This window comes from Podarcis raffonei, chromosome Z (genome assembly GCF_027172205.1).
Source record: "Podarcis raffonei isolate rPodRaf1 chromosome Z, rPodRaf1.pri, whole genome shotgun sequence".
Taxonomy (NCBI): domain Eukaryota; kingdom Metazoa; phylum Chordata; class Lepidosauria; order Squamata; family Lacertidae; genus Podarcis; species Podarcis raffonei.
This window is the reverse complement of record NC_070621.1, coordinates 47,358,952-47,429,528: the sequence shown is the minus strand read 5'-3', so window position 1 is coordinate 47,429,528 and position 70,577 is coordinate 47,358,952. Positions and strand designations below refer to the sequence as shown.

Here is a 70,577-nt window from a genome sequence, read left to right as displayed (position 1 = left end):
CAAAAGGAAGGTCAAGAGAGTTCCTCTCCCACTCTGAAATGCACCAAGCTTATCAAACACCTTCCATGGTTTCTTACCCCAATGGGAGGATTATTTAATTTTTCTGTATATGCTCCAGGATGCACAGCCTTGTCGTCGTCCGTCCCCCCCAGCTTAGGGTGCAATCATAACTTTTCTGGGTGTAAACCCCAATGAATTCTATAGGACTTACTCCTGAGCAAACACAGGGTGCTTCCAGACGGTCACTATTTTGGGGTGGGATTCACTCACATACTGGCAACTTTAGGTTGCACAATCCATGTTCATTAGGAAGGCTTATGCAATAAAACCGTCTTCCCCAAAAGATCAAGCTCTTGGCAATAATGAAATATTAGACAAATTCATGGTGGGGGACAAGGCTAGTGGTTACTGGTCATAATGAAGGTTGAATACAACCACCACCAAGATCAGACACAACATATCACTGAATGCTAGTTGCATTGTGAGCGTGTTTTTGCACTCCTAGGCTGCCCAGGACCTCCAGACACACTGCCCAGGCTTGCACGCTGGAGAGGTCATTTTGGTGCTGCTAATGCAGCAAAGGCAATGCAGGAAGCAGGAGTTATGAGTTACTGGCCTCTGCAGCCACAGCAAGCACTGTGATTCTCTAGCAGTTTGACTTCACCCCTGAAGGCAACTCCATTGTCTCCCAATACAGATGGATACCAACAACAAGGTCCTTATCTTGGGCTCAAGCCAAGAGACCCAATAGGTTAAACCTTGCTCACCCAAGGACAAGAAAGATAGGCTACCAGTAACTCACCACCTGTGTGTCAGCCACCAGAGGGCGACAGCACTACATTAACCCAGTGGCAAGAGGCATTCCAACTTTGACCCTTGTTCCATTCCAGCTCTTCTCAGCAATCCCCTAAGGTGGGCACCCAAACAGACAGCTACCAGGTGTCAAGAGGCTGTGGAGTCTTGTAAACTTTCTGGAACAGCCAATAACTAGTAACTTTTAAAGTGGCTGACCAGATGGTATCACATTTATGGATGATTGATCTGGAATAGGTCCCAGTTACATTCTTACAGTGGTTCCCCATGGGACTCCTGCCTTTCTATAACTAGGATCAGGCCCAGCCCTACCATTAAGGTAAATGCCTCAGGTGGCAGCTGTTGGGGGGGCAGGCAGCACCAGCAGCTCCCTGGCTCACCTTCCTGTGGCCGTCCTTGACATTCTAGACACCTCCCAGATATTGGGATGACCACCACATGTTGCCAAGTGCCTATGCTTGTGGCACTGCATGTGGGGTGCAACATCTCCCCTCTCGCATGGCCAAGTTAGTCTCAGGCAAAACTTAGGAAGATGCATTGCACCGAGTCAAACCTTTGGTACACCTGTTGTCTGCATGAAGTGGTCTTGTCCAGCCCTACCTGGAAATGCCAAGGGTGGGCCTTCTGAATGCAAGGCAGGTGCTCTGCCTGTGAGCAACTTTCCTAAGCAGTGGTTTCTGATTCTGCTTTGCCTGTTTGAACATCTCAACAATCTATAGCTTGCTCAAACCAGGGAGGGAGAGAATTGGAGTGCAGGAAACCTCCTTAAATTGAGTCAGACCATTGGTCCATCTCGCTCAGTACTGCCTATGCTCACTGGCAGCAACTCTGAGGTTTCAGGCAGGGGACATGTCCAGGCCTACCTAGAGATGCTGCAGGGAATTGAACTTGGGACCTTCTGCAGGCAAAGCAGGTGCTCTCCCACAGAGTCCCCATGTTTCCTGCACAGGACCAGAGTCTGTTCGCCTTCTGGGGGGCTGGGGATTCCACAGAGTCAAAGGCAGAGCCCATCCCACCTCCTGTCCTGCGTGGGCGACTCACCTCCAAGGCTGGGGGGGGGGTCTGGGAGAAGGAGGAGCAGCCTCAGAGTTCCACAGCAGGAATTTGCTTGCCCCCTAACCACCCCACCCCTCGGTACAATATGAATCGCTTGCGCAACCATGGGACGCAGGGGGAATGGGGGAGAGTCATAGGCCGAGCCTAAAGCGGGCGGTGGGCGAGACTGTCCTGAATTGTGCTCCAGGTGAGCTACAAAAAGGAATAGGATGCTCTGGGGGGAGGGTGGTATCTCGGGAGGGGGAGATGCCCAGACGACCCTCCTCTGCTAGAAACAAGCCCCTCCCCCCGCAAAGGCGAGTCTCAAAAAGAGGGGGTCCCTTTTTGGGGGAGAGGGAGGTGGTCCCTCCTTGCATCATCGGGCAGCGGCGATGAAGGGGTTACCGGCCCAGCAGCCCCTTCTCCTCCTCGCCCCCCTCTCCGCCGTGCACGCGCGCGCCCCTCGCTCCCGCGTGCTCCGCCCGGGCGCGCTCTCGGGGCCGGCTAGGCGAAGAGGCGAGAACCAAAAGACGCCGACGACGAGGCGCCTGGCTAGGGGAGGCAGGCACGCGCGTGCGGGGCGGGGACTTCGGCGGCGCTGACGGCGGCCGTTGCAGGAGCCCTCCCGCGCCCGCCTAGCCGCCCCTCCTCCCGCGCCGCCGCCAAGCCACCACCGCTCGCCACGGCTCGGACTGGACTAGCCCGGCATGGCTGCCGCCGCGGGGTACCCCGCGCTACCGCCTCCTTCTCCTCGCCCCAGCCCAGCGCAGCAGGAGCGCGTCGGGTGAGTGGCCGAGCGAGGAGGGAGGGAGGGAGATGGACCGACCGACGGACGGACGGCAGGAGGACCGACAGGCAGAGCGAAGGCTTCCCCCCACCCTCTCCCCCGCCCAGCGCCGCCGGGTGGGTTGCAGACAGCGGGAATCCCCCTTCGCAATCCTTCCCTCCAGCTGCAGCGGCAGCTTCGAGCGCTCTCCCCGATTCCCGTCTCCATTTCAGGGGCGATGTCCGTCGGTCTGGGTGGAGGATGGGAGCAAGTGCGGGGGTGGCGGAGGAGCGAGGGGGGGTTGCTGCTGCTGTGACCGGTCTCTGTGGCGTTGCCATGGAGACGGTGCGGAGGAGGATGGCATAGAGCAGAGCCTCCCCCCCATTCTTTTTTTTTTTAGGCATAAGAGGTAGAAACACGGGTGGGGGCGGTTTTCCCCGGACAGGAGTCATCCCGTCCATCCAACTGTCGGTCCAGGCGCGCGTCTCCATCACCTCTCCGCGCACCCTCCCCACCCCCCCTCCCGAAATTTCTATAACCGGCGGTGGTTGTCGGGGTGTCTGTGCCTTGGGGGCGCGTGACCGGGCGCTCGTTCCCTCACTCCCCGCCCCTTGTTGCCGAGGAAGGGGTCTGCGTGGGTGGCCGGCATCGAGGTTTGTGCTTGCGGGGGAGGGGGAGCTTGGCGCGTGGGGTGGCCCCAATCCGCCATGATTATGGCTGGAGGGCCTGCCCACGAGGGTGCACAGCCTCCCCTGCGCGTCCCCGTCGCGCGCCCTCCCCCCTTCTCCTTGGGGAGCCCCGACAGCAGGCCTCGTCACCCCTCTTGCTGCCGCGGCGGCCCAGGCCTGCTGGGACGCCGCTTTCCGGCCCTTTGGCCTCGATCCTGGGGTACGGAGGGCCTCGGGGCAAGCGGGCAGACTAATGGGGGTGGGGGTGGGAACTCGGGGCCCAAAGCTGGCAGACAGGGCCCTCAGGGAGCGGCGGCCTGCTCGGCCCTCCTCCCCCAAATCTCCGGAAGGTTGGGGAGTATGTAGTTGCCTTTCCCTATGGAGGCAAGAGTAGCATTGGTGATGTCCCTACGGGAGTGTGGCCATTGGATTGTGCATCCGTACCAAGGTTGGTCCAGGCACTCCTTTGGCACGCAGAAGACTCCCCCTGCAGTGGCGCGCAAGAGAGCCAGGGGCCCGTGAGCATGTGCAGAGAGTGCCTTTCTCCTATGCTCCCTCTTGGCTGCCTTTGGGAGCCTTCCCGGTCCCGTCCTGGTTGAGGTACTTAGGTACCCCTGCCTCCGTTTGTGCGTGTGTTGGTGCAGACGAGCACACCCTCCCCTCACCTGGTGAGTGAGGAGAGAAGGAGTGGCAGAAGGGAAGCCTGCAGTGTTGGGCTTCTGTAGAGAAAGAGGGACGGGCTCCAGCAGGGGCATCTCCTCCTTGCAGCTGAGCCATGTGAGCCCGACTCTGCCCATCATCCTTTTGCAGCCTGGTGCCCTCCTGTGCCACCCAGGGCATGCTGGCTAGGGCGGCTGCAAGCTGTAGTTCAAAACACCTGGAGGGCACCTGATTGGCCCTCTTTCCGGCCTAGTTCCCATGGTTACACAACTCCCTCCCTCTAGCAGAGGGCAGGAAACTTTGCAGCCCCTCCGACTGGCTGTTCCAGTCTCCTCCGGATTTCAGCGCTGGAGACCTGGAGGTTGACCCTTTCTCAGGAGTGAAACTGAAGGGAAGACCAGATAGGACTAGCTGTAGCAGTTACCCTTGGCTTCATGCTTGCCAGCACACTGTGGTGTGTGTTAAGATATGCTCCAGCGTGCTGTAGAATTAGGTCGGTGTCTCTCTCCTCCCGAGGGACTAGTAACTTCGATTTGACCCCCCACGTGTTTGTCAGAAAAGGGCTCGTTCCGCTTGGGTAGAGCTTCTTGCTGAGACTCTCTTGAAGCAAGGATGGAGGAAGGCTGGCTGGACAAGGGGCTCCTGCTGCTCTGTCTTACAGCTGTGTGGGCATCACCAGTGAACTAGGACTTGCTGAAGCCTCCCAGCTGCCTCTCTGCCAGGATACTGGGGGGGAGGGGGGAGTGATGGCCATGAGTTTGGATGGACTTAAAAGAGGCTTAGACAAAATTCACAGGGGAGCAGAAGGCACAGAACAGGACCATTCTGGCCAGTAGTCTTCTGCACACCATTTAATTCCGCTTGCTGGGAATTACAAGCAGAAAGAATGATTCTTAGCTCTTAGGTCCTTTATGCAGGCTTCCCACTGGCGTATCTAGTTGCAAGCTGTGAGAATGGCACAGAATCATAGAATTGTAGAGATAGAAGGGACCCTGTGGATCATCTAGTCCAACCCCCTGCAAATGCCAGAATATGCAGTTGTCCGATATGGGGATTGAACCTGCAACCTTGGTGTTATCAGCACCATGCTCTAACCAGCTGAGTTATCCAAAAACTTAGGTCTGGGGTACCTCACGGATCACAGAATCATAGAATTGTAGAGATAGAAGGGACCCTGTGGATCATCTAGTCCAACCCCCTGCAAATGCCAGAATATGCAGTTGTCCGATATGGGGATTGAACCTGCAACCTTGGTGTTATCAGCACCATGCTCTAACCAGCTGAGTTATCCAAAAACTTAGGTCTGGGGTACCTCACGGATCACAGAATCATAGAATTGTAGAGTTCGATGGGACCCTGAAGGTTGTCTGTTGGAGTGGAGAGGCCTTTGGCCTAATCCAGCACCAAGTCCTTTTATTTATGTGTGTGCGTGAGTGTACAAAATTTACACCCTTTTTTGAGGGTGTTCCCATTTTGCAATTCCTTTTCCTTGTTCCAAACAAAATTCCTTTTCATTTTCCTAATGCAACTGGAGCGAAAGAAAAGGGCTGCAATCAGGAAGATTGTGAATATCTCCACTCTTGACCGTCAGCATAGCAGGCTCTGGGAAGGAGATTAAAGAGATTCTCCAGCTGCAGCCTGACTCCCTGCTCCATGGAAGTGAATGGGAGCTTATGTCTAGTTCACATGTATGGATGAAAGGGACACGGTTGTCCTCATGCACACCCTGTTGCCACAAGGCTTTGCTGATGGCAGTGGGTATTGCAGTCACCCCAGAAGATTTCCGCCATAAACCACCTCCCCCATGGTTCCTGCTATAATAAGCTGCCTCCTGTACTGGATCAGGCCAGTCGCAATGTTTGCATTGTGCTGGTGTTGTTCAGAAGCACAGATGATCTGCTGAGAACTGGATGTGGTTCAAGGCTTGGTATTCCAAATCCTTGAGCAGTAACTGCATGTGCTAAGCCTAGGGCTTCATAGCCCTCGTCCAAGGATCTGTCTATGGAGGTAAGTGGCCAGGCTTGCACAGAGGTTACTGTGAGGGTCAAAAGGCAACTGGCCAGTGGAAAAGGGTCTGAATCAGGCCCCGGCAAACAGTGGTTAATCTTGGGTTGGAGATTGCTTGAACTCAAGCCATGCTCTCGGGATAAGCCTATAAATCATAGAATCCTAGAATTGTGGCCTTGGAAGGGACTACAGTGGACGCTCGGGTTGTGAACGTGATCCATGCGGGAGGCACATTCGCAACCCGCAGCACCCCGTCTGCGCACGCACGATTAGTCGCTTCTGCACATGCGCAAAGCACGATTTAGTGTTTTTGCGCATGCCCAAGCGCCGAAACCCGTAAGTAACCCATTCCGGTACTTCTTGGTTTGGTGTGGTGCGCAGCCCGAAAACGCACAACCTGAAGCGTCTGTAAACCGAGGTATGACTGTACAGTGGACGCTCGGGTTGCGAACGTGATCCGTGCGGGATGCATGTTCGCAACCCGCAGCGGCACGTTTGCGCATGCGCGGGTTGCGATTTGGTGCTTCTGTGCATGCGCGACTGCCGAAACCCGGAAATAACCTGTTCCGGTACTTCTGGGTTTCGGCAGTCCGCAACCCCCCCAAAAAAAACCCAACCTGAAGCGTCTGTAACCCGAGGTATGACTGTACAAGGATCCTCTAGTCCAAGGGCGTCCAACTTCCATCTACCCATTGTCAGAACTGTTGAGCTTTTTTTAGGAAGCCAGAGTTGTTGACCCCCCCCCCCGATCGACCGGTAGATTGCGATCCACCTATTGGACAGCCCTGCTCTAGTACAGCCCATGAACACACGACCCTGACCCTCTTCCCACTGCAGGAGGTTGGACTAGACCAGGGGTTGGCAAACTAAGGTCCGCGGGCCGGATCAGGCCCAATTGCCTTCAGGATCTGGCCCATGGACTGTCCATGGATCAGCGTGGGGATTCTGTTTGTTTGGGACGCGCCTCCCCCCCTCCCGCACCATTCCATTCCCCCCATGCCGGCGCCTCCTCCCTCCCTCCTCCTGGCTTCTCCCTGCCCTGCCTAGAGGAGGAAGGGGGCTGGGCTGGGCTGGCTGGGCGCCATTTTAAGCAGCCCCTCTCCGGAACCAGCCCTTTCGTGCTGCTCATCATCCCTCCGCCACCGCCCTGGTGCTCCTGTGGCCAGAAAACGGAGTGAACAAGCTCGCTCTGCTGACCCACGAGAAGCAACGGCAGTGGTGGCGGCGGCAGTGGCAGCCCCTGGGAAAGTTAGTGCAGCAGTTGGGGGTGGGGAGGAGTACTTGCCCCGCTCGCCTCTTCTTCCAGTCCCCCCCCCATGCCGCTTCTCCTGCCCGCCACAAGGTCTGAGGGACAGTGGACCGGCCCGCAGCTAAAAAAATTTGCTGACCCCTGGACTAGACGATCCTCAGGGCAGGGGTGGAGGAAGGGGTGTGTGCTGGGTGCGGGCCACCTTAGGTGTCACCACTAAGGGGGGGTGACAAAATGCTGGGCAGCACTCACCGCAGGGCCTGCAGCGCACCCAAACCACGTGTCTCTCCTGGGAGAGATGTGGTGGCTTGGGCGCGTGCAGGCTCTGTGCTGCCCAAATGGTCCGTCTGCTGCCTCCTCCAGCTGTAGGGTGGCTGAGACTCCAGAGGCAGTGTGCCCCGCCCCTATGGGTGGCTCACCCCGCCCAGTGCCAGATTTACGTATAAGCTAAACAAGCTATAGCTTAGGGCCCCACTCTCCTGGGCCACCCCCCAAATTAAAAAGAATTTCACTATTAATATACTTCTTAATTGTATTTCAGTTCAACAGTTACTTTGATAAAATACATGGTTTTATATGTGCAAATGGCTTTAGATACCTATTAGGTCCATCAGTGACCATATAGCATATATTCAACACAAAAAAGTGATAAGGACAGCTGGACATATAAAGGGCCCCATTACCTTCATCAAAAAACCTAAATCATCAAATCCGGCCCTGCCCCCACCCCGCCCCAGGCACCCAAGTGGCTTCCTCCACCATGACTTCAGGGTCCCTTCCCCCTCTACAATTCCAAGATTCTATGCTCTACCAACTGAGCTATACAGTGGTACCTCGGGTTACATATGCTTCAGGCTACATACGCTTCAGGTTACAGACTCCGCTAACCCAGAAATATTACCTCGGGTTAAGAACTTTGCTTCAGAATGAGAACAGAAATTGTGCTCCAGCGGCACAGTGGCAGCAGGAGGCCCCATTAGCTAAAGTAGTGCTTCAGGTTAAGAACAGTTTCAGGTTAAGAACGGAACTCCGGAACGAATTAAGTACTTAACCCGAGGTACCACTGTATATAGGAAGCTGCCTTATCCTGAGTCAGACCATCGGTCCATCTACCCCAGTATTGTCAACACTGACCGGCAGCGACTCTATGGCATTTCAAGCGGAAGACATTCCCAGCCCTACCTGGAGATGCGACATTCTGCATGCAAAGCGGGTGCTCTACCTCTGAGCCACAGGCAATGAAGGATCCTCTCTAGTGCCCTGGCAGAGAACCTTTTGGAAGTGTGGAAAGAGTTCGTCCTCTCCCTTTCTCATTGAAGCTGTGGGAAAGCCACAAATGACCACTATAGTGGGGCAGGTTGGTTAGTATTTTTTATTGGCCGGTGACTTTTGTAGTCTTACTTGCTTAACTGGAATGTCCTGTTTTCTCTCACTTCCTCCCAAAAAGGGTAAATTGGCAGCAGTAGGAGTACTACCACGAAAAGGACCTGAGAGCAGATTCTGGGGTTAAAACAAAACAAACCCAAAGTTTATTTGTATGTGTTTGTGTGCATCTTTATTGACATTCCCTGCCAGGTATAGTTTTAGGAGGTGCTGCTTCCATTTACCATGGGTCCTGTGGTCCCAAAATCTTTGCTCTTATTTATTAAAGGTAAAGGGACCCCTGACCATTAGGTTTAGTTGCGGACGACTCTGGGGTTGCGGCGCTCATCTCGTTTTATTGGCCAAAGCAGCTGGCGTACAGCTTCCGGGTCATGTGGCCAGCATGACTAAGCCACTTCTGGCGAACCAGAGCAGTGCACGGAAATACCGTTTACCTTCCCGCCAGAGTGGTACTGCTTTATCTACTTGCACTTTGACATGCTTTCGAACTGCTAGGTTGGCAGGAGCAAGGACTGAGCAACGGGAGCTCACCTGGTCGCGGGGATTCGAACCGCCGTCCTTCTGATTGGCAAGTCCTAGGCTCTGTGGTTTAGACCCCAGCGCCACCCACATTATTTATAACCTGTCTATAATAGCTCAAGGGAGCCTATATGATTCACCCAGCCCCCTTTCCTCCTCACAACGATGCAATAAGGAAGGTTAGGCTGAGTGAGACTAGCTGACCCAAGGTAACCTGGGTCCATCTGGGGATTTGGTCATGGCTCTGCTCAGTCTAAGGCTTAAGTTGTCTAGCTCAGGAGATGATGGAGGAGTGTGCCTTTGTGGGTGAAGTCAAACTGTTGGAGAGTCACAGCGCCTCCTGCGGAGAGACATGTTTTGGTTCAGGTGGGGAAGATGAAGGCGTCCTCTGCGCTCCTATTAGTCCTTCCTCAATCCGACTCAGTCTATATATGTTCAGAGGCAGTCGGAGTGTTGAAGTCCTCTTCCCTACCATTCTCCCTATTGGCCTGAGGGCCGCGTTCCCTTCGCCTCAACCTTCCAGGGGCCACATGCCAGCGGTGGGCAGGGCCAGAGGCAAAAGCGGGTAGAGCATTGTGTGCAGTAGGCAAGTTTCTACACACACCGCCCCCCCCTCTCTCACACACACAATCTCAGAAACTCTGGTTTATAATTCAATTGCTAAACGGCACCTTAAACCTCGGCCACACAATGGAATGTCTATGCACCTCCCTCCCCCCTCTGGAGTTTACTATTATGATAAATTTCATTTCTATAGTGCTTTATATTTTAAAGAGCAGATCTCAAAGTGGTTTGCAACACATTAAAGCATCAAATTAAACAATTTGGAACAAAATAAATTCAAGCTTCAAGGAAAATATTTCAGATCCTTCTCTAAGTGACATTTTGCTTTCCCCAGTTGCCAGCCTGGCATCCAGAGAGCTCCACATGGTCACAAGTGGACCCATGTCAGTCGCAAAATCACCCAGCACCTGGCTGGTTCCTAGCACTGCACACACCTGTCTTCCATCCAGGCAACTAAGCGGTATGAACAGACTTCAAGGGCACATCTCTGGCCAGGGGAAAGCTCTCAAGAATCATACTGAACAGGCCCAGGGAGGAATGGGGTCTGTGGACAAGTGGGAGGTGCACCTTTGAGAAGGCCCCAAGGACCTGACAGAGAGCCCTTTGGCCCCTGGGCCAGAGATTCCCTCCCATACATTGTTCTCTGCTGTCCGCAGCAGGTGATACCCCACATGACTTCAAAGAGCCTTCTTCTGCTGAGTGTGTTTGTTGTATCATTTGAAGTTTCTCCTCCCAGCTGCAGTAGCAGGTTTGGAACCTTAGTAGAGCTGTAGGAAGGAGTCTGCATTTGGGGCCAGGTTATCTGGGTGGACGGGAGCCGCAGCAGGAGGATGTGCATGGTGCCAGACCAATTCCAACAGAAAAGCTTATTCTCTGCACCACTCTCTTGCTATCAGAGCAATATCCCCCCCTTTTTAGGACTACCGCAGCATCACAAAATAGTGTGCCAACTTCCGAGTTCTTCAGAACTGTTCCTCAGGCTAGATGGTAAACAGATCAACCGCAGGAGGACAACTCTGGCCCATAAGGAAGATTCCAAAGTTCAGGGTTGGGGCAACGCCCTAGGCCAACCAAGCTGCCACCAGTAAATGTCTTGGAATAGCAGCCTGTGGCTTTGTTGGTCAGAGAAGGAAAGGCCCACCTTGGTCGGATAAACAAGCAGCACTCTCTGTGGATGTCATCTTATGGTGAGTGAGACTCTTGGTCCAGGATGGTCTATGCTGACAGGCAGGGTTTCAGGCGGACAGGAAGGGGAAGAGGAAGCATTTCCAGATGGTCCCAGGCTCTATTCCTGGCATCCGCAGGTAGGGCTTGGAGAGACAGGAACCTGCCTTGTGTTGAATCAGACAATTGGTCTGCCTAGCTCTGTATTGTCTACACTGACTGCCAGCCGCTCTCCAGCGTTCCAAGCAGGGTTGTCTCCCGGCTCTACCTGGAGATGCCATTGCGGATCAAACCAGGGACCTTCTGCATGCAAAGTAGGTGCTCTGGCACTGAGCCCCTCCCCCTTAGGAGCCGCAAGCTCTTGTCATATATTGACCGATCCTGGTGGCTGCTCAGGGCCCTGCCCAGGATGCACCCAAAGAGTCTTCAGCTAAAGATCATAGCTTATTTCTCTGCCTCAGAGAAGCAAGGGCTTTGCAGGTGTGATGTAGAGGTTGCTTTAAGGTGCTCCTCATGGTCACAGTTGCCACATGCAGAGATGGTTGTGCACCACTGCAAATGGTCCAAAAAGTGGGGATTATTGTGGTGATGTGCTATTGCAAAGGTGTTTTCTCAGGGATGGTCCATTGCTCAGTGGTGGAGGACATGCCTCTCCAGTTAAAGCAGACCTGGAAGTGCCTCTTTTTGCTTGAGACTTTGCTGGGTGGGGGAGGGGTGTGTGGTTTCTGCTGGCCGGAGTGTCCAGTAGCAAGCCAGCTGGGCCAGTGGTTTCACTCATGCACTCAGATTACAGAGTCTGGGTAATAAGCCCAGACTAACAGCCACCACAGGAGAACTGATGTAACTGCAGTGGCTGAGAGCATTCCTTCCCTCGTTCATTCCTTCATTCAGAGCATTCAGCTGGAAAAGCTCACACAGTGGCTTGCAAAGCAGTAAAATGACACGGAGCACGCCATCAGGCTTGCAGTGTAAAAAAGACTTGACACAAAAGGAAAAACGGGATGAGGAGAGAAGAGGAAAGTGAGCTAAAATCAGGCACCACATGTTTGATGTTACAGGGTTCTTATAATGACTTGCTCAGATGGACAGTCTATTCACAGTTCAAAAAAATGGTTGTTCCTCTTTATTTTATACCCCACTTTTTACACAAGATTTCTTCTCTAAACAGTTTACAATTAGGATACATCCTATTAGGAATTTGTGGAGGTATACAAATGAGCTGACAATTTTTAGATCCTAACTTTAGCCAAAAAAAAAAAAGTTTATCTATCCCCACCTTGCTGTCCTCCAGATGTGTTTTGGAATAAGCACTCTTGATCAGCAATATTGTCCAAAACATCTGGAGGGTCCCAGATTTGGGGAGGCAAAGTACTCTCCTCTTAGCTCTGCCCTCCAGTCCACAATGTAGGGATGCTGCTGCTTGCCTACCTTATGTGGTTGTTGTAAAGATTACTGAGAGCAACCGATGTTGGATAGCTTAGTCAGTAGAACATAATCTCAGTGTTGTGGGTTTCAGCCCCACATTGGGCAAAAGGATTCCTGCATTGCAGGGGGATGGACTTGATGACCCTTATGGTCCCTTCCAACTCTAGGATTGATTGTGTGTGAAACATGCAGAAAAGTGCCACTGAAATGCAGAGTATGTTTGCTGCCACCTAAACCAGCCTCTGCCTCCAGGTGTGGAAAGCCTTTGGCTGAACTACAACTCCCATCAGCCTCAGCAAGCATGGCCTGTGGCCAGGGATGGGTGATGGGAGTTGCAGTTCAACAGTTCAACCTCGTGGGCCATAGGGTCCCCACACCTGATCTGTACAGGTGGCTGCCCCAGGTGGGCTGGCTGCTTGCTGGGGAGAGAGAGGTGGAAAGGGACTTAGATGTACTCAGTGACCAGCTTGTGTTCTGCACGGGGATGATTCGCTTGGCACCTTGTGAAAAGAAATACCGTGTTCGCGTACTAATCCGTTGACTCATGCATTTTGCATTAGCTCTCCCTTCTCTCATGCTTGACTCTGACACCAGGATTTGAGCCTTGGCAGGAGTTGGGATTTCATGGCCAAGAGTGGCACAGAGGCTGGAAGGAAAGAGGCTAGTGAGCGATGGAAGCCACCAGGCAGATTGGCCACTGGGCAGCATTATCTGCAGCTTCGCAGATGTAAAGCCAGAAACCTCCTCCCCCCCCTTTTTTTTTTTGCTGGAGGGAGAGATTTAAGCCGAGTTTCCCCAAGAATACAGATTCTGTGCCAGTTGCCCAATTTCCTTTGGCATATCAGGACACTGAGTCCTATCCACATGTTGGTGTGCTAAGCTGATGCTTATCATCCGCTGGCTGATGGCTCAAGGCTGGTCCAGACACGTCTCCCTGCTTCTCTTAATGAGTCTCAGCCGAAAGTGTGAAATGCTTCCTATTAAAGTGCGATGTGGGCTTGGAATAAGGCATGTCTGGTCTCAGACTCTACACAGAAAGACTCTGGAATTTAGGAGCCTGACTTCTACTGAGTCAGACCTTTGGCTCAACACTGCCTACACTGACTGGCAGCGGCTATCCAGGGTTTTAGGCAGGGGACATTCCCAACTCTACCCGGAGATGCCAGGGATTGGACCTCAGACCTGAAACACGCCAAGCAGATGCTCCGCCACTGAGCACCTTCCCTCAGCAGTGGTTTCTGGTTCTACTCTGGAGGCAGAGAATGGTTTTAACCTTGCCTAACAGCTCAACAAACTATAGTTTGTTCAAACATGGGAGGAAGAGAATGGGAAGCTGCCTTGTACTGCTTCTGGCCATTGGTCCATCTATCTCTGTACTGTTTACACTGGCTGGCAGCAGCTCTCAAGTCTTTCCTAGCCCTACCTGGAGATGCTGGAGATCGAGCTTAGGACCTTCGGCAGGCAAAGCAGGTGTCCTGGCCCTGGCCCAGGGCCCTTTTATCCAGGGGTCAGCAAACTTTTTCAGCAGAGGGCTGGTCCACTGTCCCTCAGACCTTATATTTGGTCCCTCAGACCAGATTATATTTTGAAGGGAAAAAATGATGCAAGAGCACCACAAGCCCCAGTGGCTGCTTACCTGTGTCTTGTGAGCAGCAGGGGCTGGCAGTGGCGGCAGGACGATGAGCGGTGCGCGAAAGGGCTCCAGAGAGGGGCTGCTTAAAATGGCCGCTGGAGCGCTGCTGCTGCTGCTGGCACCAACAAAGCCCAGCCCCCTTCCTCCTCTAGGCAGGGCGGAGAGAAGCCAGGTGGAGGGAGGGAGGAGGCGCCGCCGTGTGAGGGAGAGGGAAAGAGTTTTGGGCAGGGGGCTTTTCCAGCTCTATCGGGAGATGCCATCACAGATTGAGCTGAGCCTGGGACCTTCTCGGTGTGGAGCAGGTGCTCTGCCACTAAGCTATGGCCCGTCACCTAAAAAGAAAGTAAGATTCTAGTCCTCATGGTTCTAAATGAAGAGCTGATTCAATTTGGAGCATGGGAATATACCCATTGGTCCATCTAGCTCTGCATTGTCTATGCAAGTAGCCTTCAACCTTCTTGAACCCAGGACCCACTTTTAACACAAACATGCATGGGGGGTGGCATTTCTCAATCCTTTACCATATATTTACATGGTGAAAATGCTGCTGCTGCTGCTGCTGCTGCGACCCACCTCGGACCAAGCCGTGCCTACTACCCTCCAGTTGTAGACTAGTGAGTGATCTCTGCTGACTGACAGCAGCTCTTGGGGCTTTCAGGCCAGGGGGACATTCCTGACCCTAAGTGGAGATGTCATCGGGGGTTGAACCTGGGACCTTCTGAATGTGAGCTGGGTTTTTCTGCAGCCTCCACTAAAACAGACCTGCGACTCAGCCAGTTCTTTCTCTCCCCAGTAGCAGGTCAGCCAAGGCGTGCTTGTGGTTCAGAGGAAGGGGCACCGCAGGTGGCAGAAAGGCTGGGCCTCCAGTGAGTATGCAGGCCAGCACCACTCAGGAAAGCCTGATTCAGCCACCCCCACCACCCTCCCTCCAGCCAACCTGGGCTTTGTTCAAGGGTGCACAAGTGTGAAATTCAATTTGTAGGCAACCTGTGGCTAGTGAAGAGCAGGCCTCTTTCGCTGGGCCTTTACACCAAGTCTGGGCAGGTTGCTGGCTGCATGCTAAATGCAGCCTCGCTGCCCGCCTCCCCCGGGGAGCCTTACGTCATGCTGGAGGAGCAGCAGCTGCCGCAGGAACCTCTGGGAAGCCTTTGGGGGGAGGTGAAGGGGAAGCTTGCTGCTGCTGTGGGTCTTTCCTTCCGCTAAGACGGTCAGGATCCCTTCATGCCTCTCTGCACCATGAGTGTCCTGCTGAGGCTGGGGGTTCCCTGCCACTTCCCCAATGGCTGCAGTGACAAATTTGAACACGAGGATGAAGCTCTTGATTTCCTTTTACCATCCCCACATCTGACCACGTTAGTCTCCCGCATCTGAGAAGGTGGAGTGGTCCTCTCTGTCCACCAGGGCTCGAAAGTTGCTGTTCTTACTTTCCGTGGCTCCTCTCCTAATCACATATAGGCCGTTTAGCTTTTATTGTTCTTTATTGTTCTTTATATGATCTTTGGGGATCTCTCGGGAGCAAAGGAAGCTACCTGATAGTGAACCAGACCCATTGCTCCATCAAGCTTGGCGCTGTTTGCACTGACTGGCAGTTGCTCTCCAGGGTTTCAGAGTCTCCCAGGCCAACCTGCAGATGCCATTGGGGATTGAACCTGGAACATTCTGCATGCAAAGCAGATGTTCTGTCACGGAGCTATGATCGTTCCTCTAGGCAAATGTCTTTGACATTGGAAGCTGCCTTACGCTAAGTCAGACCATGGCTCCACCTCACCCAATATTGTCTACATTGGTTGGCAGTGGCTCCCCAGGCCTTCGAGTCGTTTCTGTTCCTACTTGGAAATGTCACTGGGGATTAGACCTGAGGTCTACTGTGTGCAATGTATAGCTCCTCTTATTTTGTTAGTCTTCACCTTGCATTGCAAAGTATTCCTAATGGAATAAAGCAGTAGCTTTGCTTTCCTAACTTGACCAGGGGCTCAATAGGCGACAGAGAATATCCAGGTGGGTCTCCCATGCTTCTATTCTCTTCTGTCTTCTGTCTTCTGCTGAGACAGGACTGGGTGGCCCTGAAGGGACCCCTCGTGCCCATTGCTGTGTGAGGAAGGAGGGTGAACTTTCTTATCACTGTTCACAAACTTGCAGAACATGTCTCTGGCCTTTGCCACTTCAGAGTGCAAGCAGAGCCTCACACCATAACCTTAACATCTTCCTTAAACAAAGAAAGCCCATGCAGATAACAGAAGTAGCATGTTGGGGGAAAGGCTATATATGGGTCCCTTCCTGACACCTAATTCTGCAGTGGGTGTGCTTTTCTTGTTCTGTATGGAGGAGCAATCCATCACGTGGGTCTAAAGTGGTACAGGCTGCTTGTGGCAAATTCAGAAGTGAAGGCCCCCTTCATGGTAGCCACAGCCATGCCCCCTTCTAAGATTATACAGCAACCCAATATTATGCAATAATCTTATAATCATACAGTGATAATAATGAGGGGTGCATTGCAGTGATCAGGGCAGATTTTTCTGCACTACCTTTCTGCTAGAGCTAGTGCACAGCAATGGGCAAATGGTTTGAAGTGCTCAAGTGTCTTCTTTCAGAGTGCCTTAACTTGTGTTTTCCTTGAAGTTCCATCATGAGCAACAGCACTTGCACACCACACTCTTGAAACTGAAGTGTTCCTCAGCTTTGGAGCACACAGAATGATTCCTCCTCGGGGCTCTTGCCACATGCCTCCCCTGGAATGACCCCAGGAGCCAATCCTCCGTGTCTGACTCGCCTCCTCTCACTCTGGGTGTGAAGGCTTCTTTGCAGCAGCTATAAAGGCTCCCCTTTCATGCCGATTGGACAGCTGTAGGGGGCTGGAGATGGTGCAGAAATAGGAACAGATCCACGACTCCCCAAGACCCTGGGCCACTTCACCTCTGTTTGTGAGAAGGGTTCAAGGCCAGGTTTGCTTGTGCCTTGGAGCAGACAGAGCCAGCGTTCAACATGTCCTTAGGCGTCGGTTGATAGTCGTGGGCCATTCAAGTAAGATTCCCTCACGGTTTGACTTGCTAAGATGGGCCTTGCTTTACACTGAAGGTCTAACCCAAGCAGCATTTACTTATTTCATGAGATTTATATCTTTTTGATTGTAATAAAATACCCAACAGGTAGGGAGAGACCCTCCCTGTAAGATTTTCAGGGATGACCCCAAAGGTTGAGACTTGGGATGGGGAACCTATTGGGCTTCTCCAGATGCTTTTGGACTTCAAATCCCATAGGTCCTTGCAGCCAGCATGGCCAATGATCAGTGCACATGGGAGTTGTAGTCCAGCATCTAGGGAGCCAGAGTTTCCCCACCCCTGGCCTTAACCTTTGGGGTAATTCCTGAAAATCTTACAGAGAGGGTTGCTGAGGTTCTTCCCTATCTTTCTTACTTATCTAAGTAATCTGTAGTATCTTGAGGGCTGGACTCTTGGTTGAAAATCTGAGTTGCAAGGAGCTGTCAGCTTTCTCATTCTGTCGGGAGAAGGACCTTCTGCTTCACTTGAGTATTCCTGGGTAAATATTTAGATAGGCAGTCAGGGGTTTTGAATGTTGAAAAGCAGAGGGTCATCTTGGCCCAAAGAGAGTGGTCAGTTCTGGGAAAATATAAAACTCTTTCCTACCTTGCACTTTGACTGCGAGAGAGAGAGAGAAAGAAAGAGAGAGAGAGAATTTCCCACATTTAGTAGAACAGACTGTAACACTTTGGACTGCAAGTTAATAGCTTAAAAACCCCCACTCCTGTTTGCTAAAAACTCTGCTCAATGAGAAAACCTTGATGTTGTTGCCACTCTAGTTGCTACTATGTCCCATTCCTCACCCTAATTTGCTGACCCAGCAGAACTTAGTGTTTTATGCATTGATTCGATTGCTTAAATTTTGACACTTGTCCTTCTTACAAAAAATAATAATGCATGGGCTGTACCCAGCAAAGTCCTACTCAAAGTAGAACACACACCAAAGTAGATGCGCACCCCCCCTGTGTTTTTCATAGAATCTTAGAATTGTAGAGTTGGAAGGGACCACAAGGGGTCATCTAGTCCAACCCCCTACAGTGCAGGAATCCTATGTGCAAGGTGGGGCTCGAACCCACAACCCTGAGATTAAGAGCCTCATGCTCTACCGACCGAGCTGTTAGGTGACTAGCAGATTAAATAAATAGCAATTTCTGAGGGTCGGAAATTCCTGGTCGCTGGGGATGCCAGCAGCCCAAGAGAGAAGGGGTAGCTGCTGCTGCTGCTGCTGCTCAGCCCAGGGTTCTTCCTGGCAGGGCTGGCACTGTGGCCCATGAGCAGCTGGTCCATATGTATCAGGCGCCAAGGCTTTTGGAGACAAAGGTAGGATTCTCTGCCATCCTGCTACAGAGAACTGTGGAAGACCAGAGGGGATGCTGCTCTGCTGAAGCCAGGATGGGGTTTTGTGTTTGCTTGTTTTTAATCCATGGGGAAGTAGGGATAGAGGCAAGGGCTTAGTCTGGTAAAGGATCCAAGGCTGAAGGGATTCTGGCAGAAAGGGGTTCCCGTGTCGGCCTCCTGGATAAGCAGTCTGTAAGAAGCCTCTGGATCATTTGAGCCTGGCGTCAACGCCAGAACTGGCACCAGAATTCAGGATGCCAGAAAGGTTGCTGGCATTTTCTGGGGGGCAGAGCCTCACTCTTCCATATTACCCAGCTTCCTTTCGAGAGCAATTCTTCGTGAGACAAGCAGAAGCAGAAGGAGGACTGGTTTCTTCTATGGGGAGGCTCACAGCTCTGCAACAGAACAGGAGGGAACAGAACCCAAGAGGCTTTAGTCAGGAAAGCCTTTTAGGATTTTTATTGTGGCAGGCTGACTTGTTTTGTTGTTGCTTTTTTCGTTGTAATCATTTTTAGCTGTTTTGCAAGCTGCCTTGTTGTAAAACTACCCTCCCCCTTAAAAGCACTATATAAGTATGTAAAAACAAGCAATAAATGTGGACAAAAAATTCTGGAGCTGTCAGATACTACCATCTTAGGATAACCCTTGAAGATCAAAGTGTCTGACTCTTGATTGTATAAACAGCCCCCACCCCATTGGACACAGGCAGTATTACTTGGCCATCAGTAAGCTAACTGTTCCCAGAGGGCTGTGGGATTTGGGGTGTGTGGTTTTGTTTGTTTGTTTGTTTGTTTGTTTGTTTGTTTGTTTGTTTTTGGTCATAACTGTTTGTTTGTCATTGTGGCCATAGCTGGTTTTCTGACCCAGGCATTAGACACTGTGTGCAGCTCATGCATTTAAAGCATGTGGCTTCCCCCAGATAATCTTGGGAACTGTAGTTTAACACCCCCCATGGAACTACAATTTCCAGCATGCTCAACAAACTACAGCCCTCAGGGTTCTTTGGAAGAAGCCATGTACTTAAAGGTAGGATGTGTGCCACAGTTAAAACAGTGTATTTGTTGTATAGGCGGGCAGTCTTAAAACAAAGACCAAACATGCTTTCTGTGGGACTGCAGTTTCAGCCATGTCCCTTCAGGGCAATTCCTTGCCTACTGCCTTCGCAAAGGCTGAGATCCAGTGCTTCTAGGGTGCTCTCCAATGGCTGTGAAGAAATGGTGGCCATCTTAACTGAGGGCACCAAATGGCTGCTTTGCTCAGCAACAGAGAAGTGGTAGGCTGGGGCTTGTGTCTTGAGGTTAAGCAGGGAGTCTGCTTAAGCAAGGAAATTAAGGTGGACACTGATAATTTGTGCCTTTCTTTAGAGCTTGGTGCCTCTTCACCAGGAGCTACTCCTCCAGCTGAGATTAGGGACAGGAGTGGGTTTTTTGAGGTGGTAACACCTTGGGCTACATGCAGCCACAATATAAATAAATGGACTGCTATCCTGATGGAAAGATGTGCAAAGCTATTCATTAGTTTGGAAAAGCCTTTGGCTTTCTGAAGTACCTAAGGAATGACAGCACTGAAAAAGGAACATCTTTCGGGGGGGGGGGTTGTAGCTGCTCTTAAAAGGCATCCATCAGAAGGCCGGACTAAACAGCTCCTTCTTACAATGGGGGGCGACAGTTTTCAGCCTCCCCACTCCCAAAGTAATGATTGCGATATACCACCAGACAATGGCACATTATTGGGGCTTTCACAGACTCTGTGGTTTCTCTCTTCCAAGCAGACTGCACTGTTGTCCCTAATCCACCTAGATGTCCCATTGTCAGGAAACCATCTCCCCCTCTCTCCTGAGCACTCAAGACTGCTAAATGTAGTTGCCGGGAAAGAACCTTTTGCCCTGGGGACTGGCTGCCTTGTCACCTATTGGACAGCACTCATGGTGTCATTGTGGGCAGATACGCCACAAGTCCATTCCCCTGCCCTTGCGCCATTTTGAGCAGCCCATCTATTTGCCAGCTGCTGCTGCTGCTGCTGGAACCTGCACTTGCTACCGTATTCACGGGTGGGAGGTGGGAAATAGCATTGCCTCACTTTGCAGGGTGACACCAGGGCTGCATGCCAACCATGTGTTTAAAGCATGTCCCTCCAGAGACTCCTAGGAACTGTAGCTTATCCCGCATAGAGCTATAGTTCCCAGCTCCCTTAGCCAGCTACAGTCCCCAGGATACTTGGGGGTGGGAGTACATGTTTTAAATGTATGGGGTGTGTGCAGCCAAGATTACCCCTCTTCCACTGTGACTGGAAGAAGGTGGCTGTGTTCCTGCAGGCAGCACTCACAGAAGAGCAAGTGGGAGACAGGAGCAATGAGTTGCAAACCTGACATGCCATTTTGCTGCACCAGACTCCTCTGGAACAGGTTGGCTTGTGGAGATGTCACCTTGTACCGTATTGGCCTGAATATAAGCCTCACTTTTTGCCAAATTTCGACCTTGAAAAGTTATAGTGTGGCTTATATTCGCGATCTTACAGTGTGCAGCCAGGAGCACGGGGCAAACAGTGCCAGGAGCATGGCAAAGCGGTAGTCCCCCATCCTCTCCCCCAAGGCCAGGAAGGGGGAGAGGGAGGGAGGGGAAAGACCGCCAACAACGCAGCTCACCACCGCCACCACCACCACCTAGTATGCAGCCAGAAGCAGCAAGGAAGTGACTGGCTTATATTTGGGTATTTTTTTCTTTTTCTTTTTCTCCCCCCCCCCCCCCCAGTTTTAAAGGCACAGCTTATATTCGGGCGTGGCTTACATTTGTGCCAATATGGTAACAATAGTTTTGGGGCTCAGTGTCGCAAACTTCCTAGGAGACGGAACCATAGCTCTGGGGGCAGCACACCCATTAGGACAAATGGAGCACTGCCTCACCAGCCTCCCTCTTGATTCCATCAAGCTCACTTGCTTTCTTCCTGCCCACTTCCTCCTCCTTGGTCCCAGTGTTGCCCTTGCAGAACTCAGCAGGGAGGAGCACATTTGGCTCTGGCTGCCTTTGTCTCCAGCTCCCCCTACAGCTGGCCTCCCTGCTTTCCCCCAGTCCCTATGGTCACCAGCCACCACTGAGATCACCTGCTTTGGGTGCAGAAGGCCCCAGGTTCATCCCCCTGCACCTCCAGGCAGCCGGCACCAGGGAAGACCTTTCTTCTTTGCCTGAGGTCCTGGGGAACAGACCGTCCTGGGCTAGCGGGATGAATAGTTCAGCCTAGTATTAGGCAGATTTCCTTTGTTCCAGTTCTTGCCCTGTCTTACTGGGGTTTCCTGCTGGGCAGTTTCCTAGGCCAGTGGTTCTCAAAGGGTGCAGCAGGAGAGGATGGCAAACGTGGCAGGAAGATTCTAGGACAATCAAATAAATGTTTAAACATTTCAGTGTAGTATAGTATAGTATGAAAATATTTTTATTTTCAGAATATGGATAGAGATTAATTTCCCCCCAAAATGAGAGCAGTCACCATTCAGAGTGCTGGAGAATGGCATTGTCTATTCTTCTACAGTTCTCCACAACATTTTGTTGTGAACATGTGAATGATCAGAAAAGAGAAAGGCTCCTTTGTGTTGATGAGGAGACGAGAGCTTGACTGTCTCAAATTAGACCTCGTATAAATGAGATCACCCGGCAAAAGCAAGTTCACACCTCTCACTGAGTTTGTCTACATACTTAAGGTACATACGTAAGAGGCTCGTTTATAGTTATATTTTGAGAGCAGTTCATGTTCTTAGGTAACCTGCTTTGTTTTTATACTTTCTGATGCTCTGTGATCATATAATAAAGTAGTTGTGTTCTGTGTTGTGTAAATAGAGCCCTGATCGGAGTTGCTCCTTTTTTGTTTTTCCAATGTATTTCTTACCAATTAAAAAATCAATGTGGCGCGAGGAAGTTTTTATTCCGAAATCATGGCCCAGAGGAAACAGCTTGAGAACCACTGGCCTAGGCAACTGGTGCTTCTGTAGCCACACTGCCAGGTGCTGGGAGTCTCTTAAGGCCACGCCTGGACAGATGGAGAGAGGGGTGTGTTGATGTGGAAACCTCTGGATTTTGCATGTGGCTGCAATGTAGCCTCTCATGCATAGGGAAGGGTCCAATCCATTCTTCCTCCCCTGGAAGGCTGCCCACAATGGAATGTGGCCTCTGGGGCTGGAAGATGTCCTATATAGGCTGTGGCCTCTGAGCACGTGCAGGCACTGAACAAGAGGAAGAGAGGGAGGCCCCTGGGAGGCGTCTCTCCTGCCAGCTTGTGCACAATGGAGATAGAGCATTTGGATGGTTTGTTTGGACCATGCTGAACCTGGGTCGGCAGGGCTGCCACCTGGCCAGCTGCAGCCCTCTGCCTGGAAGCACTCCTCGCCTCTCTGGCTGACCCTGTTCACACCAGTGGCATGGTGGTGCTCAGCACCGAGCATGCTTCCCTGGGTTTCGTCCTGGCCCAGTCCTGGCTCCATTGCAACGCAATCTCCTCGGGTCTGCTTCCCCACCCCCACCCCGGCCACTCCGCTACCCCACATTTGCTGCTTTCAATGGAGCCACTCTAGATGTGAGCAAGCGCCACTTGCCCAGAGCTGCCTCTGCAGCCGGCAGGCCACTTTCTCATGCTCCAGTAATTCAGAAGCGGCTTGGCGGAGCCCTTTTGAGCCCTCCCCAAAGAATCATCTGCCGGATTCAAGGAAATTAATGTCTTCCTCCCATCGTCTCCTTATGTCTCAGCGCCCTCACAAGAACATAGGAAGAGCCTGCTGAGTCAGGCCAGTGGGTCATCCAGCCCAATACCCTGTTCTCACAGGGGCCAACCAGGGGCCTCTTTTGGGAAATCCGAGCGCAACAGCCTTCTCCCAACCTGCAGTTCCCATTAGCAGGGATTCAGAGGCCTAACACCTCCAACCGTGGAGGCAGAGCATAGCTACCATAGTCATGGCCGCCTCCATTAATTTATCTAAATCCCCTTTTAAAGGTTGGCCGCTTTCACTGCTTCCTGTGGCGGCGAGTTCCACAGTTTAATTATGTGACACATGAAGGGCTCTCAAATGGCTACTGGGCACAATGGGGCACAGCACCAAAGCGCAGGAGCATTCTTCCGTCCTGCGGCATTCATAAGAATTGTCTCCAACTGCAGTGGCAGAGCAAAGCCATCATTGCTAGGAGCCACTGATAGCCTTGTCCTGCATGAAATTGTCTACTGCTTAAAGCCATCCAAGTAGGTGGACATCACTATGTCCTTTGTGAGTGAATGCCGTTGTTTGAACTATTTGCTGGGTGAAAAAAGGACTCTTTCTTTAACCTTCCAACATCCCGCTTCACTTGATGTCCCTCATATTAGGAAAGAGAGAAAAGGGAAAAAATCTTATCCCAATCCACTTTCTCTGCAACATACATAATTATAAGCCCGTCTGTCCTGTCTCCTTTCACTCTGCTTTTCTCTAAACAAAAAAGCCTCAAATGTTATTATCTTTTCTCATAGGGGAGTTGCTCCATCCTGCTGATTATTTTGGCTGCCCTTTTCTGAATCATTTCCAGCTCTACCTTATTGCTTTTGAGAAGAGGCATCCAGAACTGTGAACAGTATCCCAGGTGCGGCTTGCACCACAGATTTGTACAATGGTATTATTGTTCTAGCAGTGGCGGTGGGGAAGCCTCACGTGGTTCGGTCCGCAGTGGTCCCCACCTGCTACATAGGGTGCAATTTAAGAAGTTTGGCTTGGCCCTTTCACCTCGTCCTCTTACGGCCTCACCAAAGGAGAGATGGTGGACTTCTCCACATGTATTTCTCCGTAGGGATATAAGGCAGCAGCTATTTCCATTCACAACCATCACTGTTTTGTTCCACTGCAGTTTGGTGCCTGCCAAATACGACGTTATTCATCTCATTGACTGCTATTTAATGTAATTTACCTAATTATTTATGTAAGCTGTGCATTTAATGTAATGAATGACGTAATTAATTCCACACCACTCCTTTCTATGCAAAGGCCGTTTAGTTCAATGCTAAGGACACACATTTTTTTTTAAAAAAAAAATATTTATTGAAATTTTCAAAAAATAAAAAGAAAACCATAAAAAACATAAAAGAAAAACAACAATTAAAAACACTTAAAGTTCACCTCTTACTGTCAATGACCAATTTCCTTGACTTCCCCACACCTCCCCTTCTTGTATTCCAGTTCCAATTCTAGCTCAGCAAGTTCTTGTCCCCAAACTTTATCATATTTTCTCTAATTCATTTTAGTTATCCAATTTTAACTTATAAACCTCAGTCTTTGTACGTCAATACTTATTCTTAAAAGTCTTTTTCTAAGGTCGGCCCCAATTCCCTTCCCTAAAATCCCCATTTTTATGTTAATGGCAAAACCAAATTAATTAAAACAATATATAGTTATACACCCTTCGGATTCCCAGGACCCCACCACCCCCTTTTCCTGGTTTCGAACCCCAACAAAAAGTCCATCAGTCCATCTGCAGTCAGCCTGGCTAAGGACACACAATTTAAATGGGAACACACACACCCCACTATAATTTGTGGACTTTAACCCCTCCACCCCCAACAGTGAATACCAGTCAGTGTTCACCGGAATAGTTTCTTTTCTGCTGGACAAGAAATCAAACTTTAGCAAATTTTGCATCTGTTTCCATTTTCATCAGGGTTCTCCCGACTTCCTGATTTCTCTGCTTCCCTTCTCTGCAACCTGCACTTCCTTCTTTCCCTTTGCCTGCTTCCTTGCAGAAGGCAGCTCTTGTCTGGGGTGAGGGGAAACCTGTCTTGCGGCTCATTGCATGATGCTGAGATGCTTCAGGATGATTGTAGGTGAGGTTTGGCATTGCTGGTCTAAGCAGACTGGTTGTCTCGCTGGCATCTCCCTCCCCAACCCATCCAAACTCTGCACCACCCCATGTCTTCCCAGATCAATGAATTTCCCCTCCCCCTTATTGCCAGGGCTGCCAAAAGCAGGTGTGTTTACTTTCTGTTGTATTTGTTCTTGAAGTTGTCGCACTGACTTGGTTCCACTGCTTCCCTGGTATTGAGAGGGATGGTTGCGCCCATCTCAGAGCCAGGTGCCTCCCAGAGAGGAGGGGTTGAGCTGGTAGATAATGAGGGCCCATGGCAGGGCCTAGAACATGCTCCATTGCCATCGTCATCAGTAATAATATTCATGTTTATTTGTCTATTTATTGATTTCTTTTATTACAGCATTTCTGTCTGTCTTTCTGCCAGGGAGTTTAAGGTGGCATAAATGGTTCTCCCACCCACCCCATTTCCATTTTACCCTCATAACAACCCTGTGAAGTAGGTTAGGCTGAGATATAACAGCTGGCCCAAGGCCAACTAGTGAACTTCATAGTTGAGTGGGGATTTCTCTGCTTTCCCAAGCTTCAGAAAACGGCAAGCGTAATTATCAAGGGGATGGAGCAGCTCTCTTATAAACGAAGGTTGCAGTGTTTGGAACTTTTTAGTTTAGAGAATAATGACAGGACTTGGGGATATCCAATGACACTGAATGTTGAAAGATTCAGGGTGGATAAAAGATAGGATACTTTGTGTGGTACATAGTTATGGCCACCAGCCTAGGTGGCTTTAACAGAGAATTAGACACATTCATGGAGGTAGAGGCCTTTCAATGGCTGCTAGCCCTGATGGCCAGGCTGTGCCTTCATAGCGGGAGGCAGTAATGCTTCTGATTACCAGCTGCTGGAAACCACAGGAGGGGAGAGCGGCTCTTGTGCTCGAATCCTGTTTGCAGGTTTCCCACAGGCACCTGGTCACCGACTGTGAGAACAGGACGCTGGACTAAATGGGTCATTGGCCTGACCCAGCAGGCTCTTATTAGGTTCTTAGGTTTCTATCCCAGCACTCACCACTATGCTACTCTGGCTATCAATATATGGTGCTTTCCCCAAGTGCACTTCATGTGCATTATCTTGGCATGCCTTACAACTGCAGTACTGCAGGTAGGCCAGTGTTCGTTTTTAAGAGGTTTTAAAATCCCAGTCCCTCCCCATCTATAAAACTCCAACTCAAGAAGACGTAAATTGGATAAGGTTCGCGCAGAGTGAAAATACCTATCCTATCAGAAGCCCTTTTTTTTCTTTTTAGTGACTCCTTTGAACAGTTTCTTCCTACAAACTAAAGAAACTACGCACCAAGTTTCCATTTTCTGGACTGGTGAGCCACTGTCTGATGTAGACTGATGGATGCTTTCCTGCCCAAGCTCCAAAATATATAACTTAATAAGCTTTAAGATGTGTCACTTGAGCTGCTTTGCATGTCCTGGCTGGCATCTCTGTAAAGCACAAAGTCTCACAGGAACACATCTCACACTGCCAGATTTAGAGATCTTAAAAAAAATAAAAAAATAAAAAAATCCTGGCATAGCAAAGCTTTTATCTAAAATATAAGGCGGAAGAACATAATGTTTGCATCTGAGATTTGGACTTACTAAGGACGCAGGCCAAAAACCTCATTTAACGAGTGACGGGGAGGTGAGCAAGGAGGAACTGGGCTGGTTCCAAGGTGAAGTTAAGGATGCTAATTGTACCTTCAGACACCTGAGTGAAGCCAGTCAAGTGCTTAAATTGCATTAGCCTTGTGGAACACTAAAGCTGTTGAAACAAACAAACAAACAAAATCCTTCCAGTAGCACCTTAGAGACCAACTAAGTTTGTTATTGATATGAGCTTTCATGAAGAAGTGTGCATGCACACGAAAGCTCATACCAGTGACAAACTTAGTTGGTCTCTAAGGTGCTACTGGAAGGATTTTTTTTTTATTTTGTTTCGAATACGGCAGAGCAGCACAGCTACCTACCTGTAACTAAAGCTGTTTGTTCGGTAATAATGATCCAGGGGAATAATGATCAGAACAGTGGGTTAGGGAGAGACCCCTCCATGTGCAAAACTTAGAGGCAAGGTAATAAGATATGTAGGAACCCACCAGGAGCTGCTTTTGTGGGGGCTCTGAGCTGTGGTTGTGTCAGACCCCTCCAGCCCTCGGTGCTTTCCTTTTGAGTCCTCATGGATTCAGTTTCGTTGGCGCGAACCATGCGTCACATTGCGAACCATGCAAACACATTGCAAACTCTGCCTAGTGCAAAACTTTGGATAGTGGCTTAAACTCAGCTGGCAGGATTGTAGCACCCTGCTTGTGGTTAACGCTTAGCTGGAATGAAATATTCAACGCAGCAATAGAGAAATTAAAATAATAATTTATTTGTCAGACAAATAAATGAGAGACACAGTGGTATATGGTTACCAAAGCTCTGCCCTTCCAGCCCTGACGGCCAGCACTTATATTCCCTCAGCCCAGCCCCCTTGCTCCTCCTTTGGCTGCCTTTGTCCAATCAGCCTGGTTGAAATTCCTATTGGCTGTTTGCTAGAACCAATCATAAAAGATACACCCATTTCCTATTACCTTTTATGGGAGACAAAGAGCTATATTTCCTTCTATCTATAAATGGCAAATAAATAGTCATATATCTTACATTTGCCTCAACAAGGCACCTTAATTACCAGCTCACCTCTTGCCCTCCTTGCCCTATTGCCCTCCAAAACAGATGGCTAATGGTTTTAAATTTTTATTTTAAACAGAGGTCAGAGATCTTGGGTTCACATTCTCACGCATCATCAATGAAAGATCTCCTTCTTTGGAGGTCTTTAAGCAGAGGCCTGACAACCATATGTCAGGAGTGCTCTGATGGTGTTTCCTGCTTGGCAGGGGGCTGGGCTCGATGGCCCCTGTGGTCTCTTCCAACTATATGATTCTATGATTCTATGAAATAAGAATCTAACATAAGAATCTAACATTTCTTACTTTCTAAATCCTTTGCTTAATTACATTTAAGCCAATATATTTCATACATTAACATATATAGCTTTTTAGAAGGAAACTTAGTAAGAACACTTTCCAAAGCAACCCCCCTTTTCCTGGCCAACTGCTTTTTCTAAAAGCAACTTCTTCAATTTACCCTTTAACCTTTGGCTCAAGTCTCTAATGGAAGACACATGGTATTATTATTTGTTAAACAATGAGTGCTTTTGCAGCTTGATTGTATTCTGTAATTTGTATGGTCAGTGTGACCTTTTGCTCCCAGCCTGTAATTTCCTTTTACAACCCTGAGGTACTCGTCTCCTGCAATAAATCAGGGAGCCCTTGTCCAGGAAGATAAACATATGCCAAACCCAGCTGGTCTTCTGCCTGGCATGAGAGATACAAACATTTGCAAATATATTTTTTAAGCTCATTTTAAAATACAGATCTTGATCTGATGCCTCAGGATTAGCCCTGAAACTTACAGAGTTATGCTGAAGGCATATCATAGAATCATAGAGTTGGAAGAGACCACAAGGGCCATCGAGTCCAACCCCCTGCCAAGCAGGAAACACCATCAGAGCACTCCTGACATATGGTTGTCAAGCCTCTGCTTAAAGACCTCCAAAGAAGGAGACTCCACCACACTCCTTGGCAGCAAATTCCACTGTCGAACAGCTCTTACTGTCAGGAAGTTCTTCCTAATGTTTAGGTGGAATCTTCTTTCCTGCAGTTTGGATCCATTGCTCCGTGTCCGCTTCTCTGGAGCAGCAGAAAGCAACCTTTCTCCCTCCTCTATGTGACATCCTTTTATATATTTGAACATGGCTATCATATCACCCCTTAACCTCCTCTTCTCCAGGCTAAACATGCCCAGCTCCCTTAGCCGTTCCTCATAAGGCATCATTTCCAGACCTTTGACCATTTTGGTTGCCCTCTTCTGGACACGTTCCAGTTTCTCAGTGTCCTTCTTGAACTGTGGTGCCCAGAACTGGACACAGTACTCCAGGTGAGGTCTGACCAGAGCAGAATACAATGGCACTATTACTTCCCTTGATCTAGATGCTATACTCATAGAATCATAGAATCATAGAATCATAGAGTTGGAAGAGACCACAAGGGCCATCGAGTCCAACCCCCTGCCAGGCAGGAAACACCATCAGAGCACTCCTGACATATGGTTGTCAAGCCTTTGCTTAAAGACCTCCAAAGAAGGAGACTCCACCACACTCCTTGGCAGCAAATTCCACTGTCGAACAGCTCTTACTCCTATTGATGCAGCCCAGAATTGCATTGGCTTTTTTAGCTGCCGCGTCACACTGTTGGCTCATGTCAAGTTTGTGGTCAACCAAGACTCCTAGATCCTTTTCACATGTACTGCTCTCAAGCCAGGTGTCACCCATCTTGTATTTGTGCCTCTCATTTTTTTTGCCCAAGTGCAATACTTTACATTTCTCCCTGTTAAAATTCATCTTGTTTGTTTTGGCCCAGTTCTCTAATCTGTCAAGGTCGTTTTGAAGTGTGATCCTGTCCTCTGGGGTGTTAACCACCCCTCCCAGTTTGGTGTCATCTGCAAATTTGATCAGGATGCCCTTGAGTCCATCATCCAAGTCCTTGATAAAGATGTTGAATAAGACCGGGCCCAAGACAGAACCCTGTGGCACCCCACTAGTCACTCTTCTCCAGGATGAAGAGGAACCATTGATGAGCACCCTTTGGGTTCGGTCAGTCAGCCAGTTACAAATCCACTGAGTGGTAGCATAGTCAAGACCGCATTTTACCAGCTTCTTTACAAGAATATCATGGGGCACCTTGTCAAATGCCTTGCTGAAATCAAGGTAGGCTACATCCACTGCGTTCCCTTCATCTACCAGGCTTGTAATTCTGTCAAAAAACGTATGAGCATGTACAGAATACATCTCTCTTGCCCCTGGGTCATTCGTTCATTGATTGATTGACTCCAGTTAATTGCTTGTTGCTTTTCAGGTCAAGTCTCTCTCAAAGCATTTTACAGAGAGGAAAAGGAAGGCTTTTTGACCCCACAGCTCTGGAATTCGCTTCTAGCTGACCTGCGTAAAGTTGCCACATTTCAGGATTTCAGAATGGCCTTGAATAGCCACTTGTTCTCACAAGTGTTATTCCCTTTGCTTTACTGTACTCCTTTTGCTTGACGGATTTGCTAAAAGTGTCTTTTGTTTCCATGCTAGATATGTACGTGCTGTTCCTGGTTATATCAGTGTTATGGTTGTTTTGAAAGTTTTGTATTGCATTTTCTTTTATCACTGTTTAAAAGTTGCATTTTTATTTGTGTGCAGGTTGCCTTGAAAGTGTTCTGATCAACAGTGATCTATACATATTTTTAAATAAAAGCAATAGACTCTCAGGCGGAATAAGAAGCAGTGCCCTGGGTTTGTATCCAGTGCAGGTTCTACTCAGAATACACTGGTACCTCGGGTTAAGAACTTAATTCGTTCTGGAGCTCCGTTCTTAACCTGAAACTGTTCTTAACCCGAAGCACCACTTTAGCTAATGGGGCCTCCTGCCGCTGCCACGTGATTTCTGTTCTCACCCTGAAGCAAAGTTCTTGACCCGAGATACTATTTCTGGGTTAGCAGAGTCTGTAACCTGAAGCGTCTGTAACCTGAAGCATATGTAACCCGAGGTACCACTGTAAACTTGTTTAAATTAATGGACATGACTAACTTACATGCATTACAATAGTAATAACAGCTTATTATTTATATGCCACCCATTTGACTGGGTTGCCCCAGCTACCCTGGGTGGCTCCCAGAAAAATGATAAAAACACAATACAACATCAAACACTAAAAATTTGTTTTAAATGGGTCTATTCTGAGCACCGTTGGAAACTACCCCTGGTTTGCTCATAAAACTAAGGCCTGGCTTCTTTAAGAAACTAGATGGTCAAACAAACCATGGCTTGTTTCCCTAGAGTTTGTTTTGTTTTCTGGCCACTCTTGCCCTGTGAACTTTGTAGCTTGGTGAGCACCCGGGGTGGTGCACCAAACAAACCATGGTTAAAGGAAGGGCATAGTTAAAGCAGAGCAAGGTTCATAAGCAAACAACAAGCCACAGCTTCAGGTCACGTCTGTTGGCAGTAAACAAACCATGGTTAGGCCACTGGGCAGTGTCCACACATAGTACAAAACCAAGGTTTAATGAGTCATAACTTAGTGTTATGTGTGAGCTGAGACCACCAAGCCATGAAAGATGCTGAATTAGACTACTGAAATTGTCTTAAGGAGAGTCAGGGAAAGTTTTTAGGCCTTCGTGACTGCCATAAGAACGTAACAAGGGCCCTGTTGCATCACAGCCAAAGAGGACTTATCTAGTAGTCCCTCATCCTGTTCTCACAGTGGCCAATCAAATGTCCTAATGAGAGGTGTGAAAGCAGGACCTCTGTGCAACAGCACCTCTCCCCACTTGTGATACCCAGCTGGGTATGGGGCTTGTTTATTGTCTGTGCTCAGCTAACGCTCGTGGGTTTTTTGTCATGCCACCTGGGATAGTTCCAAAATGCAGTTTCCATTAGAGCAGGGGTCAGCAAACTTACCGCGCCTCGGGCCAGTGTCTCCAGTGCCGATCACACAGTGGGCCAGAGGGTGGAGGAGCGCATGCCCATATGCATGTGCACATGCTATTTCTGGCACACTTCTGGGTCAGAGGAGCACAAGCTATTTCCAATGCTCCTCCGACCCGGAAGTGGGCAGCCGCGCAGCGCAGCACCGGTAAGAGCGGGCGACGGCAGCAGGCGGTGAGGGTCGCCGTGGGCCGGATAAACAAGTCCTGCAGGCCTTATCCGGCCCGTGGGTCTTAGTTTGGGGACCCCTGCATTAGAGGTACCTCTCAGCCCATCACAAAAAACATTGTTAGCAATCTCAGCTCTATTGTTGAGCTCTGATCTGCCAAGCTTGAAAATGTCTTCATTGATCTCTGCTCTGCTGCCCCATACCTGCCTATGAAAAATGAAGTGCCACTGAATTCTGTGCAACTTACTTCTGAGAAAGTGGCATATTTGCTAAACAGATAGATTGGTTTAAGAACTATTCAAAGCCTTAAGCATGCAGCCAGATAATGATGGAGAGGGAAAGGTGGAGATTTTTTTTAATGAAAGGTATTTGAGTGGGGTGTTAATACTACTGTTCCTCATGCCTTCATTGAGGAACTGAGAATCTTTTTTAAAAGAATCTTACAGGGTAATTCCAAACCTTTCTACTCAGAAGTGAGCTCTGTGAAAAGTGGCATATTTGTTAAACAAATAGACATTGGTTTAACGACAGAGCTCTTCAAAGGCTTTAACATGCAGCCAGGTAACAATGGGGAGCAGGGAACACAGAGAGTTCTGATGTACCTTTAAGCAAATCGGTTTGGACGGGAACCAGAAAAGCAGTTACAAGAAGTGCGACAGCTTATTTTCAATCTCTTTCCTAATAATCCCAAACATGCTATTTCTTTTAAGCAAGTGCCACACACTGGGTCAACATATTTACTATGTTGTCCACTGTGACTTTAAGGTCACCCCAGTTCCTGCTTATTCACCACCAGTTCAGATACCGTTTGTGTAGTGCCCAAGACTGGGGGGCTGACTTGTGTCACATGTGCATGATGTCATGCACACATGACATTGGGAGGAGGCCCAGTGCAGAGCCCAGTGTGGCAGGGCTTCCTCTCTTGTGCTCAGGAGGAGTCAGCCACTGAACCGCACTGCATTTGTCGTCCTCTGCCCCCTCAACATCGAGGAGGGCTGGCCCCCTGCCAGCAAATATTGAGGGGTCAAAGACCCCTCCACCCCTAGGAGTTGGTGCACCTGATTAGAGTACAGTGGTACCTCCGGTTGCAAACAGGATCCGTTCTGGAGGTCCGGCTGCATCCCGAGGAATTTGCAACCAGAGGACTGCTTCTGCGCATGCGTGTGGCGTCATTTAGCGCTTCTATGCATGCGTGTGGCGTGTAGAGCACTTCTGCTCATGCGCACGGGGCGAAACCCGGAAAAATACTTCCGGGTTTGCCGTGTTCGCATCCCGAAGTTTACGTATCCAGAGGGATATGTAAGCGGAGGTATGCCTGTATGTTCAAACTTGGGGTGGGGTGTTGCCCCATTGTGCACCATTTTACCCTTGCTTACATGGAACTGCATTTACCATATTGCTGCCAACACAGTTTGGAGAGGTCATTTTGGAGCTCCTTACAATCCCTTTGTTAAAACAAGAAACAAAACAAAAAACCCCACCTCTTTGAACAATTTGGTATCATCAGCACATATGCCGCCTCATAGCTCACCCCCAACCCTGGATCATTTACGAAGAAGTTAAAAAGCACAGGTCCCAATGTTGATCCTTAGGGGACTTGGCATTCTACATCCCTCCATTAGGAGAAATGACCATTTATTCCTGCTCTGTGCTTCATTTTGCTTAAGTAGTTACTGATCCACAAGAGGACTTCTCCTCTTATCCCATGACTGCTAAACTTACTCAGGAGTCTTAGGTGAGGTAGTGTATCGAAAGCTTTTTGAAAGTCTGAGGACACAGTGTTGAGTTGACTGGATCACCTCTATGTGCTTATTGAAGCTATCAAAGAACTCTAAAAGGTTAGTGAGAGTGGTCTCCTTCAGTGCAGTGGATCTTCTATGTTTTTTATGATTCTATCGTTAATAATGCATACCTCCAGTTTCCCAGAGCAGATGCTAAATTGGCCACTTCTCTCAGGTGCGGAAGCTGATCTTGAAGACAAGATACAAAGTTTTGTTAGAAGCTCAGCAAATTCACATCTGAATTCTTAAATAACTCTTGCGTGAATGCCATCTGGACCCAGTGATTTGTCAATTTAAAATTTGTCAATAAGGGTGCATTTTACACAGATGCAAAGAGTTCATTCAGCTTCTCTAAAATCTCATTTTCCTCCTTGAGCACTCTTTTCACTCCAGTGTCATCCGAAGGTCCAACCACCTCTCTAACTCGTCTCCTGCTACTAACGTGTCTAAATAATTTTTATGTTGTGAGTCTTTATTTTTAGCCATATGCTCCTTGAAATCTTTCTTTGCACTCCTTATTGTCTGTCTCCATTTCTTTTTGCCAAATTCCACATTCCTTTTGTTCCCTCTTGGGCAAGATGTCCATTCTCTGAAGGAAGTCTTCTTACCTCTAATAGCTTCCTTGACTCTGTTCTAGCAGAGATTCTGATATAGTGGTTTCAAGCAGGACCAGAGCACAGCAGCACTCTCCTCACTTGGGATCCTAGCAGCTGGTATTCAGAGGCATACCACCTATGATGGTAGAGGGAGAACATATCGCTGTTGTGGCAAACAGCCACTGGTAGCTTTATTCTCCATGGACTTATCTGATCTTGTTTTAAAGCCATCCGATTTGGTGGCCATCGCCACCTCTTGTTTGCAGACCGTACCTCAAGGTGCGCCTGGTGCATCAAAACCTTTCATGTTCATTCTGGGGGTGGGTGAGGATAATTTGTTCCAAACCTTCCTCTGCAATCAGTTTAAAATCTATTGGTTTTAAGTACAGCAGCCTGGCTCTGTCCTGGTTCAAGTGGAGCCCATCTTATTTTGACCAGGTCCATTTCATCTGAACACATTGCCCAGTGACTTAACATATCCTAACCTCTCCCTCAGATGCCACCACCTCATCCATGCTTTGAGACTGCATCTCTGTGCCTGTCTAGCTGGTTCTGCACGTGAACACCAGAAGCACTCTGACAAAACTACCCTGAAGGTTCTGGCTACCAGCCTCCTACCTAGCAGCCTGCTCTAGGGGCCAAAATTGTGGAAACCTTTTAGTAAAAATGTATTTCCAAGATTTGATGGCTCATAACACCTGATTGGCTCTCTAAACACTCCTGCTCATTGGCTACATTCAAATGAAGGAAAGCTGCTGCACATCAACCTAAGCAAGTTGTGCCTCCCTTTTCTGGTTATTTGGCTATAACTTTTGATAGGATACAGATAATTGAACAAACCTCGCTGCATTACATTCTTCATTAAATATCTTTCCATTGATATATAATTTTATGGTATTACTCCAAAAAAGTGGTTTTGGTGAGCCATCAAACCTCAGAAATACACTTTCCCCAAAAGGTTTCCACAATTTTGGCCACTAGTGTATACTTTGCTTCCTGGACAGCACAACTAGCATTTCCCCAACTCCCTAACATGGACCATGACCACACGCTACTCCTGAGCACTCTCCACCAGGCTGTTTAGATCGCCTATGACATCTACAACTAGGGCAGGCCTGTTACGTTGCAATCTGCACACCCATCACAAACATAGGCTATCTGTGTCCCTAATAGTGGGCTCCTTCCATTACTAGGAAAGCTCCAGTCTCTGGAGGATAACCCTTGGCATGAGAGGCTAACAACTTGCTCCCCCTCCTCAAAGAATGAGTCCCTGCTAAGGAATAATATCTTCTTCACCTGAGTTGATGCTCTCCTTCACCAAGACACTTGTTCTCCATGGCAGCAAGGAAGTTGTCATACTGTGGAAGCCGGACACAAGCCATCACAACCCTAGAGGCCTCACCCAAAAGCCTCTGTGCCTCTCTCAGCTTCTCCAGGTCGTCCACCCTTGGTGGCCTCAGGAGGAACAATCTCATTTCCTGAAGACCAGAAGCTCATTGCACTGAGCACACACACACACAACTTCTGTTCAGCGGACAGGTCACTGTACATGTGACATTCTGTGCAAAATAGCTCCCACGCCCCTGTTGACTTTCCACCTGCATATATGTTTCTGTAGCTTATTGGGTCAATTTACCTGCAAGCCTGGGATTTGTTAGGACACTTTGAGGAGGAACTGCCTTCACATCTTTGCCCTGCTGTTGCACATAATCAGCTGCTTAACTCACTTGTTACCTTGATGCTTTGTCGCTATACCCTTACTCTTTTGCTTATATGCTTCCGTTTTCACCTTAAAAATGCGATCTTTTGGACCCAAAAAACCCTGAAGCCTCTCTTCTACTTTTTTATTCTAATCCGTCTCTCCCACTAGCTAGGGCCAGACTGTGGAATGATCTATTAGTGGACTATTTACAAAATGCTTTCAAAACAGACTCACACTGCACTTTGTAGTCCTGGCAATCGGGCTTGAAAGCACAGCAACACCTGAACCTCTGGTTTTCTTGGAAATTCAAGGAGCAGTCCTGGGAGGGAGAAGCAGCTTCCCCTGCACTTCTGTGACCTCCCATAACCCTTCAGCTGATATGTGGGTGGGAGTGCACCATAGACCAGCAAAGGAACAACCAGGAGCTCATTTTAACCTCCTGATTGTTCCTTTGAAGCCCCAAAGGAAGGCTCCCTACCCCTGGCTCAGCACCTCCTCTCACAGCTACATTGCTCAGATGAAGGATCCAAGCCTGGGGCAACAGTTATATAGATCCGACCAGCCCCATAATAGGCTTCTCAAGGCACCTGGGCAGGTTGGGCTGGCAAAGCAGTAGTGTGGTCTCCGGCCATTGCAGGGGTTGTTCTGCTTGACCAGGCCAACCTGTTTGGACTACACCTCTCCTGCTCTGAGCAGAATTGCCCTGCCCTTTCCACTCAGTAGGTGGAGGGAGCTGGGGGCATACTCCTTGGGGGGCATGCAGCGTTTGTTTCTCTGAAAGCTTGCTCACCACCCAACCTGGAACCTATAAATTATCATTGCTTATTTATCTTGTTCCGTTTCATTTATCTCAAAGCAGACATTGGCTGGCCACCTGTCATGTGTCATCTAGCTGAGATGCCTGCATTGCAGGGGGTTGGAGCAGAAGACCCCCGGGGGTGCCTCCCAACTCTTATGATTCTATAAAGCGATTAACAATTTTAAAAAATTATAGAAGCATCAATAAAAACATCAACGATAAAAACACAAGCCATTTAAAGTCCAATGTGGTTGCAGACTAGGATACGGGCCTCCACATAAAAGGCTTGTTGAAAAAAGTAAAGTTTTCAGTAGGGTGCAAAAAAGACAGCAGAGGGGGTCTGGTGCCTGTCTGATGTGAAGCAGCCGGGAGATCCAAATGTTAGGTGCCACCAGGCTAAAGTCCCAGTTCTTTCATTGTAGTGCATGGACCTCCTGATAGGTTGGCATCGCTGCAGTGTACAGTGGTACCTCGGGTTACATACGCTTTAGGTTACACACTCCACTAAGCCAGAAATAGTGCTTCAGGTTAAGAACTTTGCTTCAGGATGAGAACAGAAATCGGCCTCCGGCGGCACGGCAGCAGCAGGAGGCCCCATTAGCTAAAGTGGTGCTTCAGGTTAAGAACAGTTTCAGGTTAAGTACAGACCTCCGGAACGAATTAAGTACTTAACCTGAGGTACCACTGTATAATGATTAAGGATATAATCAGCAAGAGTGCATCTTAGGCTGCATTCACATGGCAGCTTACCCTGTTTTACTTATTTTCCCCTAACAGTTAATATCTGCATTGTATTTGAGCTGCCACACGACTTCAAAGTGAGTTCTATAAATATGCTGGAATATAGCGCATGTTTAGTGCCTGATGTCACCCCCAACAAGGCCGTGGCTATTGAACTCCTGTGTGTCCTCCTCTTCTTCTTCCTCCTCGCAGAGCCATCAGCACCGGAGGAGCTGCAGCACCTGCCAAAAGGGAGAGGTCGTCGTGGGCACACCGAGGACTCTGAAGACGAACCCGCTGGCTGCCACCTGCTTTGCTTCTGGACGACACCCCCCCACCCCCTCTCAGAAAACCTTCCCTCTCTGCCATGGGGGTTCTGTGAGCCCCAAGAATCTGCTTGAGGCCTGGCTTCCGGTGCTACCCTCCCCAGACCATGTGGTGGTCACTCCTCCGAGGCCCACCGCTCCTTTCCCCCTTTCTGCAAGTGACCGAAGTTGCCACCGGCTGGGAGGCCCGCCTGGCACTGTGGATCCTCAGCTTCGCCTCGGCCGTGGTGCAGATGGAGAGCCAGGCGTACTCTCCCACCGTCAACACGCACTATGGCAAGCTGCGGGGCGTGCGGGTGCCCTTGCCCAGCGAGATCCTGGGGCCCGTGGACCAGTACCTGGGGGTCCCCTACGCAGCGCCCCCCATCGGGGAGAAGCGGTTCATGCCCCCTGAGCCACCCCCCTCCTGGTCGGGGATCCGCAACGCCACACACTTCTCCCCGGTGTGCCCGCAGAACATCCACACAGCCGTCCCCGAGATCATGCTGCCCATCTGGTTCACCTCGAACCTGGACATTGTGGCCACTTACATCCAGGACCCCAATGAGGACTGCCTGTACCTCAACATCTACATCCCCACTGAGGATGGTGAGTCCCCAGCGGGGTTGCCTCCAGGAGACGCGGCGGCTCTCTGTTTCTCGGTGGTTGGTCTCATGCGGTTGCAGCATGCCAGCGTTGACCCCCTTCCCTTCCTGCTCCTCCCTCCCCGGCCGCCCAACGCATGTCTGTCTGTTTGTGGAGATGCTTCTCTCTGCCCACGCTGCTTGCATTGTGCCCTCCTCCTGGCTGACATTTTTTCTCCCTGTTCCCTCTCTCTCTCTCTCTCTCTCTCTCTCTCTCTCTGCCGCGTACACTCCTTTCTCTCTGTCTCATATGTGCTGTGCCTCTGCCCATCATGCCCCTCTCCTGCCATGGCATCCTCATCCTCATCACGGCCTCCTCTCTTGTGTTGCAACAACAACAACAAAACAAAAACAAAGAAAACTCTCTGGCTGACTGCAGATCTTCATGGCGAGTGGCTGGTTCCCGGGCACCCAGGTTCGGCCAGGTTCGGCCCTGAGTTTGGTTTGGGGTTGTCCTTCCCTCCTTCCTGTTCTCTTTCTCTTTCTCTCCCCCCCCCCCACCTTTTCTGAGGTTTCATGTGCTGTTATTCTGCAGAGGGCAGGGAGTAGGGACTGTCTCTCTTTTTCTCCCTCTCTTCCCTTTCCTACTTTCTCTCTCTCTCTCTTTCTTGCTGGGACAGCATTGCTTCTGAAACTCCCCAGAAACCAAGGCTGAGTTACAGGACTTCCCGCTCTCTCTGGTGCCACTGTTAGTAACAAGGGCTTGCATGGGGGGGGGCACAAGGGGGCCTGGCCCTTTGTGGTGAGGCTGGGTGCCCTTCTCCTTTAACCCTTCCTTTCCAGGGGGTTCTCCTTCTTCTAACCGTAAGTAGCACAGCATGGAAAGGACCTTTTTTCAGCCTCACCACAAGGGGAGGGGAAGCCCAGCCATAGAGACATTGGGGAAGGCAGGGCAGGGGGGGGGGCTTTTGTCTGTACAGAGCAGCACTGGGGAGGGCTGGTGACCCCTTCCCCCCCATGGGTGAGGTGGCAGCTTCCTGCTTAGTGTGCCCTCCCCTCTTCCCCCCCTCCCAGCTCACTTTTTCTTGGCTCCAGAGTTTTTCTCCCAGAGCAGCAGCAACCCCCACCCTGAATTTCCCCCTCTCCTTCCTCCTGCGGTCAGTCCCAAGGGTGGGGGGAGGGAAAGGCTGTGGGTGGAGGGGGGACAGGGTGTGGGTGGTGGGGTACTGGTGGGGTTACAATGAGGCTGGATTGCATGCCTGCGCCGTCCGCTGGAGCCTCCTGTTATTTTGTAGTCTTTTATTCATTTTACAGTAAAACGGATTTCCAAGGAATGCGCCCGAAAACCCAACAAGAAAATATGTAGGAAAGGAGGTAGGTAGCGAGCCGGGGGGGCGGGGCTGGCAAGAGGGGCGCAGAGAGAGGCAAGAGAGAGGGAGTGGGCGCGAGGGGCGCCTGGCCTGCCCCATCCACAGCAGCGTTCCCCCCTCCTCATTCTCTGGGAGGGAGGGGGAGGGCCCTCCTCTGGAGCTCACAGGGGAGGGGATCTGTCTGTCTTTCTGTCCGTCCATCTTCTGTTGGGAGGGAGGCGGCTCCCCCTTGGAATACCCCACTCTCTCCCTTTGCCCTTCCCACGCTGATCAGGGCTGGTCTTCCTAGTGATGCAAAGCTGCCCTGTAGGTGTGGGCTGCCTGTCATCCGGGGAGGGGAGGGGCCTTCGAATATGGGGGTTCCCTTTGCCCTCCCCACTGGCAGAGCTGTGAGAAACACCCAACAGCATCGTCTCTGGAAAAACCCTGCTGCTTCTTCTCCAGCAGCAGACCAGGGATGTCACGCTTGGGGGGGGGGCAGCGTAGCAGCAAAGCGGAGAGGGGGCAGGGGTCTGCTTGAAATTTGGCCATACAAAATGGAGTCTGTCCCCCTCCACTGGCATTCCCCCCCCCAGGACCCAAGCTTTGTATGTTGGGTGTGCGGCTGGGGGGACGTGACTGGCTCTGGTTGCCATAGGAACTGCCTTGTTCCGTGTGCCATCTCTGTCCTGGCATTGCATCCTGTGTAGAGCTGCTGCCCCCCCCCCCAGTTTCTTTGGTGGGCTGCACTGCCAAACACACCTGGGCACCCAGCCGCAACCCCCTCCCTGCCTTTCCTCTCTTTCACGCGCTCCCCCAAAAGACCCTCCTCTCAACACGCCTCGCTTTGGGGGTGGGTGGGTTTCCTCCTTATCTCCCCTCCTTCCTGCTGTGGCAGAGATGGGTAAGGCAGCATGTGCATCTCCTCTGAGAGGGGGTCCTGACTTGAGCCACGGTGAGCTTGGCCTTCTCTTCCTCAGCTGGTACTTTACAAGGCAAGCTGCCTTTGCTCTCATTCCTCACCCTGCCCTGGTCCTCTTCGGACTCCTCACTTTGCTTCGCCAGCTTCTGCCTGCCCCGGCTATTCAGACAGCATCTCTTTGGGCACCAGGGCTGCTTCTCAAGGGGCCAGCGCTGGCACATTGTCATGGCCACTTCAAAGCTCTGGCTCACCTCCTGAAGCTCTTTGGCTGGGCCTGTTAACTCCAGGTGTGCAGAAGCGGGCAAGGAAAGGCTGGCTGGCAGGGAGGGAGGGAGGGGAGATCCAGCTCTGCCTGGAGGGGCTCCCAGCACGGGCCCTCAGAGTGATCTCTGGTCTTCCAAGCACTTGCCAAATCGGCATAGATCCACAAAGCCCCAGAACGGCCTGCACACCCTGTTCCCTTCTTCCTTGGCAAGCATTTGGCCCAGCTTTAGCAATGGAACGGCAGCTTCCAGATGGATAATGTGACAGTAAAAATATTGTCAGGATATATTTCCATTATTCCACAACTGAGTCCCCAGGGTGTCAATGTGGAAGCCCCACAGCTAATGAAGTTCCCTGGAAATGCCCTCTGCTCATATCCTTCTATGCATGGCAAGAGACCTAAAGCACTTGGGGTGGTGGAAGAGGGGGAAACCACTTGGGAGGTTGTCAAAGTCCCCCAAACTGCATGTAAGTGCACTTCGTTTTTGTTGCAGCGCAAAGAACTTGCATGGTGCATCACGAAGGATAGGAGAACAGGTCACTTTCCCCAAGGAGGATGTGGTTGTAATGTTCAGCAAAGGAGGAGCAACAGGGGAAGGGAGCATGGGTTAAAGTGGGGAAATGAACATAACATTATATCAGGGTTACATCTGAAGCACTGTGATATCACTTTAAACAATTATGGCTTCCCACAAAGAATCCTGAGAACTCTAGTTTTCTAAGGGTGCAGAGAGTTGTTGAGAGACCCCTTGCAGAGCTACAGTTCCCAGTACCTTCAACAAACCACAGTTCCTGGGATTCTTTGGGGGAAGCCAGGGCTGTTAAAGTTGTTTAAGAGTTCTTTAAATGTACACTGTGGATGTGAGCGTCTGTGTACTCAGCCTAGGATGGGAACAAGGAGATTGTGCTTGAAGACTTTGAAGAAAAGGTGGGTTTTAAGGCAAGATTTGAAGGAAAAGATGGAGGAGGAAGCAGGTTGCTATCCTCAAAGTTTGCCAAGCTTAGGAAACAAACTTTGCAAAAGAACAAGACTTGGCTCCTTCAGGATCCTTGAGTCTACTGAAATATCCAGTACAGCTGTGTCAGTGGAAATACTCCACTGATTTCTCCAGGGGGGTTGATCTCAGATGGGCCCAGCCAGGTTCCCAGGTCACCTGCACCTGGGGAAATTGGAGGCATAGCCACGAATACTGAGACCCCATTGAAGAAAGGTGTGCCAGCCCTTTGGTACAGCTTCCAGTGTGCCCCTGTGCAGGTGTGTCCAATGTTTCAAGCTGGGCAAGCATTCCCATATATGCTCGAAGACTCACTGGAATGAGCTTGTAACAGCTGTTTGACAGTTGCACCCACTCCCTTGGAAGCCAGTGGTCTCTCCTTCATTGGAGGTTTTTAAACAGCGGTTGGATGGCCATCTGTCAGGGATTCTTTGATTCCTCCATTGCAGGGGGCTGGATGAGATAACCCTTGGGGCCCCTTCCAACTCTACAGTTCTTTGGTTCTGTGATTATAGGTCTGTTGAGAGGAAGTCCAATGAGAGAAAGAGATGGGGATTGCTCATCTGCAGAAATGTTAACTTTTCTGTTGACTAATGCTGAAGTAGAATTGCATTGGAGGTTTTGGTGCTGGAAGGGCAGAAACTTGACTGAAGCTAGCAGCCGGAAATGTTATCCATGAGGCCTTGTCCCTTGACTGCCACTTTGGAGTCTATGTCCTTCTCTGTTTTACAGGAATAATGTGGCCCTGGGAAGCAGCTTGTGGGAGGGGTGCTTTTGATCAGGACTGCAATGCAGGGAGAAAGTGTTAAACCCTTCATTCCACTGGCAGCTGCCTTTACTGTTCTTCAAGATGAGATCTTGCATTTCTCTTGCCTCTTGTTTAGAAGGCTTTGGTTAAAGCAGGCTGCATGCGTCCCTTGCTGTTAGTCCTTATATCCTGGCTACTCTGTAAAAGTTAACTTGAAACAACAACAACCTTCAAATTATTTAAGAGACACGCAAGTCTTGCGTATCAGTCTGCAAACTGGAATGAACCCTGATTCTGTGCCATTTCAATGAATTGCTTAGTTTTTGCTCCTGTGTGGTGAGATTTCAAGTTGAGGGCCTCACCATTGTGCACCATTCACAAACAAAGGAACCAAAATGGTCATTTCAAGTAATATAGCCTTTCACACTTCCATTCAAACACAAACACTCATGCTTCTGATTCTGATTGTAAGTAGAGAGATCTGTTATGTTCTAATGACTGGGATCATTTTTACTTGTTCCTCATCCACCCTCTCTGGCTGTGGGGGAGGGAGGCTGCATTCTCCACTTCAGAGAAAGGAACTCACCTAGCCAATGAAGGCTATGAGATGCCCAGGGCTGTCGGGTGGCACCATTCCCCCCCGCCCTCTTTCAGGACTGGGCTGGCAAGTACATAGGAGGGTGAGTACCCTCTGCTGCAAACATGCACCTGCACACACAGAGGGAGTTCAGGGCAGTGGGGTAATGAGCCATTCCTGAGGCCCCAGTCTGGAGCACAATAGGGAGGCATGTCCTTTACAACTCTTGACTGCATTTGCAAATAAAAGGGATGTTTCTCTGGGCAACGCTTTGTTGCTGAAGATGCCATGGGAAGTTTTTGCCAAGGCCCCTGGTTTTTGTCTACCCTCCTTCACCCCTGCATGCCTGTCTCCTCTGCCTGGTGCAGCTGAAGCTTCATCTCCCATCTCTGCCTGGCTCTTCGTGGTGGCAGCAGCAGCAGCAGCAGCCCCAGCCCATCAGCAGAGACTGGTCCCTGGGTGCGTGAGTGTGCCTTTCTCTTTCTGCTGCCGGCAGTTGGCCTTGGGAATGATGCAGTGCATTGTCTAGGCCTTCTGGGGTCCCCAAAGGCTGCCACGTCCTGCGTGCAGCAAGCGGGAATGCAGGGAGAGGAGTGGTGGCGGGAACAAGGAGCTACCACCTCCCGTGGATTCCTCTTGTCTCCAAAAGTCTGCTCCCTTTGAGGGGAAAGGGGGGTGACAACAGGAGGGGAAACGGGTAGATGTTGTGCCCAGACCCGGCAGGATGGAGGTCCCTATAGGAGTGAGCGGAAGGCGGGAGGGACTCTGGTGCTCCTTGATGGGAAATGCAGTCTCTTTCTGCCTTGGTTTCCATGGCAACAGAGCAGGCCTGGAATCTGAACTGCGCTGCAGACAGGGGAGCTTTGTTCAGTCCAGGCAAGGCTTTGTTCTGGCCCCAGCCTATCTCCTGCCCCCCAGCGTTGCAGGGTCTTTCTTACCTCCCTGCCTCACACTTTTCTACGCAGATTCCCTTGCGTGGTGGTGCAAGTGTTTCAGGTTGCCAATGGCTTTGGCCGGGGTGGGGGTGGGCATTGGGAGCCCATTTGTGTTGCAGCAGACCAGAGAGAGATGGTGGTGCCCAGGGCCACTAGTTTAACTGTAGCCCTTTTTTTTCTGCCGCTAGCTTGCCCGCAGCCTGGAAAATCAGAATGGTTTGCTGCAAAGTGTGTAGGCAGGTGATCCCCTCTGACCAGGGAATTGTGGCTCAGTCACAGTGACACCTGTGCAGAGTAGAAATGGAGGGGATAAATTCAGTTTGGTTCACATTGTAAAGCAAACCTGTGTACTTCATACTTCCCAAGACACTAGGCAAACCAAAGCACTGCTATCCTCCAAAGTTTGTGCTTTTCCATATATTGAAATGCAGTTCTCCAGCCAAAAGAAAGGTGCACAAAGAAGCAGAAATTAAGGGCAAGTCTGCATTAAAATGCATATATTTCTAGAAATAACATGCAGAAATGTGTTGCATTGGGGGAACTGCTTGTAAAATCTTTACATTAGGATAAATGAGGACTTTCCCCCCAAAGATTTTTGCAAACGGATGTGGAAATACCAATGCATTGAACATTGCAAAAATGAAAACTTGGAAAAACAAATTGACAAAAGTCGCTCATTGCTTCTGTGATTTAGGGCTAGGTGGCTGGGGCTGTTAGCCTGTGCTCTTGTGTGGGTGGTTAAGGTCAGGGTTTTCTGTCTTCCAGAGGCAGTGGTAGGGAGCAGCATAATGGGTCCTGCAAGCTGAACTGGTAACCTAGTTCTTCTGGGTAAAAATATGCTGGCTTGTCTTTGCTTGTGGCTGCTCCATGAGCCCACGGCTCCCTCTCTGCATATCCTTCGGCTTGCCCGTTTTCCAGCAAGCAATAACTTTTAAGATGAACACAGCCAAGTTTCTGTTCCCAGCTGTCTCCTGACAGCCATGCCAGTGATGGGCCTGCAAGGCAAAGAGCCCTTGGCTGTCTACATTTGGAAAACCAAGCTGGCCTCAGACAAGGGAAACTAGAAAGGTAGTCTGTGCTAGGTGGCTTTCCGGAGTGTGCATTCACAAAGGAAGTGAAAAATAAGGGATTTTTAAAAAAAAAAAATATGAAAGGGCTACTCATACTAGAACACATGTCTTTGATTCAGCAAGTGGCTCATTTATGCTTTCTGGAGCGCATGAAGAATGCTCAGGCATTAGAGAATAAAAGGCGTCCGTGGTGCCATCGTGTGAACTTGCTAGGAGCCATCCTGTGATTTGCCAGGCGAAGAAGTAACTTGCTGAACTACCTCTCTGCAGTTCTCCTAAAGTAGCAATCTGCCTGCCTCCTCCACAACACCACCCCGCAAAGTGATGGAAAGTTAAATGAGCCCTCCCTGTGGCGAATATTGTATCTATGCATTGCATGCAGAAAGTCCCAGTCTTTGGCAACTGCAGTAGAAAAGATCAAACAAGAGGACAGGAAAGGCCCCCCCACCCTCTCTGTGCCTGATACCCTGGAGAGCTGCTGCCAGTCTGAGTAGGTGGTATATTGGGCTTGGTGCATCAACACTCCAAGGAAGCTTCATATGTTCATAGAAGGCTCTACTGCCATGAGCAACCAAGTTGTTGGCCAGATGAGATGGACACAGCCTCTTATCCCCAGGAACCTGGGGAAGATGGGGTGCTCCTCTCTGTCCCTTGCTAGGACTTCCCACTGCCCCACCAGCCTCTGCCACATGCATGTGAGCATGCTCACACCAATGTGCACGCACACACCTCTTCCTCCCCTCCCTCCTTCCCTCCAATGAACACACACTGGAATTGTGCATGTACAGCGTGGTTGGCAATGGGCAAGTGAGGGCCTTCTTGTTCACTGGCACCCATGTGCAAGCAACCGGTGACTTGAGTCTGATCACAAGGCATACACTGATCACGTATGCTGCTGCCCGTAAATCCACCCAACACTGCTGCCTCCCCAGGCAAAGGCAGCTGTGGCAGTTCTCTCTCCTTCCCCCACAACTTCCCCTCTGGTCTCTTGAGGGTTGTTGACTTTTCCAAGGGAACTGGTACCTCCCAAAACTCGGACATCAGTCCTGGAGTCATCCCCGCCCCCCATGGGATAAGGAAGGGAACAGGCGGGTACCTGGCCTGAAGCCGCAGTGTGGAGGGTCCCCATGGGTTCTATCAACCCCTCTCTTCCCATGCCTTCCTCGGGCCTGACTTCCAGAATCCCCTGTCTGGAAGAGGGCAGGCAGGTGAGCACCCTGAAGGAGGTGTCCCTGCTTGCCCTTCTCCCCTTGCCTCACCTGGAAATGGAAGGGAAACTGCTCCAGACAGCCCCTGCCTCCCCCCCCCCAGTGCTGCTTTTGGAGGTCAGAGAGAGTGGGGGGCAAAAAGATGCTTTTTAGTGTGGAGCCCAAGCGCTACCCAGGTAACGTGCCACCTTCTCTGCAATCATGCTATTTTTGAATTCTCTTTTTGTTTCTTTTTTCTTTTGTTTCTCTTTTTCTTCCTTTTTTGTTTTTCTTCCCTTCCCCCACCCTCCTCTTCATTTTCTCCCCCCCCTTTTTTTTTGTTCTGTCTCCTTCATGTTTGGTCCCCCCCAGGCGGCTCCAGCGCTAAGAAACAGGGCGAGGACTTAGCGGATAATGACGGGGATGAAGACGAAGGTATTTGTGTGCGCGCCAGGTGGCTGTGGCTGCATGAACCTGCTCTCTTTCTCTCTTTCTCTCTCACGCTTTCCTTTTCATGCGCGCTCCTCATTTGCTGCCATCCCAGGAAGTCCCCGCTGGTTTTTTCTTTTTGTGTGTGTGTCTTTCTGTCTCCTTGTGCTGAGCAGCTGCATGGGAGGGGCATGGTGGTGATGCTCTCTGAGCCTCGGCCTCCTCTTCCAGGGAGGTGGGCAGGGTGGGCAGGCAGGGGGCAGTGAAGGAGGGAGATGGAAGGGGCACCCAGATCTGGGCGTGTGGTTGCTTATGGGAGCCTGCTCACTGCCCCCATCCCCAACCCCACCTTGTCTCACTTGGCGATGTGGGTAGCATGGTGAGCTGGGATAAATGTTACACACCAGCTGTCACCAATCTCCTGTTTGGACAAAAAGGTGTCACCTTTGGATTTCCTGCTCAGCAGGTCTGGTCTCCCAAAGGCCTGCTGCCTGCTGGCTTGTTGCAGGGAGCATGTATTGTGGTCGCAGGAGAAGGCTCAGGTCTGAAGAACCTCTGTGCACCCTGCAACCAGCAATGCGTGTCTCTCACAGCTCTTTCTCTCTGTTTCTCTCTCTCACACTTGACACCTGCCCCCCACCCCCAGGAGGGAGAGTAGCCTTCCACTCAGCTGTGCCTGCCAGCATCTTTTCCCAAAGCAACTATACCCGGAGGGGTGGGGAACAGGATTGAGCCCCTCTGGCACAAACAGCCTCTCTCATGTTGGTCAGAAGGGGCTGTGCATCTGCCAGGGGCAGGAGGACATTGTCACCTGACTGTTGCAAAAAAAAATTGCTGAAAAGAGACTTGTTCTTTTTTGCACCCAGGCAGGCATCCTGAGGACGCAGCCATCCCGTTGCCGAGAGGGCAGACAAAGCGATCAGGAGATGCAGAATCTGGGGGGGGGGGGAGGAATGGGGACAGACCTTCATGTGCCCAAGGTCCAGGTCAAATCACTCTGCAGCAGATGGAATGCTCACACCAACACCCAGGTGTGGAGGAAGAAGCTGTCCTTAGGCAGTGGCTATATTTAGGGCAGGTAGATGCAGTGGATGATGGAGAAGCCAGAGACTGCAGCAGGCCATCCCAGACCCCCCTCCTGAATTGCAAGATGTGCAGCTCTTTGGGGCACTGGCAGATTCATTGCAATGAAGAACTCACTCATGAATTAATTGCGTGTGTGTGCAGCCACCTTTCAACAGCCGAAGCTACTAAACTTGGAACCAACAGTCGCAAGTAGCCATCTGACATTTCCCCAGATGCCGTGCAATAACCACAGAATGGTTGTCAGTCTGGGAGACTGTAGCCAGGGTGGTGCCCTCCAGGTGTTATGCCTGGTCATTGGCTCTGCTGGTTGGGACTGGTGGGAATTTAAGTCCACAGCATCTGAAAGGCTCAAGTTGGATACCATTGCATACCTTGTGGTGTAGTCCTTTGAAAGAGCACATGGTAACTCATGCCTACCGCTCACCACTCCTGAACCATAATCAATCAAGGGATAAGCTTGTCTTCCTTGATGGGCACCAAATTTTACAAAACAGCTACCACGCTGGGGGGACACTGTAAGCCCCATTGTATTGGTTCACTCTTTGGGTACGCTGAAAATGTCAAGAGACGTTCAACCATTTTCCAGACGCCTCTCCTGGCTTTCCCCCCGTATGGGTTCATAATGCTTTGGGGAGCATTATGTGTTTCCTTCTAGGTGGTAACTTCCCAACTATTTCCACCACCCTGATCAGGGCACTGAGGCATCAGCTGGAGGCTGTGAAGCCACCATAAGACTGTGTCTGTAACCCCCAGAGACCAGCAGAATGGAAACCAGGCATGAACAGCATTCTGCATCATGGAAGGTTTCGGAGGTGCTGCAATGATATATTGGAGGCAAGTGGGTGGGTGGTCGGGTGGGCATTGAGATCATGCCCACTGTTGACAAGGACTTGTGGCTTCACTTCAGACTGATGAACTCGACCTCCACCCAGCTGTACCCATGTTGGAAGCTGATTATCAGACTTGCCTTTTTTCCCAGCAGGGGGTCAAAATTCTGAGTTCTTCATGAAACACCACTGTGATAAGGCATTTCACCAACCCCATGGAGCAACTTCGCCACCCATGATGGTGGGCAGCCTCTGTGAAAAGCAAACAGGGACTGGACTTGGAGAGCCATTCCAGGAACCAACACTCTTCTTTCTTCCCCTTCCCTCTCTTCTGCAATGGAGGACTCCATAACCTGAACTTGTTTCAGAGCTCAGAAGGCCAGCAGCTTCCATTTGAGCTTGTTGTGAATTCCTGCTGGAGGTCCATGCTTGGTGGCACAGCATCCTCTTTGCCTGGAGAAGGTCCAGGGTTCAATCCTTACCATCTCGTGGTGGGTCTGGGAGAAACCCTTGCCTGAAACCTGAGAGCTGCTGCCAGTAAGGGTGGACCAGTGGCCTGGTTCAGGATAAGGCTGTTTCCTGCATTCTCGCCGTCTTCCTAGCAGATTCTCAAGGATGCTGCTCTAGGGCCAGCCCTCAACCTCAACCTTCAGGCCTCGGTTGGGTTTTTGGGGCAGGATTTGATGGAGTGTTGGAAGCTTCCGGAGGTCTGGACCCTTCAGGAGCAATGCTGACGCTTTGTCCTTTTTGTCTTGTTTGCTACCTTTCTGCTTCTGGACTTGACCTGCTTTGGCTGCAAGGCCCCCACCCCACCCCACCCGCCCAGTCCGTTTGGGCCAAAGTCGTATGCAGGGACCTCTACCACACAAAGACTAAATTAGGCAGTGCACTTCTTTCTGAGTCCCTGTGCTGCTCTCCCTTCCTCTGCCGAGGCTGCTGCCTCGTGGCTGTGCTGAGAACGTCAGCAATAAGCACCTGGATAGAACCACAAGGGTCCTCGCTGAGCTGTTATTTGGGGGGACAGGTGGCTACTGAGAACAGGGCTTCCTTCAGTCAATTGCATTGCCTCTCAATTGGATTTCAAAGAAAGCTCCCCTCCCCCTTTCTGTCCATGCCTGGTGTGCCCTGCGCAATGTAGGCCTCCCTGTTAGGACGCTTTGACCTGTGCATGTTGGAGTGAGGGGTCTGGTGCCCGTGGGTCACCATGGCAGGTGTAGAGTCCAGCTCCGTGAAGCTGGGTCAGGCACAGCTGTTGTGGATGCAATGGGGCCATGAGAGCAGAATGGGTGGGCTCTTTGGGAGGAGGCGTTCCCAAGCCTCCCCCAGTACAAAGCTTGCTTGTGATGGATGTGTTGTCTTTAAGGAGCAACACCCAACCCCCCACCCCACCCTCCCACACACACACACACACAGAGAGAGAGAGAGAGAGAGAGAGAGGAATATGGAGGCTGAGCAAGGTGGGATCACTCTGGTGCAAGCCCTTTCTGGCAGCATCTGTGGAAAGGGCTGGTTCCCTGGCAGAGCGAAGAGGCGGTGTTTGCTTTCTGTCCTCTCCCTCTGGCCCTGAGACCTTACTGGCCCCAATCATCCCACCTTTCAAATCACCCTCTTATCACACAAATCTGGGGGGGGGAGCGGGCTGCCCATTTCCCTTCCTGGCTCCCCATGCCCTCTCCTAGGGGAGGCAATGCAAACCACAATGGTTTATTCACAAGGTGGAACGCTGGTCCTGTGCCGGCCGCCCCTGGCCCTATTCCATCCTGGGTCTGGCTTTGGAAGTGCAGCATTTTGAGACTCAACCGAGCTGTGCATCCTGCCAAGTCCTCAGGGTTTCCTCATGCTGGCTGCCTTGCTGGAAAAGTCATTGGGCTGAGCATCAGCCCGGGGTCTCTCTGGATGCAGGTGGGTGGGCTGGGCCTCTTTCCCCACACCCCTGTGCCAGGAGCTGCCCCCCATTGGCTCAATGAGGCTGGAGGTGAGGAGGTGGTTCTGTCGGACTCCTGTCTCTAGCTTCTCCCCCTTGCAGACATCCGAGACAGTGGGGCCAAGCCGGTGATGGTGTACATCCATGGCGGCTCATACATGGAAGGCACAGGCAACATGATTGACGGCAGCGTGCTGGCCAGCTACGGCAATGTCATCGTCATCACCCTCAACTACCGTGTGGGAGTGCTGGGTATGGATCCAATGGGCCCGCTTCACAGGGGGGCAGAGGTGCTGTGGGGGGCAGGGGGGAAAGAGGTGCTGCAGTAGGCCATGAGCATCTAGATGGGCAGAGATGCTTCGACCTGTGCCTTCAAGACCAGAGTGGGTCAGAATCTGGGTGACCCAACTTCCCTGCTGGGCCAAAGGCATGCTGGTTTCCTTGTGGCTTCTCTTGACACCGTGAGAGCCACATTGGTGGATGGCCACAACCACAGCCATTCAGCAAGTTGTCCTTGCCTATCTCCATCACATCCTCGTAGGCTCCTTTCCATGTTGGGAGCAAACTTTGCAAGGATGAGGAAGGGAGTGTCCTGTTCTGCTCTGCATGAAGCAGGTGCCTGGATACAAGCAAGACTGTTCAAACCCGCCTTCTTCTCAGTAGCCACCCCTTCCCCCCAAATGCTATGCTTCATGCTGACCCCCACCACCCCAGGACCTGGCCTGGCGAATTGAACTGAACCTTTTATCGCTTAGAGCCTTAGCTCTATCACAGTCCGATACCCACAAAAATATGGTCAATTTTAACACATTGCACCAGGAACATTCCATCAGATGATATGCATAAGGAAAAGAAGGGGGGGATTAAAATAAGACTTCCTCTCCAGAACAAAAGGGACATCATATAAATTAGTGCATGATGGAGCAAAAGAACATCCCACCCGCCCTTCTAGGTTGGTTTGTTTCTAATGCCTCGCCCTTAATTTTCTAGCAGCCAGAGCATTTTGCAACCTCGATACTAATAAATACACCATCATCTCCTGGCAGTGTACATATTTGTGAAGGGTGGGAAGGGCATGTCTGACCAGGTGTTTATTCCAAATGTTTGAGGGGCGCAGACATTGCCCCAATGATGTTTCCTTGGCAGGGGACCCTCTTGCCTTCTTCCACCCCTGCCCAACTGCTCCACCTACGTGCCAAAGGCATGTTGAGAAGGTGTGGTGGAGGAAGGTACCCTGCCCCATACCTGCTGTCTAGCTGGCGTGGGGGCATTTCTCCACGGGCAACATGTCTCCAGCACAGACCCTCCATTTCTCTCCAAGCTAGAAGCTGTGGCAGTGGCCGGCAGGCTGTGCAGAAGGGCGTTAGGTCCCTTGCTTGGGAATTCTTTCTCATTTACACATCCTGACACAGCACAGAGCAAATATTGATCTGCGGTTAAATATTGAATAAACGTGTTTACTCACCTCCTCCCTCCTGCGGGGCCTGGCAAGTGCCGCTAATGAGCTGCACCAGAGGGAGTATTCTATGTCCCCATTGCTGGGGTGCAGCCAAGCCTCCTCTGGAAATGGACTGGCAATGTGTGATCGCTAAAGGGGCAGCATTGCTAGACCTTTTGGGGGACCTGAGGCGGCTTCCACGTTCCTTTGCATTCTGAATATGGGCCTTCCCTTTTCCCGAAGGGAGTCTTGCTCACTGTACCCTGGAGCTCAGTCTGCCCTACAAAAAAGCAAACAAGCCACCCTCCCTAACAAGTCCCCACCCGAGGACCTGTTTCTTCTGCAGCAGAAGAAAGAGGGACCGTGGCCACTGTTCATGGCAACTGCATCTCTGATTTTGTGGGTGCCTGTGTGGTAATCTGGGGCACTGTCTGGAAATAAGATACATTTGCTACTTTAAAAGAAGATTTTAGTAAGTTGGCAGCCCTTCTAAGCAGGAGCACTAGGGTCAGTTTGTGCATTTTGCATCCTAGCAAATTAATGTTTGTTAGAGACATTTGCTCTTAAGATATATATCATATACAATAAATAAATAAAAACAAGTATCACACAGCATTCATAACTACATGGAGAGGGAAGGCCTGGGCCAGAAACCAAAGGAAATATCCACCATAAAATCAGGGGAGAAGAGCAAACTCCCCTAGCTCATTAAGATTCATCGGGGTGTGGGTGGGTGTATGAAACAAAAAAGTAAAACATCCCACTTGACTCACTAGTGTCCAAAAGCTGCTTTTCTAAACGTTGCCCAAAAGCGGCTTGCAGGAAAGTATGTCTATAAAATATATCAATTGTTCAAAAAAAAAGCATCCAAAAGGAACCAGATAAAAATTCCCCCAACAGGCTAACTGCTTTGTTCAGTGCGCCAAAGTACGGAAAGGCTCTGACCTAGTTAAGGCCTAGAGGCCTTGGATTCCCTCAGCAGGCCCAAGATGGCAGAGGGGGCCTGGGTCAGCTGTGAGGGAATAGAGGACAAGTCTTGAGCCCAGACAAGGGGGTCTGCTAGCTGCCCCCTCTCACAGAGGCTGACTTGTTTTGACCCAGCACCCACACAAACACGAACCATCACTTCTCCCAAAATACGGTGGCTCGTTCCTGAGGCAAGCCCTCCAAAATGGCTGTACGCCACAGGCAGACACCATAAGAGCCACAGCCGCATGCAGAGCAGACTGCACCCATTTGTTCTTCTTGGCTGTGTATGCACCGTACATTTAAAGCACATTAACTCCACCACCACCCAAAGGAATCCCAGTAACTCCACAGTTTGTTACGCATGCTGAGAATGGCAGTTCTGTGGGGGTAAATGACAAGTCCCCAAGATTCTTTGGGCCAGGGTGAGGAGGTGCGCTTCAAATGCACGGTGTGGGGGATCTCCGCAATATTGAGAGGGGATGGAGGGAAGAGGTCAGTCGCAGCTGAGAAACTGGGACCCATGGCAGTGGCCTTTGCCCTTTGTAGTGCATAGCATCAGGGGCAAGGGCAGGCGAGAATTGCCTTGGGGCCAGTGCTGCCCATTTTACTACTATCATCTTGCCTGCAGGATTCCTGAGCACCGGGGACCAGGCTGCCAAGGGCAACTATGGGTTGCTGGACCAGATCCAGGCTCTGCGTTGGATCAGCGAAAACATCGCCTTCTTTGGCGGCGACCCCTTGCGCATCACTGTCTTCGGTTCGGGCATTGGTGCCTCCTGCGTCAGCCTGCTCACGCTGTCGCACCACTCCGAGGGTAAGAGACCGGCGTCATTCCAGCACCCAGTTCTGCGTCTGCCAAGTAGGTGGAGTGCGTCAGAGAAGGGTTTGGAAAGAGACCGGATTTCCCCCCATCTCCATCCTGAAATTACTAGGCTTCTCTGCCTCTGAAGCCGTGCTTTTCACCCCTCCTTATCCTTGTGTATGGCTGTGCACAAACACGCCATATACATTTAAGGCACTTGACTTCCACCCAAACCCAAGGAATCCTGGGAATTGTAGTTTGTCGTGCTGGGAACCGTAGCTCTGTGAGGGGTAAGCTGCAGCTCCCAGGATTCTTTGTGCATCTCCCATTGATGTATTACCTCCTCTTGGAATGGCAGGTTCCAGGGTGCTTAACCGGTATGTGTATGCCTCTTTGCTCTTGTTGTTAAAGTAATTCTGAATTAACGCTCACATAATCTTGACTGCAAAGATATACCATAGGCATCGGCAGATCAGGCTCTACTTGTAGAGGTTTGGGCGATTTGCAAGGATTTCGGACTCCTAATTGTTCTAACAATATCCATCACAAAATTAGTGCCCTCCACTCAAAATGAGACTGTCAAAGAGACCTTGGGGTAAATAGGAAAATATATATATTTTGTGGAAATTTGTAATGTTCTGTTGAAAGCCGCCCAGAGTGGCGGGGGAAACCCAGCCAGATGGGTGGGGTAGAAATAATAATAAATAATAATAATAATAATAATAATAATAATAATAATAATATATTGTTATTATTATTGTTGTTAATACAGTGGCCTTTGCTCAGTCCTGGTGTTCAGAACAAAACCCCGTTTTTAACCCAGCAAGTGCTGAGAGGCACCATGCTCTTAAGTGTGTGGCTCTTGTACCTTGCTCCAGATCTTGGAGATCTATGTAAAATGCAAAGTAGATTAAGGAAAGAAGGAGTGGCGCATGGTAACAAAGGCTTCTGAAAGTGTCGGCACTGAGGGATCAGGAAGTGCCTAAGCTGCTCCTCTGCTTTACAGGAAACGGGTAAATGAAATTAACAAGCAATCTATCTGAAAGGTTGCATAGGTACAACAGTGCAAATCCACATGTATATGTGAGAGGCAGAGGACAGACAAAGTATTTCTTTGTGCAGTGCATAGTTAAACTGCAGGACTTGCTCCCAAAGGAAGCAGGGATGGCTACCAACTTGGATGGCTTTCAAAGATGATTAGACAAAGTCGTGGAAGATAAGACCATCAGTGGCCACTAGCCATTATGGCTCTGCTCTGCCTCCACGGTCAGAGGCAGTAATGCTTCCGAATACCAGTTGCTAGAAATATCAGGGTCCTGCTGGCGGGTTTCCTACAGGCACCTGGTTCTTCTGCACGTTTGTAATATATTTTAACCAAGTTAAAAACTCCTGTTTGGAATGGTTTGGAAAGAGGGTTAGCATTCTACATTTGATATTTCTCTTAGAAAACCTCTGTAATGAGGATGATTCTCAGGGTGCTGAGTTTGGTGCCCTGTGCTGTGCTTTGCAGACTTGCAAAGAAATGAAAACACACAGCTCTTGCTGGTGTGGAATGGTTTGGCGGTAGAGTTCAAATGTGGCAGAGGGAACTGTTCATGTGACAAGAAGAAAAAAGGAGCTGGGTGGACTGAAGATGGTCTGAGGACCTTCCTAAGGTCAGATTCATACCAGGCATGAGGAGTTGAACAGAGGCATGCAAAACTCCTGAGCCCCAGAGGGAGCCATGCTAAAAGAAATGTTGGCTGTATAATGGGCCTAAAGGGGAAATCAGCAGCAGTGATGGGAAACAGCTTGATAGCCCATGAAATAGCCAAGGCCGATAGGGGTTAAAAGTGCTGTAGAGGCATTTTTCAAGTCTAAAAAGAACAGCTGCAGCAGGTCAGGTCTGTTGTGAGATGTTTCTGCTCAGCTTCGGAAAGAACCAGAGCAGCCCATCCATCCATTCCAAGTGACCTTGTAAAACAGGTCTGGAAGCTTGCCATGCATAACTAAGGAAGCTGTGAACAAAATACCTGCTTAATATTTTATTTTTATTTGTATTTTACAAAACCTGTAGGGCTGACTAATGCAATACTCAAGAGTTTTAATTAGGTCAAAGGCTTCACGCTCTCACTTACTCTAAATCCTGGCTGGCAGGTTGCAGTGAGAGTATCTTACAACTGAAGCAAAGGTTGGGCAGAATGAGGTTAGTAAACTGACCGTGGAAACCGGCAGAGCTGATTCAAGGCCGGGTCATCAAGAACATTCTGTCTTAAGACAGATGGGTGCCAACATCAAGAACATCACAGGCACCAGTACAAGCCCCGGTGGCGCTATTGGTACTGCTGTTGTTTGAGTGTGAACAGTTGTCAGCAGACCCTATTGGGCAGTGCCTGTGACATCACCAAAGACATCACATAGCAGATACATCAGTGCTTTGCATAACTTTTTTAGAAGGGTATTGGGTCCATGTATTAACTGACCAAGCAATCATATGATCTGTTTTTACAGATTGAAGAAAGTAATGCCATGCCACTTTCCTTCTCAGCACTGTCTCACAATTTAAGAGCTATTTTAATTGGGCTGCAGTTAACTAGACCAGAAGCTGCTTGACTCTGGTGTAGTTAACTTCATCTTTCCATTGACTTGTTTGGGGCTAGGAAAAAGCTGCAATGCAGAATCAGAAATTCTGCTAGGAATTTGAATTTGCAGGGTTGTTGTTGGTCTTCTGGAATGTGACCTATGTGTGCATGAGTCTCTGGATGCATGTGTGGAATGGACTGTGCTTGTGCCTTGTGCTATTTTCCAGAATGAAAACCCAAACTGGCTGCTGCTAAAAGAGATAGAGCAGGATGGAGGCTGTCAGTCATTTCTGTCTGTGAGCTTGCTCTATGGAAGAGGCTGACTTATGGAAAAGGCTCATAGCTTAGTGGAAAGCATATGATTTGTGTGCCTAAAATCTCAGAATCAGTCTACCCCAGTTAAAATGTTCTTGGGCAACAGGGCTAGGAAACACCTTTGTCCAAGTTGACCTCTGAGAACCATTGTCAGAGATGACAGGACCGAGCCAATGCAGGTGACCTAGATATAAGGCAGTTTCATATGTCCTTATATTTATGTTTTAGCAGCAGTTATGTAAATAAGGAGAAGCATTAATGAGTCTTTCATGATCCATGATTCTTTGCCTTTCACTGCATGGATCTTCAGAGGAGTGTGTGTGTGTGTGTTAATGGAATATGTAAATGGAAACTGAATTAGCAAGATGGGACTGGGGCAACGGCAGGTAGTTCATATTAGGCTCTTCTCTGTGTCCTCCCCTCCCTAAGAGGTTCAGAGGGTGACAACACAATGGTGGGCCTTTTCTGCAGTGGCTCCCCATCTGTGGAATGCTCTCTCTAGAGAGGCTCACCTGGCGCCATCATTGCAGGACTTTAGGTGCCAGGTGAAAACTTTCCTCTTTGCCCAGACCTTTGCCCAGACTCATTATTATTATGCTGTGTAAATTATGTTTTTAATGTTGTACACCACCCTGGGATCTTTGGATAAAGGGTGGTTGTATTATTATTATTATTATTATTATTATTATTATTATTATTAGGTCACCCAGAATGTCGCTGATTACAGGGGATTGCTCATGTTGCACATGCTGAACCCATCCAGGATTGTGTTCTCTCTCTTTTCCTCTGTTGCTCTAAAGCATTAAACTCTGGTCAAATTCCAGCCTGCAGAGCAGAGGCCTAGAGCATTCATTCATTTATATGCCTCCTTTCCGTCAAGGCAGTTTTCAGCTTTAAAATACGGAAACAAATACATGGTATAAAGCACAGAGCAATATGAGTCCCCCTCAGGCCAGCTGAAAGCCTCTTCAGGAATGGCTGGCGCATGCTTCCTGAACTTGGCCCTCCTTTCGGTCAATAACCCCATCACACATTTTAAGCGCATGGCTTCACCCAAAGAATCCTGGGCACTGTACCTTACCAATATAGCTTACTACAGTTTCCAGCACCCTTTGCAAACTACAGTGCCCAGGATTGTTTGGGAGGAGCCATGTGCTTAGCATGCGCAGTCTGGTGTCTTACTTCCCCACAGATCTTCCTTAAGCAGCCCCAAAGAAGTTGGAGAGAGGCTGCCACCAATCTCTCTCTGGCCCGTTGATGGTTCTGTCAAGAGCCAGCAATACACCTCTCATCATCCTGGCCTTCCTCACTTCTGCCTGCAGGGAACTGATTCCAAACAGGCTCTTGTACGTCTGTGGTGGAACCTCTTCGCTCTTTACCGAGGCTCATAAACCAGCAGGCGCAGGAAGGGTCTCTGCCACTCCCCCTGCTGCTGTCGTGCAGCTTCTGCAAAACTTGTCACTCAAGCTAGAGGCGGTATCATCCTGTGCTAGCAAAGGAGGCTGGCAGGAATATGCCAGACTCAGGGAATAAACAGGCCTCTTTGAGCCAGCCAGGGGAGGGGACCAGGAGCAGGCAGGAGGGAGCATTTTCTAATGGCATGGCAGCAGGTGTGGGGTGCCTTCCCTTACCAGTGCATGTACCGGGAAGAATGTTTCCTTTTGGCTATTACCTCACTGAAAGGCAATATCTGTTATCTGTTGAGCTGGGAAGGCAAAGGATGCCCCTGTGGCCTCTGGAACCCAATGAAACCATGCTGGAGAAGTGTATATCGGAAGCAAAAAAAGGGCCAACGTGCAGCTTAGTGGTGAGCACAAGGTGGGCAGATACAAGGGACAGTTTTAGCACATGGCTGCTTTTGTTGCACATGCTATGGGGATGGGGAATAATGCTCAGTCAAAGGACCACATCCCTTTCTGTGCTGCTTTCCAGGGGCCACATGCCAGTGGCAAGCAGGGCTGGAGGCAAACGTGTGCAGAGCAATGAATGCCAGGCTTACCTTTGTGCAGTTGGGTAGCTTGCATGTGCATGCACGCCTGTCCCTCTCTGTCCTCCATGCAGGCAAGCAAGAGTCCAGGGACACATTCCAGCCAGGCGAAAGCATCCAAGGAGGAAGGTGCAAAGCAGGGGCAGTGAGGAATGTGTCCTGGGGAGAGTCCTGGGGACCTGGAGGGCTGCCTAACTCCCAGGGCCCTGAGCTTCCCCACCTTTAATTTAGTGAGCGCACAGAGGTGACCAAACTGCTGCATAGCGAACACTTCCTTGAAGTGATCCTTTCAGGGCCAGCCAGGAGAATGCAGGGAGAAGATGTCGATGCAGTTTAATGAGCCCCACAAAACTATTCTCACCACCACCCTCTTTCAGAAATAGCTACAGGCTTGGCTCTTTTCTCAAGGACCTTTTGATGCATCTGTTCTGCAGCAGAATTGACACAAACCTTTGCCCTTCCTGAGAAAGGGGGCAAGTTGGCTGCCGGGAGGCAGCCCCTTTGCTGGAGACAGTCAGTGTCCCACTTGTGCAAACTTTCCATTGGGGCAGCTGGCTGTTGGTTTCTTTTAGCATCATTGTATGCTGGGGATATGGGAAAGCTTGTGGGGTTTGTTTGTTTGCTTTTGCTTCATCTGTTCGTATTGCTCACTGGCTTCATCACAGGTGTCACAACCACGATCCACAGCTGAACATAGTGGAATCATTTCTCTTCAGCCAGGCCTTTGGCTGTTAGACAATCTATGGCCTTTTAAACATGATTTTTTCTTGTGTTTTTTAAAAATTATTATTTATGAATTTTGTGTTTTTATGTTGTAAACGTTCTGTGATCTTTGGATGAAGGGTGGTACATACATGCAATGCTAATGATAGAAATGCAGTAAATATTCAAAGAAAGCATTTGAGATATGGTTTCATGGTCACGCCTGCTCATCCAACCAATTGGCAAGGAGGTTGTTTGTTTGTTTGTTTGTTTGTTTGTTTGTTTGTTTTTAAATCACGGCACATTAACTTCTGGTGTGTCTCAAGGGTAGGTGTGTGGAACCTGGGACCCTCCAAATGTCACTCAACACCAATTTCCATGGTCAGGAAACATGATGTTGTCCAGGAACATGTGGAGGGCTCCCAGTTCCCTCATCTCTGTCCTGGGAGCTCAGTATTAGTGGCTACTTGGTTGCAGGCTATGGGTTCCTCTCTTTAATTAGTGGGCTGTCAGCACCTTCCAAACCTGAATTCAGGAGGCACAATGCTCCCTCCGGTTCCAGCCAATGTGTATACAGAAGAGGTTGAAATGTGATCACCTACATTTCACATGTCAATAAAAATCACATCGTTCTGTATTTTCCTGCGGTGGTGGCAGGGTGTGTGTTGGGGGTGGGGGCGATGCTTGGCAAGTGACGGATGTGAAGTTCAATAGCACGAGCTTCAGCACACCGGCAAATCTGGCCCTGGGCACAGAAGAGGGGAAAGGAGGGAGCTGGGGGCTGGTAGTTCTTCAGAAGGGCAATACGGGAGAGGCACACCCTCGTGGCGTGCCAATGCAAAGGACAACCTGGAACGATTCCCCAGCAGATCGATGTGGCTGCCCAAGGAGATTTCCTAGCAGCCTGGAGATTTTATAAAAGCAGAACTTACAGGAAACGGGAGGCAGTACATGTGACTAAGGAGAAGGAAAGCACAAAGCTGTCAGGACTGCATCCAACAAGGCGAAGGCCCAAGATGAGTCACAGTGAACAAACGGCGTTGGTTTGGGAGCACAGAGAAAGGGAGACGTGTTAAGTGCCAGGGGGCCAGAACTAGACAGTGACGCGATGAGAGCTCCCAGTGACTTTTTCTTTGGTTAAAAACAGACACACACACACACAAAAAAACCAACCAAAAAAAACCAACCACGTGTGTGTGCACACATATACGGGGAGAGAGCTAGCCTGTGTGTTTGTATCTGAGGAAGAGAGATGTGTCAACTGAGGATAGAGCCCTGTGAAAAGGGGGTCCCTCTCCTTCCGCAGCCACTGTCGGCCGGGTTTAACCCCCCCCCCCACTTCGCCAAACCTGCAGTTCTCTTGGGGGGGGGGGAAATGCAGATACTTATATTGTGTTTTCCATAATAGCTCCTGGCAGGGGAGGAAGAGTGGATTTTTATATTGGGCCTGTGGGGTGGGAGGGGAGGGTTTTTAAAAACAACTACCCTCCCCCAGTGCTGCTGCCCCCTATTCCACCCTCCTCCCGAAAAGGCACTGGAATATCCGTCCATAGGTCAGAATACATGCCCACCTAGGATGCCCCCCATTGATAGGAAAGTGTCTGTGTGTTTGCTTCTGTTGTTAATGGGCTTCCACAGTTTCAACTTGCTGCTTTTCTTTAAAAAAATGCCCTCAAACAGTAGCTATGACTTTGCTGATATGATCAGCAGAAGGAATGGAGCCAGGGTCCTCTTCTCATGGCATACATGCGTGCATATGTAGTTTTATTTGTATATTTTTCCACAGTTCAAACCATGTTCAAGGCGGCTTGCAGCATGAAAGAAAATACATAGCTGCGACATAACAAAAGCAATAAATAAAACATTTAAAAAATGCATAACCAAACTGAACAATTTTCACATGTGCATCAAGATCTAAAATAAAGATACAAATAATAGCAATAACACCTCCCTCCAAAAAACAAACAAAAAACCACTCCCTAAACAATGCCCCAGCCCAAGTGTATTTTCAGGAGCCTCAGCTTTTGCAGCTGGAGTCAGTCCGGGCCCCGGCCTCCCAGTCCAGGTGAGAAAAGGCCTGCAAGGCAGGCAGCAGGTCTTCCAGGACTCACAGCCCAGATGGCAGCATCCGCAGATGAGGGCTGTGGGAGGAAGCTAGGTTTGGACTGGTTTTATATGCCCACTGACCCAGTTGTGATGCTGCAGGGAGGTCCCTGTGGGTTCCCTGGCAGTTTACTGATAAAAATAAGAACTGCTAAAACACAGAAAAAAATAATAATTGAAAAACAAATTAAACATTGATAGAGTTTAAATTGTGTGTGTGTGTGTGTGTTCCAGCAATTACTATAAAAACAGCATGGCACCAGCCCTTTTCTTAAAAGCAGTCAGTTCCCAAAAGCCTCTTGGCACGAGGAAGTCTTCACCTGCTTGCAGAAGGACCACAGTGAGGGAGCCAGTCTAGTGTCTCTCAGGAGGGAGTTCTGAAGTCGTCGGGCAGCAGCCACCACCAAGGAGGCCCTGTCCCGCGTGTGTGTCCCCCAAGCATGCCTGCAAGGGTGGTGGGACTGAGAGAAGGGCCCCTTCGTAATCCTTACAACAGATCTTTCTAAACTTTTCATGCTGGTGACACACTTTTTAGACATGCATCATCATTCAGTAATTCAGTTTCACTAGCAAACTGGAATAAACAAACCCCTTTCCAGCCCCAGCAGCAGTGCAGGAAGCGTTCGTGCAACACACCTGCACACTGCAGCTGACATGCTAACGTGTCACAACACACAGTCTGGAAAACTCTGCCTTACAACACCTCTGTAAGGTAGAGGAGCATCGTTATCACTGTGTAACAGTGGCTAGAGGCTTACAGAAGAAAAAAGACAGAGGGTGTGTGAATAAGTTTAGAAGAAGAAAAACGAGTGAAAGGGGACATGGCAGAGGTGTGTACAATTACACCTGGTGTGAAAGGGGGGGGGGAGGATGAGAAGTCTCTTCCTCCCTCTCAGTGACCGTAGAACTTGAGGCCGCTCATGAACCTGAATGTTGGAATGTTCTGAAGAGACAAAAGGAAAAACTCTTCACAGCATATAGTTCAGCATGTAGTTTTGCTCTCTTGCAATGCAGCGATGGCCACTCAATTGGACAGCTTTGAGAGAGGATTAGACAAATCCCAGAGGATCTGGCTGTGTTCTTTGCCCTTGGTCAGAGGCACTGTGCCTCTGAATACCTGGGAATTGCAGGTGGGGAGAGTGCTGTCTGTTGTGCTCAGGCCTGGTATATGGGCTTCCAATTGAGACCCCCAGCTGGCCGCTGTGAAGTCAGGGTGCTGGACTTTGGCCCAAACTAGCAGCCAGGCCCTCATTATGTTCTCATGGCTGGGGCAAGATGCAAACCAGGGATTTCCCCCAGCTCGTAGCTCGGTCTCTTTAGCTGCCCCAGCCTTGCAAGAGCCAGGATGCCTTCCAAGCGTGCCCAACTGCGCTTGAGTGGCTGATTCAATACCTCCTCCACTCAGCGGATGTCCTGGAAGGCTTTGGTATAAGCCTTGCGATGATGCAGCGCCCTTGCAACGGTTGTTAAAATACCGACAGAAAATGTAGGCAAGAGGCAATTAACGCTGACGAGGTATGCAGCTGGTTGAGAGGATATTTTGCAGCAAGAGAGAGTGTGATTATAAATAGACATCTACCCCCCTCCCCAGGTCGGGAGCCAGGGGGCTTCTCCCTCCTCCATCCAGAGAGACGAGGCCTGGCTTTGGTTCCCTGTGTGGCATTGCTCTTTTGGGGAGCCCAGGCCAAGCGCTGAGTGCTTCTGCCGCCGCAGAGGGAACGCTGCCCTCTGGCCCCTTCCCCCTGTCTCAGCTGCGGAGGCTGCCGTTTCCTGGGGCCTTTTGGTATTCAGAGGACAAGCTGCATGGAAGGGGCCTTGGCACCCAGCCCAGCATTCCTCTGCCAGCCCCAGGCCCTTTGTGGGCCTGCTTCCTAGGCTCTGCGTTGCCGTCGCCGCCCCCCCCCCACCGCCCCTGCCGCTTGTGTTCCCTCCAGCAAAAAGGCTTCTTTGTGCCACTGGGCATTGGCACGGAGCGGGGCCCAGCTGGGCAGGAAGCGAGGGCTGCTCCCGGTGGGATGCACAGGGTTAAGTGGTGTGGGGCTTTAACCCCCAAGCCGCCAGCCTGCAGCCTCCAAGAGCCCTGCCTGCAGGAGGGAGGCCGCTGCCAACACCCCCTCCTCCCCTTACTGCTTATTGTGGCGGGCGGGGGAGGACGGAGCCACACTTGGCCCTGCCTGAGCATCCCGCCAGAGGCTGCTGGCGATGGTTTAGTGAACACTGGAGGGGGGGGGGCTTAAGCTAATGCCCCAGGGTGCCCACACTCTGCAGCCAGCCCAGCATCTAAGAAGAAAGTGGCACCGTTTCTTCCCATTTCTGGAGCCCAGCAACAGAAAGAGGGGCTGTTGGGTGTGTCTTGTGGCTTCTTGTGTTTCCCAGAAATAGTTCAGGAGAGGCCAAAGGTCCGCAGGGCAGCATCAACTGTTCTCTCCCTTTAGAGCTAGCTTCCCGCAGAGGCTGATGGCTGCCACATTGTTTGTGGGCAGGAAAACAGGGTGGCGTATTGTTTGTGTGTTTGTATGTGTACATATATCATTTTTATTAAGTCTCCAGCAATATTTCAAAGCATTTGTCACCATATACATTTTTTTAAAAACATGCAAGTTCCTTCTTGACTTCCCACCACCCTTCCTTTCCTGACGTTTGGTTTATACTCCTTTTTATAAGCTGTTTCGTAACACATGTATTTTCATTATCTAAACCCCGCTACCATTCAATCTTTCATTCATCTGCTGCTCGTATGCCAAATCCCGCCCACAACTTCATAGATTGCTGATATTTTGGTAGGTGATCCCTCAGGGGTTTCTGTTCCACCGTAAACACTCTTGTCATGACATCCTCTTAATTCAGCAGTCAATTCTGCCGTTTCAGCACTTGTGGCAGGGCGGCATCCTAAGGGGTTCCTCAGCCTAGGCAGGAGAGAGAGAAGGTTGATGTTGATGCTCAAGCCTTTTCTGCTCACCTCTGTGTCTCCCACCTGCAGGCCTCTTCCAGAGGGCCATCATCCAGAGCGGCTCTGCCCTCTCCAGTTGGGCTGTCAACTACCAGCCAGTGAAGTACACCAGCCTGTTGGCTGACAAGGTTGGCTGCAACGTGCTGGACACGGTGGACATGGTGGACTGCCTGCGGCAGAAGAGCGCCAAGGAGCTGGTGGAGCAGGACATCCAGCCAGCACGCTACCACGTGGCCTTCGGGCCCGTCATTGATGGGGACGTCATCCCTGACGACCCGGAGATCCTGATGGAACAGGGCGAGTTCCTCAACTACGACATCATGCTGGGCGTCAACCAAGGCGAGGGGCTCAAGTTCGTGGAGGGCGTGGTGGACCCAGAGGACGGTGTCTCGGGCAGCGACTTCGACTACTCCGTCTCCAACTTTGTGGACAACCTGTACGGCTACCCTGAGGGAAAGGACACGCTCCGTGAGACCATCAAGTTCATGTACACGGACTGGGCTGACCGGGACAACCCCGAGACGCGCCGCAAGACGCTGGTGGCCCTGTTCACCGACCACCAGTGGGTGGAGCCCTCAGTGGTGACCGCTGACCTGCATGCCCGCTATGGCTCCCCCACGTACTTTTACGCCTTCTACCACCACTGTCAGAGCCTCATGAAGCCGCCCTGGTCCGACGCCGCCCACGGGGACGAGGTGCCTTACGTCTTCGGGATCCCCATGATCGGGCCCACTGACCTCTTCCCCTGCAACTTCTCCAAGAACGATGTCATGCTGAGTGCTGTGGTCATGACCTACTGGACAAACTTTGCCAAGACCGGGTAGGTTTCCACCACCACCCCTTCCCACCCCAGGGGCCAAGTGGGTAGGGGGTACCAGTCATCTCCCTAGTGGATGAACCTCAATCAAAAAAAGAGGTGAGGGGGGTGCAGGACAGGGATATGTAATGGTTGCAGGGGCTGTGTTACTTGCAAGCTGTAGACACCTCCTGCCATGCTGCCTCCCTGTGCAAAGTTGTGCATTAAACAGGTTGGTTGATTTTGGTGATGGAGCAGGAGGTTGAGACAAAGGCTGCAGCTCCTTAGGCTGTGTAGGCATGAGGGTCCTAGGTCTGATCCCTACCTCCCTATGGCCCTCCCTCTCATCCCTAGTGCTTCTGATTGGCTGGAACGTGTCATTGAACTCTGGTAACATCTCAAGCATGTTTAGATGGAGGGTGGGGAAGTGAATGCACAGCTTACTGGACAGAGGTTAGAACTACACATGTTGCTCCACCCACTTCACCTCTGGCCCACCCATGAGTGGCATGTTTTCCTCAGAAGCTTGCCTAGACAGGAACATGGCCTGAAAAAGTTTCCCCATCCCTGCTCTAGACTGAGCTCAGATTTACAGAACCAGAATTTCAGGGCCTGCCATTTAAATCAACCGCCTATGTTTTAATACCTTGTTGCTTCTGCTTTGGTGTTAACTACCCCGGATAGGCCACTTGCCTTTCTAAGGCCTCTGAAGCTGGCATAGTGGTTCTTTCTCCCTCGAGGGCCCAGCTGGCGTAGTGTTGGACTAGGATCTGGGAGGGCAGGGTTCGAATCTCCACTCAGCCGTGAAGCTCACTGGGTACAACCTTGGGCATCTTTTACCTTAACCTACTTCACAGGGTTGTTGTGAGGATGAGGTGTGGAGGAGAAGGAGCACCACCTACGCAGCCTTGAAGTTCCAAGGAGAAAGAAGTGGCATATAAATGTGATAAATAAATAAAAATCTGACAGTCTTTTTAAATGTATCTGTGGGAGGGTGTGTGTGTTATTGTTTTGGTTTAATTATTTACTTGTGTTTTAGCTTGTATTTTATTCTGTGAACAACCCTGGGATCCATTTATGAAGGGCGGTAGATAAATTTAATCTAATAATAATAATAATAATAATGTTGTCCAAAGTCACGTTGCTGACTTTGTGTTCCCTCTTTCTCTCACACTTCCAGGGACCCCAACAAACCGGTGCCTCAGGACACCAAGTTCATCCACACCAAGGCCAACCGCTTTGAGGAGGTGGCGTGGTCCAAGTACAACCCCCGCGACCAGCTCTACCTGCACATCGGCCTCAAGCCGCGTGTGCGAGATCACTACCGCGCCACCAAGGTTGCCTTCTGGAAGCACCTGGTGCCGCACCTGTACAACCTGCATGACATGTTCCACTACACCTCCACCACCACCAAGGTGCCGCCGCCCGACACTACCCAGAACTCCCACATCACCCGCCGGCCCAACGGCAAGGCCTGGAGCACCAAGCGCCCAGCCATCTCCACCGCCTACACCAGCGAGGGCTCACAGGAGAAGTGGAACCCGGAGCAGGACGGGGCGGGGACCCTGCTGGTGGAGAACCCCCGGGACTACTCCACCGAGCTGAGCGTCACCATCGCCGTGGGTGCCTCGCTGCTCTTCCTCAACGTCCTGGCCTTCGCCGCCCTCTACTACCGCAAGGACAAGCGCCGGCAGGACACGCACCGTCAGCCCAGCCCGCAGCGGGCCACCAGCGCCGCCAACGACATCGGTCACACCCCAGAGGAGGAGATGCCATCGCTGCAGGCGAACCAGGCGCACCACGGCGACTGCGAGGCCCCCCACGACGCCCTGCGCCTTGCCGCCTTGCCCGACTACACGCTCACCCTTCGCCGCTCGCCAGACGACATCCCGCTCATGACGCCCAACACCATCACAATGATCCCCAACTCCCTGGTGGGGCTGCAGACCCTGCACCCCTACAACACCTTCGCCGCCAGCTTCAGCAGTACTGGGCTCCCGCACTCACACTCCACCACCCGGGTATAGCCTGCCCCAAGCACCCGTGCACTCCCCGTTCGCCCTCGCCGGACCTGGCACTGCCGGGGGGAGGGGGGAGTGGCGGCAAGGTGTGGCGAGCATCCCTGGACTACTCGCCCTTTGGGGATTTCGTTTGTATCAAGTGCTTTGACTCTCCTGGAGGCCCGGCAAGGGTCTTGGCCGAGCAGAAGGGGGCCAAAAACTGTGACCAGAGCCGCCTGCTCCCGAGTCCAGACACTGTGCAGGAGGGGATCGGGGAGCCCTCTGAACCTGCTGGAGGCCCCTCCCAGCACCTCCCCAGAGCCACAGGGCACTGCCTGGGGAACCCCAACTGTGGGCCTTGGGGTGGCTCCTGCCTGCCATTCCTTCCTTACCACTAGAGATTTACCAGTCAGTGCCATGGGAAAACAACTCTCGTGGGCTGAGTTGCCATGCCGAGACAGCGGCTTGGGACCGCATGCCAGGGAGCCCTGGGCAGGTGCAGTCCGGTGCCCAAAGCCCCAGTGCTGTGTCCTGGATATGTAGCCTGCACTTGGTGCTGGGCCCAAACAGATGCTGTCCAGGTGGCTCTACTTCCCCCCCCACCCCGTCCCCCGCAACCCTCACGCCTCTCCTTCGTGTCGTGGAGAAAACTTTTTTCCTGTCCGTCTGTTTCTTTCCAAGAGACGTTTTTTAAGCAGATCTTTAGTTCTTTAAAACACTAACGGAAAACGCCGTGTTTTGTCCTTTGTAAAGATTTTAAACTTAAGTGTTCTTGATATAAAAAAAGCCAGTTAGACACACACACACATACACACCACAAATACACAAACACACACACACAGAAAGAGAGAGAGACCCCTCCCCATACACTGGGAAACACAGACATGCACCTGCCAACCCCATCTGTGCTGCAGCCTCCCTCTGCCCACCGCCGTGGCCCTGCCAGCAATGACCTGTGCCAAACCGAGAAACCAGCCAGACTTCCCTTGGGGCAGCAGTCGCCCCCAGCAGGCCCCCAGGTCCTTTTGTACTTTTGATATGCCCTTCCGCAGCCATTCATTCCTGTACGTGTCAACCAACCAACCTGTGGCCTGGAGGCACCCAAGGGATGACCTAGTTCCTTCCGCCTCCTGCCTCTCCTCCATGCTGCTGCCCCCCCAATTGCATTGGCCAGCCTGGCCTGTTCCCCTCCCCACCCGCTGTGCCAAACCTCCCGTGGTTTTCAAACCCCTTTTGGAGCTTGGCCAAGCCCACCCTCCCATCCCCCTCAACCGCTCCCTGCTCCATGCCAGCCGGACGCACCTATCCTGGCCTCCCCAGCGCCTTGCCTTCTTGGGTTGGATCAGGCCAATGGACCTCAGTGGCATTAGGTGGGGCAGGAGAAGGAGGAGGCCAAGGGCAGGCTGGGCACAGAGAGGAGCAACTGGGAGGGTTGGGCAGGGGGGAGGGAATAGATCTGCAGGGCAGCGCAGTGTAAATGCAGTGTGCCCAGGGAGATGGCAGGGGTGCTGCGTTCACGCACAATTGGCTTTCCTCGCCCACTGCAAAACCCAGGTGCTCAAGGTCATGGGAGAAGGCACAGAGGGCTGTGTTTGGTGGGTGGGGGGTGCTTCTGACAGAGCTGGCAGAAACTCAGCCGCCAGCCAATCCGGGGGACTGGGGTGCAAACAGCCAAAATATGGTTGGACCAGGGCTTGGACATTCGGTGGGGTGGGGTCTTGGAGGTCTGGGGGGGATGGGGGTCCTGTGGTGGAGGCGGCACAGCCCTGCCATTGGGCAGCAGGAGCTGGACCCGGCTTGTGGCAATGGGGCGGGGTGGGGGCTGCGCAGGATTAAGGGAGAGGCAGGAGCACCGCCCAAGGGTCAGATGGACACCGAGGCTGGGGAGGCTGCGGGGGTCACGAACATGGGGACTGAGCCGGGATGGTTTGGTGCAGCTTGTTTGCCCTCCCCCCCCCCCCCGGAAGCTGCAAACTCAACTTCAGGGGGCAGAGGGCATTTAAGAGGGCTCTAGACCTGACCTGCCCCCCTGTCCTGCTTCAGAGGGTACCTTTCAGAGCCAGCAGCGGAAGGTGGGGTGCAGGCGAGCGGTTCTGGCTGAGAATGTATTTACGCGGCCCTGTCAATCACCTGCGCAGAGGAAAAGAAATCCAAATAAAGCGGAAGGGGTATTTTTAGCTGTCTGCTGTCCTGTCTGCTTCTTGGGGCGGGTGGGGGGGTTGGCACAGCAGTGGGGGAGGGAGGACCGTGGCTCCCCGTGCTCTCTGTTGTGGTAAGAGGGTGGGGGAGCAGTGCAGCAGGGTCCATCTGGGCCCCCAGAGAACAACTCCTGCTCCCCATAATTGCCCCGCATCCTTGTCAGGGGGTCAGAAGACCATTTTGACTTAACGGAGAACAGAGAAAGCCACCTGAGGCTGAATTGGTCCACCTAGCAAGCATCGCCTGCCCTGCCTTGCAGAGGCTGTTCAGGGTTCCACCTAGAGGGCATCTGTGCTTGGAGCTTTCATTGGGAATTGAACCCCTGGGACTTCCTGCACACAGATGCTGTGCCACTGAGCAATATGCTCTAAAAACAGCCTAATCGAGGAGGACCACCACCGCCCAGCAAGAGGGTGACAACAAAGCCCAGAAATAGGAAGCATCTTTTTAAAAGTTTTTTTAATATATAAAAGTACAAGAATAATGGGGATACCTTGCGCCACGTACTCCAGGCGCAACCCCACATTATTGCTCCTTCCACCCATTTTTTACCCCTTCAAGCCTAGGGCAAATCTTCACCTCTTGACTTTCTGCCTGCCCCACAGCTGGTAGAGCTACTGCACTTTAGTAAAGCAGCGCTGCCCCACTGCTGTTGTGTTTTCTTGCAAGAGATCCATCTACACCAAAACATCCCTGAGAGCAAACGTGGTGATTCTGCATGTATCTGGGCATGTACAGTTGGGCCTGTCTAGGAGCAGGGGGGCAGAAGCATTGCATCCCTCCCTCCCTCTGTTCTTGCATCAGCCCAAGCGAAAGGGGCTCCCGGGTCCCTCAGCACATGCATGCACAGATGCTCTTTCCCTGATCTCCTTTCGTGCCCAGCCAAGGAGCTCCCGGTTTCATTTCTTTTTAATGCAATTTCTAATGGCGTTTCCATGGCAACCAGGAATTGAGGGCTGAGTTCTCTCCCAGCGAGCACATGGTCCGTTGCACCGGGCGAATGGCATGGGGTGGGGGAAGAGCAGGGAGCCGGGTGCACACTCTGCACATGCATGGACTGACCTATGTGCATTGGGGAAGGGGGAACCCCAGAGGGCGGAAGGAG

The 70,577-nt window shown here is 50.7% G+C and overlaps 1 protein-coding gene across 13 annotated transcripts; it reads left to right on the top strand.

The window, feature by feature from the left end:
- The first annotated feature begins 37,764 nt into the window (after positions 1–37,764).
- NLGN3 (neuroligin 3) lies at positions 37,765–69,450 on the top strand. 13 transcript variants are annotated; one of them, XM_053374430.1, is made up of 8 exons: positions 38,328–38,362; positions 38,755–38,812; positions 39,652–39,711; positions 46,757–46,819; positions 50,753–50,902; positions 53,686–53,871; positions 64,508–65,297; positions 66,454–69,450. In XM_053374430.1, exons 1-8 carry the CDS (start codon positions 38,360–38,362, stop codon positions 67,298–67,300), a joined length of 2,157 nt encoding a protein of 718 aa, XP_053230405.1. In that variant the 5' UTR covers positions 38,328–38,359; the 3' UTR covers positions 67,301–69,450. The 13 variants fall into 13 exon arrangements, with proteins under 13 accessions (XP_053230394.1, XP_053230402.1, XP_053230395.1 ...); XM_053374419.1 differs by lacking the exon at positions 38,755–38,812 and having other exon boundaries at positions 37,765–38,362; XM_053374427.1 differs by lacking the exon at positions 38,755–38,812 and having other exon boundaries at positions 37,765–38,362; positions 66,410–66,990.
- The last annotated feature ends 1,127 nt before the right edge of the window (positions 69,451–70,577 follow it).

Bases quoted from the DNA above. Each gene is read 5' to 3' on its own strand.
- NLGN3 (XM_053374419.1), top strand. From the start codon at position 37,882: ATGTGGTGGTCACTCCTCCGAGGCCCACCGCTCCTTTCCCCCTTTCTG. The intron at 38,363-39,651 runs GTGAGTCCCCAG...TTCATTTTACAG, and splicing joins CTACATCCCCACTGAGGATG to TAAAACGGATTTCCAAGGAA. The intron at 53,872-64,507 runs GTAAGAGACCGG...TCCCACCTGCAG, and splicing joins GCTGTCGCACCACTCCGAGG to GCCTCTTCCAGAGGGCCATC.